Raw genomic sequence first — 72,089 nt, 5'->3', positions numbered from 1 at the left:
CTCACAAGGTACGCCCTCCAAAATTCACTTAATCAAAGAACTTCCCTCCCCCAAATGATGATTTAGCACTTTATACTTAGTGCATGTACAATGGACCACTTGCAAACAAGGGCAAAGTGGGCTTCTAATTTCAAAATTACATCTACCTCAAATAGGCGATACAAGACTCAAACGAATAATGTAAGAGATCTAAACTAAGATCCAAGCAAATTACAAGTACTATATAGGCCAAAAAAGACCAAATACTAAAAATATAATTTTTACTCAAAATGGTGAAAATTTGATAGTATGACATGAAAGTAGACAAAAAATTATGCACTTTAAAAAATAACACCTAAAAAGAAGGTCCTATGAGCTTGAACAGAGCCCAAGAAGTTCCAAAATTGAGGATTGGATATGTACAATAGTGAAAAAATAAACATTTTCCACCAAAATTAGAAAATAATCACGCCATTGCAGAGATCACAAAAAATAGCCCAATAAAACAATTACACTATAAAAGGCCTCAAAATGACCAAGTTATGAGCCTCTGAATTTCGACTACAATAATAGAAACTCGAATGGTGAGGGGTCAAATAAAATTCAAAAAGTGCCAACATTAGCAAGTCACTAGCTTAAATTCAATGGTCATATGGTCGTCATGGGAAAATTCCTCCCTACTTGCGTGATGGTCCATATTGTATGGATGTATGATGTGGCAGCACTAAAAAATGACATGTGGCATTGAACGATGTATGATGTGGCAGCACTAAAAAATGACATGTGGCATTGAACGATGTATGAAATCTTACATGTCACTATATGAAAAGATGATATCAATGTTGATGTGGCTATGCAAACCAATCAAATGATGAAATGTGTCAGCATGGACACCAAAGTGTTAGCTTGTGTGGCAGTATGAACCAACAACATGGCACTTGCATGGTAATATGAACCAACAACATGGCACTTGCATGGCAAATAATGTTAGTGAGTACAGAGATAATGTGGCACTATACGATTGATCTCATGGAAAATTACATGGTGTTGACTGAGTGTTGCATGGTTGAATCAAATATCGCCACATGTCAGTGGTAAAAAATCAACAAATGTCATATGGACGTGTAGTAGGCCATCGTGTGGCACTAGGTGTTGCGGCCCACTAGGTGGTCGTGAGATGGTGTTCTTGCAGTGGCATGAAGGCATGGCAAGTTCGATGGATGAGGAGCTCGAGAGTGGAGTTAGTGCCAACGAGTTGAGGTGGCTAACAAGAGGAGCTAAGGCCAATTGAGTTGAGATGGGAGACAGTCAGGAGAAGCAGTGGCTAGCAAGGGCCAACAGAGGAAGACACTGATGGTAGGGCCAAAAAAATGGTATAATACCTGCAAAAAATTCAATGCGACAGGGTACAAAGGGAGCAAAGTGAAAACAAACCCCTCTCCCTCCTCCCCCCAAATATATATATGTGTGTGTGTGTGTGTGTGTGTGTGTGTGTGTATACATATATATACAATTCAATGTGATCGGGTAAAAAGGGGGCGGGGTGAACACAAACCCCTCCCCCCAAATATATATATATACACATATGTGTGTGTATATATATATATGTATATACATATATACATATACACATATATAAATATATGTATCTATATACATATATACATGTATATATATACATATATACACATATATATAGTCGGTTAATAATAAGCATTTTTTTGGGGGCACTTGGTGGTTTTGTCAGATTGATCAGGATAAAGGGCCTTAAAAGGGAGGAAACCATTTTAGAGCTCTTTAGGGTCTCCTGTGCCTCTAGAGATGGAGCCCTCTTCGAAAAAGGCCTTTCCACTCTCAACAGCTATAGTCGGGAACCACCAAGCATAATTGAAGACATCATTGTAGATTATAGTTATTCCGAGTAGGGCAAAACAAATAGCCAAAAAACCGAGTTTGATGGATTTAGATTATCCATCACATACATCACATGGGGGGGCATATTGAAAATTATTAATTCGAGCTTCCACCCCCATCAAATTGTAGGGCCACCCCCCATCAAATTGTAGGGCAAGACCATAGAATAGTAGGGTGCCTATCTACATTTAATTTAATTTGTAGAAAGGAATTCACCCCATAGAATTGTAGGGCCATGAACACCCGTTGGTTGCAATTTTATTAGCAGCCCCCCCTTTTCTATAGTTTTATATGGGTTAGGATTCATGAGTAGGGGAACTAATTAGGGGGGAGTGCCCCCTAAAATTTGATGGGCATTAGTTGGAGGAATAATCATGGAGGGGCCCACCTTTCCTCCCCCTTATGGGAAAAATTCTATAACGTTACCTTCAGATAGACTTAGGTTCGTTGGTCATAACTTAGGAGGGAGTAGCTCCGCTAAAGAGTGTCTCTTTAGTTTAGTTAGGGTAGGGGTGGGCCCCTAATATTCGGGTACCAGAAATACATGTATATGGATTTAATAACTTGAACTATTGTAACCACACACAAAACTATGGAAATTTTAATTGGGGTTGCTGCCATCTTTACCTCGGGATCGAACCTTGTAACTCTTCCATTTCTCCTCTGAAAGGCTCTTCTGGAAGTTATGCCCTCATACCGCCTTATTCTCTCCTTCTCCGGAGGAAGTCTAATTCCCAAACACCTTCTTATTTTCTCAGCTTTATCCAGCTCATATTATACAGGTTCATTTCAATATCATAAAGATGTGTTATGCGAAGCCCGATTCTGTTCAGTCCTTTGAACAACCTATTTATGTACCCGATAGAGATAACGGAAAGGCTATGCATAGATATAACTAGTGTAAAGAAAATTAATAAAGGTAATGGAGGTCAGTGCTTTATAAGGCGGCTAATGTTTACTTTTACGGACGGAGGAAAGCAGCTATATATTCTCTTACAACCTATTCTTATCCTTAGAGTTCATCTAAATCAAAATCACACCTAATAGTTGTCAATAGTTAGCTTTAGTCATAAACATCCAAACCTACCTCTACATTCTGATAGCCAGACAGACCAAAGCTGGGGTGAAACATGATCAGATTTGACTAGCGACTCTCCATCGGGTAAAACTATTCTACAGCGGGGGTGTCAAGGGAGGCATATATATATATATATATATATATATATATACATACATACATGTATAAATACATACATATATATCTTTTAAATAAAAAACCTTTATAATATATTAAAAATACTGTGATATTGAATAATATGAAAATAAAAAAATTTCGCAATTTTTTTTAATACTTTTTAAAAAAAATTGTACCGTATGACCTAATGGTCATGGGTAAACTAGCTCCAAAACAAAATAAAAAGTCAATAAGACTAAATTTATCAAAAAATATAGATCATTGATCATGATCAACAAAATTAGCTACGACTTTGATTTTTCAAATTATTTTGAAAAGGTCAATAACATGAATTTTATAACCCCATTTTGGAGCTAGTTTAGTTGTGTCCTGACCTAATAGGGGAAATTTTTCCTCCAAAGTCCCGACATTGACTTTCACCTAAAAAAGGTAAATTCATGCACATGGTCTCCGAGACTCAAAGGCAAGGTCAAAATTGACGTAGGATGCCCCCAAAATGCATTGCTCCTTAGATTCAAAAATCAAATGCCCAAGGATGTCCCTGAAAAGACTACTCAATGAAACCCTAATGGCTTTGATACCATGTAAGAATTTGACAAAAATAGCCAATATCAACAGCTCAATGAATAGTACAATCAAGAGAGATGAAATATTGATAAGAACAAAATGTATTCTCATCAAGATGTAAAATACCATCAACTGGATTAACGAATACAATGAAGATGAGCCTACTTATAAAGATAAGGCCATATGGATATGTGAGCACATAAACATGACATATGGCCCAATGAGAAACAAGGGTAGGTAGGAGAAATAATAAAGTATTCCATAAGAGGTGGATCACCCACTGGAGGTGGAATGTAACAACAAGATAAGACCACAAACGGTGGAATTTATCCCACAAAAAACTTTCCTATGTACACACTTCCCTAAGTGTCTCATATGCAAACTACTATAAAATTTGATACTCTAAGTCAACTTAAGTAAACTGTAATTATGAGACATAATTTACACCAACACTTTCTTAAGAAAAATATCTAAAGCATTTGTTAGATTTAAGATATTCAAATCTATGATTGAGAACCGAGTACATGGTAAAATCAAGTGTTTGAGGTTTAATAGAGGATGAGAATTTGCATCAAATGGGTTTGATATATTTTGTAAAGAACATGGTATTAGAATATAATTATTTACACCTAGGACTCCTCAAGGGAGTGGAGTTGTTGAAATAAAGAATAGGACTATTCTACAGATATTTAGAACTATGTTGAAAGATGCTAACTTACCTAATGTGCATTAGAAATAAGTTGTGCATACTCTTGTCTACATTATTAATAGGGCACAAGTAAGAGTGAATCCCCACAAAGACACCTTATGAGATATGGCAAGAAAGAGCACCTAATATCAAGTATTTCAATATATTTGGAAACAACTGATACATAAGAAGAGATGGGGAATATTTGGAAAATTTTGAAGTGAGATCAAATAAAAGGAATATTCTTCGGATACTCTATGAAGAGTAATGCATATTGATGTTATAGCAAGAGGCTGAAGAAGATCGTGGAAAGAATGAATGTAAAAGTGAGTGAAGAATGTAATAGTATTGTACCAGAACCTAAGGTTGATGTAGAGAATGCTCCTACTGCTATAGAAGAGAAGAAATCTTTAGAAAAAAAAAAAGGGATAAATGTCGAAGAAATGGAACCTAAACAAGCACCTTAGACATCTACAAAGTATCTATAGAAGAACCATTCATAATATCACATCACTGGGGCCAGCCTTAAACCACACACACTTAGCAACATATTAAGCCTAGAGAATGTTAGTGAACTCTAAGTGTTTAACACTTTTAACTATATAAGTCAAATCTTAGTGTGTGTGATTTAATTCATCTACATCATTGGAGACAAAGAAAAGGAGTTTAGACAAGAATAATCTTGTTGAAACTAGTTTTCAAGTACATTGACATTTTTAAGTCTTAGGTGGAGGCAATTTATTTTGTAGAACCTAGCAAGGATGAAGGTTGGATAAAATCAATGCAAGAGGAATCAAATCATATAGAAAATAATAATACATGGGAACTAATACCTAGACATGTGAATAAGAATTTGATAGGAACAAAGTGAGTGTTTACAAATAAGTTGAATGAAGATAAAAAAATTCATAAGAAACAAGGCTAGGATGGTTTGTACAGGCTATTCACAAGTTGAAGGTATAGACCCTGGGGAGATTTTTGCTCCAATAGCTAGGATGGAAGCTATAAGAATGTTTCTTGCATTTTCTCCATATAGGAAATTTAAGGTATATGAAATGGATGTCAAGTCAACATTCTTGAATGTAGAACTTGAAGAAGAGGTGTATATTGAACAATCAGATGGATTTTAGTTGTCAAAAGATCTAGATATGGTCTACAAACTCTAGAAGGCACTTTATTGACTCAAGAAAGCTCCCAGATATTGATTTGGGAGGTTGGACAAATATTTATTGTAGCAAAATTTTAAGGTACAAAAAATAGTAATCTTTATTTCAAAACTAAAAGTTATAAAATTTTAATAGCTATTGTGTATGTTGATGATATTATTTTTGGAGGAGATTGTGAAAATTTGTTGAAAATAGCCAAGATCAAGATCTCAATAAATAGCACAATAAAGGGACAAAATATTTGATAAGAATAAATTGTATTCTAATCAAGAGAAAAATATTGATCAACTAGATCATCAAGAATTACATACAATATAGATGAGCCTTCTTATAAAGGCAAGGCTAAGAGACAAGAGAACACACAATGATGACATGTGGCTCAATGAGATGCAATGATAGGTAGGGGAAGGTAGGAGAAATAGTAAAATTTTCCACATGAGGTGGATCACCCACCGAAGGTGGAATTATAATTCTACAATAAGTGGATATGATAAAGTAATAACAACATCATACCATAAAAGGTGGAAATTCTCCTACATACACACTCCCAATGTATCCACATCTGTCTAGGTATCTCATATGCAAAATACTATGTGGTGCATGTACCTAAGTAAAATCAAAAGGTGGTGTACTGAGCCACACTATTGAAAAAGGCACTCCAAGGTCTAGTGGAGATGAATGTAGAACAATATCAAAAGACTCACATGTCTCCTCCAAAGATAAAGAGACCTCTAAATACTGTACATAAGAATCCACAATCATGTCAACCTCGAAAGAATGATTGTGTAGAGAATGAACAAGAGGGTTAGAGTGTTCCCTTGCAACAATCAAAGAAAGATCGCCTTCATCAAAGAGAAGATTAATATCATCAATGATGTCTCCCAAATGTGCAATGTAGGACTCCACAAGAAAACATGTAATGTTTGTCAAGTAGTCCTCCCAATGAATTGAAGCTGGAAGACAAGGAATATCATGTTGCACTAAATCAAAATAAGGCAAAACTGTTGCAATATATGCATCATCAAGTGCAATAGGTGATGTGATATCAATATGAGGAGATGAAATGCTCTAGTCTCAAGAATAGGGTGACATGTGAGAATCCCCAAGTTAAAGTACCCAAAATTCTCGTCAATATCTAAATCATCATGTGAAGAATCAACCTCATCAATAGGACCAAAATGTGAAAAGGAGTACAACAAAGATGCATGATAAACCACTCGTCGCAATAATAGCTCTACTCTCCAAGTCTTTAATGATAACTAAATCAAGAGTGAACTCCACAATTTTTCCCATTGCCTCTGTGTGTGATTTGATAGATGGAAAGAAGATTGTTTGTCAAGTGGAGTACACACAACACATCAATGAAGGAGTTATCCCCAATGGCAATGGATCCTTTCCCAATCACATCCATGTATGTATGACTGTCCATCAAAATCTGTGGCATGGTGCAAGGCTCAAATGAAGAGAACATAGACTGCGAAGATGCCACATGATTAGAAGCCCCTAAATCTAGAAGCCATCTCCCCGAATAATGACTTGTAGTAGAACAATGAGCTTGTCCCTTTCCTTTTGACTCAAAAGTGTGATCCTTCCCTTTATCATTTTCTTTGGAAGAAGAAGCCGAAGTAGACATTCTAGAAGGCAAATTGATTTTGTTCTTCTCAAGAAGATGTTTCAATTCATCAATATCCTTCTTGTAACAATGTTGTTCATCATGTCCCAACTTCCTGCAATATGCACAAAAAAGATTGTCCTTATTTGATTTCCTCTTAAGTGAGGATATAGAATCACCTTGTTGTGTAGAGGATGATTGTGCTCCATCTTGTTGTGGCTTAGACTTAGGTTGCTTTTGGTTCTTTCCTTTTCCTTGATTGTTTTGATCCCCTTTATTAGCCACCAAAGTTTGTGACTTTGAAGATTGACAATCCCCTTCTTGGTCAACTTAGATTGCTCAAGAATCAACATATCCGTAAATGCATCAAATGATGGTGGAGTGTATGAGGCCCCACGAGCCAACTGATGCGTGTGAAAACTAGAAACAAAGGCTACATACTCTAATAGAAGCTTATCAAACATGTTATAAACCAATTGAGCATTTTTTTTGTCAATGCCACAATCATTAAGCTTTGCTCTTAGCTCATTTACTTTTGTGACATAATCTTGGATTCCATCAAAATCCTTCGGATCCAATGTTGTGAGTTCACTATCAAGCTTGTATCCCTTAATCTCATCAACTTGACCATGTAATTTGGTATAAATATCCCAAGCCTCTTTAATTGTAGTACACTTATCAATGTGAAAAATGAGGTCGTCTAATACATAGTTTCTTAATGTTCCAAGTACCATACATTTTTTTTGTGAGCCATTCAACTTGAGCATTAGGATCAGCCTTAGGATCAGATGGTGTTGTTATAGTTCCATTTACATAATGAATGAGTCATTTTTCCATTAGTTTACTCCATGCCTTAATCTTCCATGATGCATAATTATGTGGAGTTAAAAGTGGAAATTTAGGAGAACCCATAGCACCAAAATGAAAAAACACAAGATAGAGAGAGGCATCATCACACAAGATACCCCCCTCCCAATCAAAGAATGCAAATACTAATGTAGTGCTGACATAATGCTGACGTCAACATTCGATAGGATTAAATTTAACGTCCATTTGACTGTCACGAGAACTTCACACCCCTTGTGTGGTTGTTTGTACCGTACCGTACAGACATGATGTTGTGGCACAATCAAAACTTGACACATGTTGTATGGTAGTATGGTCAGATGATTGGGCATAGTGACATGGTTGTACACGTGTTTGATGACATGTCATTTGGTTCCAATGTGGATTGCTAATGTGGCATGCACGACATTGGCGTGGCAGAGACACATTGCCTATACAGATGTTTGCATCGCAAAACACATGGCGGTATGACCTGCCTACTGGTTGATGACGTGGCAGTATTAGTCACCTAATGACATGTCCCGCCGCACTATGACTGTTCTTGTAGTGGGCGAAAGGCAGGGTACCATGTATGCTGAGGTGGCGTTGTTGCAAGTGTGTGTGGCAGGTGATTAGGAGATGACGGGGTCGAGGGATGGGCAGTCGAGCAACTCGGGGAAACTATGCAGGCAACTGGAAAAGGAGAACATCGGGAAAAGTGGTGGACGCAGGGCTAGCTGCGGTGGATGGAGGGCATTGAAGAGAAAGGTCGATGACAGGTTAGGCATCGATAGCACGGAGCCCGGTGGGAGACACAGTGTAGGAGGCAGCCAAAAATAGCAGCAAGAACTCGAGGGTACGTACTGCAGGTTATCAAAAGTATAGTACGACGCCTACAAAAAAAGATTTATTAATAAGTTTTATATTTACTATTAATATTCTTATATTTACATATCTCTCTATAATTTAAATTGATATGTCTATTTCACATATATTTTTTAAAATATAAGTGTGTTAGGTTTTTGTGTTTTTTGTGATGTGTTTATACTATATTTTGATTTTGAAATGTTGTAAGTTAAAATATATGAACAAAATAAATTAACTAAATTAGATACACTTAATTATAAAAATCCAAACTGCTTGGGATCAATAAACTAATAATTTTTATTCATTTTGACCAAATATTTTATTTCAAGCAATACTTATATTGATAGTATTTTAGTTCTTTAATATATTTTGTTAGTTGCATGGTGTTTATTTTTAGAAGAATATAACAAATTATAAATACATTTAGCTATCACTTCTCTCAAGTTATTTGAATCTTTTATATTTATAGTATTTTAGTTCTTTATCTTTTATTTTCAAAAAACCAAAAAGTTAAGATAACTTGAGAGAAATGATAACTGAATCTATTTATAATTTTTTATATTTTGTTAAAAATAAACAACATGCAACTAACAAAATGTACTAAAGAACTAAAATACTATCAATATAAGTATTGCACCAAAAGAACTATAATACTATCAATGTAAGTATTCCATCTAATTTATATTATTTGGTGAAATGAAATATTTGGTCAAAATGACTTAACTAAAATTAAATAACTTATGTACAATAAAATAAATTAATAAATTGAATCTTTTTGATAGGAAGAAAATAAAAAAGAAAACAATTTGAAATAAATGATAATTGAACCTATTTATCACTTTCTGTATTCAAAAAAGTTAAAAACTACATACAACTACCAAAATATATTAAATAAATAAAATAAAATATTCTTAAAAAAGATTTACAACATTATACAAAATAAAATAAAAACAGTGGTATAAAAATATAAAATACAAATTTTTTATTTTTAAAAATAAAAAAATACTAATATTTTTTCATATATTTTTAAAGAATAAAATAATCTAAAACATCTCTAATCTTCATTATGAGATCTTCAAATAATAGAAAATTATAGAAATAAGCCAACCAAAACAGACTTGAAAAAATTAAGTAAAACTATGACATCAACTCTGAGTGAAATCAAAATAAATAAAATACTAATATTCTTTCAAATATTTTTAAGGAATAAAATAATGAAAAACATCTCTATCTTCATTAAGAGATCTTCAAATAATAAAAAATTATAAAATCAGTCAGTTATGAGATCTTCAAATAATAAAAAATTATAAAAAACAGACTTGAAAAACTTAAGTAAAACTATGACATCAACTCTGAGTCAACTCTAAGTTTGAAAAGAAAATCCACAGCTCAAATATTGTTTTTATTTCTAACGCCACTAGAATTTGTCTATTCGCAAAAATATTATTCATGTAATGTGCCCCCTATATATAGAAAGTAAAACATTAACTCTGAGTTTGAAAACAAGAATCACAAAGACAATTTCTATTTTTAGCGGCACCTTCACTAATAAATATGGAATTTGTCTAAACAAACAATACGTATCATAATAAAATTCCTCATAGCTGAAAACTTTCTGTGCTTCTGTGGAAGTTAATTACTGTCCAAAAGAGTATTCATTGCTGTAGTGTGTATACTTGATCTTGCTTCATCCGTGTAATGCTCAAATTTCTTTTAATTGCCTTCCATTTGAGCTTACAATTATAATCTGTAATGAGGGTTTGGAAGGCCAAGGGTTTTGAGTAATGCTGTGGTTTGTGTACCTTGAGTTGGACCTTCTCTGAGTTGGAGGGAATATAAGGATCAACTTTGTTTTTTCTTGTAAGTTTTCTAAATCTCTGTGTTTTACTATAAGTAATTGATATTTGCTTTCTGCAAAAATCTCTGTTTGATTCAATTTCAGGGATTCAATTTTGTTTCTTGACAAGATAGCCACTGCTGAATGTGAGAATACTGTATATATCGATGTGAGATTAAAAGAGAGAAAAATCAGATGTTGCTTGGTCATTTCTGACTTTGCTTTTGTTTTTGCTTCCTTGTATTTGTGGAATGCAGGGATCCGTATGAACAACATGAAATTCAAAGAAGGATGCATGGTTGAGGTTTGCCGTTCAGATGGGGGTATATTTCAGTCTTGGTTCCGGGCTAGGATCATTCATGTGATGCACAATATTACAAAGTGGAGTATGACAACCTATTAAATGAGCATGGGAAACGTGTTGTGGAAGATGTGAGTGCTGATGCAGTTCGACCAGAGCCTCCGCACATGACAGAAACAAGAAACTTGGGTCCAGGGAATATGATTAAAGTATATGATAATCATTCATGGAAGGCGGGTAGAGTTGTCAAAGTTTTACCTCGAAGATTATTTGTTGTAAAATTAATGGAATCATTACTACAGAGGAAATATCATATATCTGTTATCCGTGCTCAGCTGTTTTTGCACAGTGAAAGATGGCTGCATAATGACCAGGTAGAAATTAGTTCCACAGATTCGTTATTAATTTGATTTTTGACTTGTATTTATCTTTGAAATGAAAAATGCATTAGGGGTTTTTGTTTCTTAATTATAATAATTTAAGTGATTAAATTACATGTACTGAGGTTTTCTATTTGAAAATTCATTGGAAATAAATTGAGTCATGTATGTCATAACAAGTATTTATTTCAATTGTTTGATACTTATTGTTGTGTTTTTGTATGTAGGTTGGTAGAGACCATTTCTTGAAAATGGGATTTTGGCTCAAGAAGAAGTCACATATGGAAAATCGATTTGTGGAATCTAATGCAAAAACAAACGCTGGATACAATGAACATGAACATGATGACAACAAACTTGGAACAAAGTATCTAAAAAGAAAGGCAGGCAATGAAGTCCCATGCGGCTATCAAGCAGATATTTTGAAGACAGAAGATGCTTCTCAGGAAAGGAGCGCAGTTAAGAGGTTTAGGTATGAAGAAGCTTTGCCTGTGCAAGAAAACATTGAGTGTTCTGTAGCTAGTAGTAGCAGTAGCAATGAGGTAGATTATGTGTTACATTCTGATAAGAAGAATTCAAAGCACGAATTAGAAATTAGTGCATACCGCTCCACAATGAGAGCTTTTTATGCTTCTGGGTGTTTAAGTTGGGAACGAGAAACCTTGCTGACAAATCTTCGTCATGAATTGTGCATTTCTGATGATGAGCATTCATCTGAGTTGTCACGTTTGTGCTAAGAAAAGATATGTAAGTTAACTTCTCTGTAAAGTGATATGTAATTCAAAATTCTTTCAGCATTGCCTTTTGAGATGTTGGTTCTTGTGAGTAAAAATATATTCATTCCCTTCCTTGTGATTGCATAAAATGATACATTGAATAGAAATAATTTCGAGTTACTTTACTTTCCGTAGTATCTATCTGTTAGTGTTACCCAAGAACATTATCCTTTATGGGGATAAATGCTCCAACGTCACCCCTCCTTACTCCTATGTTAAATTAGGGCTTTAGATTACTTGAAAGAAATGAAAACTAAATTCGTTCGTAAATTTTTATATTTTCGAGAAATAAACAGCATGTAATTAACAAAATGAACTAAATAAATAGAACACTGTCAATATAAGTATTGTACTTAGTTTTTATTAAATTCTTTGAATTTAAATATTTAGTAAAAATAAATTAGTTAAAATTAAATATTTTTAATATAGAAATAGAAAACTATTAGTAGTAGAATTAATTAATAAATTTAATCTATTTGTTAGAAGGAAAATAAAATATTAAAATAATTTAGAAAAAATGATTATTGAATCTATTTAGCACTTTATATAATTCTTTTTAAATAATCTGTGTGTAACTAACAAAATGTAACAATAAATTAAATAAAATATTATTAAAAAAATTAAAATATTATATAAACTTAGCAATAATTAATCATGAATAATGCTAAGACCGTTGCTAGACAGTTTCAAAGAATCTGTTCAATTGCACCGTTAGATTGTAATTGCCAATGTCTCTTGTGATTTCCCCGTAATGAGTCGTTTTAATTGTGATTATTATTTTTAGTTCTTTTAAAAACAAGCTTAGATATTATTGTAAAGAAGAATTACATAGAGCCTAGATTGCTCCAATCATTCAATAAGAGCTTCCTTAGGGATTAAAGCCAAGAAAGAAGAATTTATTCAGCCATGATTATTATTATTAGTTTTTCTTTGAATCTTGAATTTATTCAGCCATGATTATTATTATTAGTTTTTCTTTGAATCTTGAATTTATTCAGCCATGAATTTTATCATTTATTTTAAGATTAATTGATTATTTTATGCCACAACGTTTTCAAATCAAGAAAGCAGAGCTGAAAAAGGAATTTTATCGAGTAGCTGAGGTTGAGCATTCTCAGGTATGCATATCAAATCTTTATACCAAAGCATATTTTCTGTTTGAAAAGGGAAACTATATACATACTTTTCCTTATGTTTTGCTCATTATTGTCATAATAGTTTCTTCAAGGTTTAATGGAAAAATAAATGATAGTTAAGATGAATTAACTTAGTCTCATTGATCTAGAAATAAATTTCACTATCATAATTCCCTCGTGTTCTCTAATAGGAGCTTGCTTTATGTGTTGCCATTTAGATATTCATTCAGAATTTGGATCACTAAAATGGAGGGTTTGTAATCTGATCCAACAAAATGTTTTAAAGAAATGGGTAGGGCACATCCGCTGGTCTGAGCTATAATTTCCAAATAAGAAATGATTTCAAAGAGTGTCTGGGCTAAATGCTTTCTATTTAAACTGAAACGTCTGCTGGTATGCTCTCTTATTCTAAGACAAAATTTCTTTGAAAACATCTCTCTGTCGTGGAAAATGTGAGTAAATTCTAAAATATTAGATAAGATTAGTAGTTGAAACAAAGAGGCAGACTAATATCTGCTATGGAACTCTATATATAATTGTCGTTGGCCTAGATTAGACAATTTTATCGTGAATTCATGAATTTAGTTGTTTTATGTTGCTAATTTAATGGATCTCTCTTATTGATCTGCGTTTTAATAGATCAAATAAAATAAGATTGACGTAGATAAAATTATTGTCAAATGGAATAAGATAGTTAATCATCATTATTAAAAAGGTTTAAGGAAATTGCGGATCAACCAATCAAAGGAAATCATCTGTAACTGTTAAATTAATTGCCCTTATTTATTAGATAAATTTCAATCATTTTAATAAAAAACCGGTAGTATTTATCTGGTGCTAACAAGAATTTTGTCGAAACCCTTGGAATAAAGGAAAACCCTAGCACGAACAGAGAGGAATAGAAGGAGCGAACCGGCGAAGATTTGTTTTCCTATATTTTTAAGATTAATTAGTTTCTTAGTTTAGGTTTTAGTTTTATTGCAGAAAATGGGCAAAGTCTTTGTAGGTTCTATTATTATATGCATTATCAATTTTCTACTTTTTCAATTATTCATTCATTCAAATAGGGCTCAAATTTTAGTATAGAATTTTAGGAGCTAATCAATATTTGGCAATCATCAAGAAATCTATGGACTTACCTGGTTAAACTAGAGTATAAGTTGTTAGCAATCTCTACAACTAGTTAAACTTCATTTGTCATGGGTCCTATTGAGGTGGAGAGGAGTGTTGCTGAAAGGGTGATGACTTCTAGTTGGTTCTATCTTTTTGGCTTCAATTCACTAGTTTTGGGAGCCACTTCAAAACCCAACTTCAAGGTTTGGGGTTCCATTCAAAATCCCCTATTTCTAGATTATTACTCAATGCTTATCTTTAAGGATCTGGCCTTTTTGGTTTTGGGTTCTTTTGGATGTGTGATCCTTATAAAACCCACTATCAAAGGTTGTGGGAGCCTTGTAGTTTTAAAGGGCCTAGTTTGGCTAGTCTTTGGTTTTGGTTAGGTACAGGCTTTGTGGTTTGTGGCCTCATGATGTTGCTCCAGGTTTTGGGTGTCAAAAAAACCCCTTGCTGGCCTATTGGCTATTGTTGTGCCTTTGTTTGGGCCAAAGCTATTGTGTGTAGCCACAATATTTTGTAACGTTTGATCTAACTTGTGTGGTTGTGGTCGGGCTGCTTATTTTCTTTGTTGTATCTTTTAGCAGTAAAAATGTTCAAACGTAGAAATATGACAAATCAGTCAATAATTATTAAAAATTTTAATGAAAATTAATAATAAATAAATCAAACTTATCTAGACCAGTGAGAAAACTCTAAGATACTAATATTCCGTAGACAAACCAAATGAACTTTATAAGATTATAAAAATAAATGTCACTATAAGAAATTAAAAGATATAAAAATATCTAACATCTTCCAATTAAAACCTAAATTAATTCATATATAAGAAAAGATAAGAACAATATAGAAAACCAAAAAAACCATAACAAATATGATCTTTCTATAAAAAAATAAAAATAATCAGAAAAGACTTACCAAAGAAGCTTTGAATTCCATGTGATAAAATCTTTATAAGTATAAACAAAACAAAACAACTCAAGAAACAAGAAAATAAGTTTTTCATTTATATTTTCACATTCTAAGTTTTATGATATTTAAAAGAAATTTGTTGTTTTATTTACTAGAATTGCTACATAAAATAAAAAATAAAAACTTTTTTTTTTTCATAAGTAAAAATATAATAAAACAATTTTTCAAAAAAGCAAAGAAATTAATTCTATTGTAAAATTTTGAATTGAATTGCTAGGTAAATGTCACTAGAGGCTACAACCCTCTATATTTTTTAGCACCTCAATAAATGAGAAATAAATCAAATTGAAATAATTAAATTATTCAAAATAAAGCTAAAACTAAGACAAGTCTATTAAATAACAATATTACAGCCATCCACCCCATAATTTAAATTGACTCGAACAAAGATCTTTGTGAGGATAACAATATGAAACAAAAATACTGATTGCCTAAGAAGAAAAATACAAAGATTCTAAAAACTTAGAAGAAAAAACCAAAATTAAACCTTGTATATAATCCAAGCCAAACACTTGAATTGACTTCACACCACACCAATACTCAAATAATTTGTATTTTATATTTTTATAGTATTTTGTATAATATGGTAAATAGGTTCAATAACTATTTCTATCTCTACACAAAAAATATTTAATTTTAACCAATTCATTTTCATTAAATATTTTTTAAATTCAAGAAAATAATAAAAACTAGGTACAATACTTATATTGATAATATTTAGTTCATTTTATTAATTACATGCTGTTTAGTTCTGGAAAATATAGAAATTGATGAACAGGTTTAGTTTTTATTCCTTTCCAGTTATCCCTATTGCTGAGGGATAAAGCCCTAATCGCAAACATAGGAGTAAGGAGGGGCGACGTTCAAGAATGTTTATCCCCATAAAGCATAATGTTATTGGGTAACACTAATAGACAGATGCTATGGAAAGTAGAGTAACACGAGATTTTTTCTATTCAATGTATCATTTTCTGCAAATCAGAAGCAAGGGAATGTATCATTTTTACTCACAAGAACAAACAGTTTAAAAGGCATTCTTGAAAGAATTTTGAATTACATATCACTGAAGGAATCTTACAGAGAAGTTAGCTTACATAGCTTTTCTTGAGCACAACCATGACAACTCAGATGAATGCTCATCATCAGAAATGTGCAACTCATGACGAAGATTTGTCAGCAAGGTTTCTCGCCCCCAAGTTAAACACCCAGAAGCATAAAAAGCTCTCATTGTGTAACGGTATGCACTAATTTCTAATTCGTGTTTTGAATTCTTCATATCAGAATGTAACACATAATCTAACTCATTGCTACTGCTACTACTAGCTACACTGCACTGAATGTTTTCTTGCACAGGCAAAGCTGTTTGTGCTACCCTAAACTTCTTATCTGCACTCCTTTCCTCAGAGGCATCTTCAATCTTCAAAATATCTGCCTGATAGCCGCATGGGACTTCACTGCCTTTTCTTTTTAGATGCTTTGTTCCAAGTTTGTTGTCATCATGTTCATCTTCATTGTATCCAGCATTTGTTTTTCCATTATATTCCTGAAATTCATTTTCAAAATCCGACTTTTTCTTGAGCCAACATCCCCTTTTCAAGAAATTGTCTCTACCAGCCTGCATACAAAAGCACAACAGTAAGTATCAACAATTGAAATAAATACTTGTCATGGCATACCTGACTCAATTTATTTCGAATGAATTTTCAAATAGCATGAGAAAACCTATGTACATGTAATTTAATTACTTCAATTATTAAAATTAAGAAACTAAAACTCCATATGCATTTCTCATTTCAAAGATAAATACAAGTCAAAAATCAAATTAATAACGAATCTGTGGAAGTAATTTCTACCTCATCATTATGGTGCCAAAACAGCTGAGCACGGATAACAGATAGATGATATTTCCTCTCTAGTAATGATTCCATTAATTTTACAACAAATAATCTTCCAGGTAAAACTCTGAGAATTCTGCCTGCCTTCCATGCATGATTATCATATACTTCAATAATATGCCCCGGAGCCAATTTTCTTATTTCTGTCATGTGCGGAGGTTCTGGCCGAACTGCATCGGCTCGCACATCTTCCATTACACGTTTTCCATTGTCATCTAGAAGATTGTCATACTCCACTTTGTAATAGTGTGCATCACATGAAATGATCCTAGCCCGGAACCAAGACTGAAATATACCCCCACCTGAACGGCAAACCTCAACCATGCATCCTTCCTTGAATTTCATGTTGTTCATACGGATCCCTGCATTCCACAAATACAAGGAAGCAAAAACAAAAACAAAGTCAGAAAAAGACCAAACAACATCTGATTTTCTTTCGTTTAATCTCACAATGATATATACAGCATTCTCGCATTCAGCAGTGGCTATCTTGTCAACAAACAAAATTAAATCCCTGAAATTGAATCAAACAGGGATTTTTGCAGAAAGCAAATACCAATTACTTAATAGTATAACACAAAACTTCAGAAAACTTACAAGAATAACCAAAGTTGTTCCTTGTATTCCCTCCAATACTCAGAAGTTCAGAACCCTTGGCCTTTCAAACCCTTATTAATTTCCGCAGGAGCACAGAAAATTTTATTAAATACGTATTGTTTGTTTAGACAAATTCCATATTTATTATTGAGGTTGCCTCTAAAAATCGAAATTATCTTTGCGATTGTTCTTTTCAAACTCAGAGTTAATGTTGTACTTTCTATATTTAGGGGGCACATTATGTGAATAATATTTTTGCGAATAGACAAATTCTAGTGGCGTTAGAAATAAAAATTATTTTTGAGCTGTGATTTTTCTTTTCAAACTTGAGTTGACTCAGAGTTGATGTCATAGTCTCACTAATTTTTTCAGGTCTGTTTTTGTTGGCTTATTCTTATAATTTTCTATTATTCGAAGATCTCATGATGAACAGTAGAGATGTTCTAGATTATTTTATTCTTCAAAAATATATGAAACAATATTAGTATTTTTTTTTTTTAAATAAAAAATTTGTATTTTACATTTTTTTATCATTGTTTTATATTATTTTGTATAATATTGTAAATCGTTTTTTCAGAATATGTTATTTTAGTTTTTTAGTGCATTTTGTTAGTTATATGTAGTTTTTAACTTTTTTAAATAAAAAAACGATAAATAATTTCAATTATCATTTCTTCAAATTATTTTAATCTTTAATTTTCTTTCTAACAAATAGATTAAATTTATTAATTTATTTAATTGCACAAAGTTTATTTAATTTTAGTTAATTCATTTTGACAAAATATTCAATTTCACAAAATAAATAAATTAGGTGGAATACTTACATTTATAGTAATCTAGTTCTTTAGTACATTTTGTTTGTTAAAAATGAAATAAGAGAAATTAGGTGCAATACTTATATTGATAATATTTTAGATTTTTAGTACATTTTGATAGTTTCATGTTGTTTATTTTTAGCAAAATCTAAAAAAAAATTATAAATAGATTCAGTTATCATTTCTTTCAAGCTGTCTTACTTTTTTTATTTTTTAGGAAATAAAAATTGAAGAACTAAATACTATCAATATAAAAAAATTAAGATAACTTTAGAGAAATGATAATTGAATCTATTTATAATTTTTAATACTTTTCTAAAAATAAATAGAATGCAACTAGCAAAATCTACTAAAAAACTAAAATGCTATTAATGTAAGTATTGCTTCCAATGAAATATTTGCTTAAAATGAATTAAGTTTTTTAATTTATCCTATTGCAAGTAGTTTGTATTTTTATAATCAAGAGCATTTAATTCTAAAAAAAAACTGTATGCAACTAACAAAATCTATTAAAGAACTAAAATACTATCGATGTAAGTAGGCCTTTTTGTAAAGATGTATATATGACATTTCAAATAATTAATAAACCGTAAAAAATTTATAATAGTTAATATATATTATATAGTATTATAATTTATAATATTGATATATATTATTTTAAAATATATTAATATGATTCTTTAAATAGTTTCTATTTTCTTATATGACTTTCAAAACTTGTCATAATTGAATCAATTTAAAAATATTTTAATATGATTCTTTAGAATAGTTTGTATATTCTTATATGAATTTAGAAACTTAGTAAATTTATTTTTTAATATATTTTTAATAAGATTGTCCTCAAGATATATTTAGAAACTTCTTGTAATACATAAAATTTAAGATTTTATTATAAATTATTTTTTTGACAATTAATATTTTTCCAAAAATGTCAAATGAAAGTCATCGAAACATCCAAATTGTTTGTGATAGGTAGGGGTGGCCGTCAAATTTCAAACCTCAATGCAAGTATTGCTTGAAAATAAAATATTTGGTCAAAATAGATTACCTTTATTAATATATTCTATTACGAGTAGTTTGTATTTTTATAATCAAAATAATTTACTTTAGTTAATTTATTTTGTTCTAACATTTTTACACCCAAGGCATTCCCTTATTTGAAATGGATCACCTGACTCTCAGCATCAACTACCTATAATATATATGGAGACTACAAATTGATTGGAAAGGTAAGATCTAAAATTGTCTTGACGCTAGCCACACATTTGCGAAAGGAGGATGATCGCTTGATGAAAAGGTCTACTTATGAAATATCTTTTTGAATAAAGGGGTAAAAACTTTAACAATAATTAGAAACAAGTATTACATAAGAATCCCAGAGTCACCAAGATCCAGGAAAGAATTACAAGCAAATAAATTTATCATCCAACTTCATAACTATCAATATCCTCAACAAGGATTCTATGCAAATCCTGATAGTAATTCTAGGAAAGATGCCCTCAAACTTCTATTCATCACCATGTTTCAAAGCCCACTTAGCCAAACAACCAGCTACTCTATTTCATTTACAGGGAATGTGGATGAAAGACACCTTATCCATCATGGCACTACTCTGTCGAATCTGGTGAACAATCCATTCTAGCTACTAATTAATCCCAACCACCTTTTGCTCAATTAGCAGATTAACAATAATTTGAGTCTGATTTTCATATAGCCTTATGCCACCCCAACACATAAGATCCTCCAGGGCATAGAAAATTGCTAATCCCTCCATATAATTATTATCCTTTTGTCCTTTGTGCATTAAAAAGAAGAAAATTGCATCCCCCAAATGGTCCCTACCAACACCTCCAATCCCAGCAAAAGTCAGATTACCCCAAGAGGATTCATTTGTGTTGATTTTTATGAAATCATTCTGGGATCGCTACCATCTTCCCACCCTTTGAACCTTCTTCATAGCACATATGCCTCTCCTGACACAAGAAGAAACAAGAGACAACTCCTACAAACCCATCCTACTCACAATTTCAGCCTCTCCTCTATCCAAAGGAAAATTCACCTCACATTTAGCTTTCACAATATCCTAGATAACTTATTATTCTATACCACACTTGTTGAACTATTAGCCTAACTTCCCAAAAACTCCTTCGGTTTCTCTCTATCCAGATCTGCCAAAGTATGAAAATGGGACCTATGTGCCACACAATTTGGAGAAAAGAAGACAAACTAGGATGCTTACCCATACTACTCCAAAACTACACCAAATAATCTGCATGAATACAAGGATGATTCCACACCCCCCACCAGTAATGTCAAATCTGCATCAAGAAGGGGCATTTGAAGAACAAGTGTGTAGAATCCTCCTCCCCATTACCACGCTTACAAATATTATCCTAGGTCAGACATCTATTTAATGCCAAAGACCAAGCAAATAAATTGCACTTTAGCCAAGAGAAAATTTATTCTAGACATATTTCCACCAGCGTACTTCCCTCCCCTCTAATCTATGGGTCAATAGCTCCTGGTATCCACTGGTAACAGTAAAAACACCCTTAGGATTCGGGGAGCACACAAGTCTATCCCTATCCTTAAGGAGGCTACAATGTCTACTAGGCAAAATTCCGTGAAGCTCAGCGCAGTCTTCCTCCATACCAACAATCGGCCATTCATTAGGCACTTTACACCACACCATCTCCAATTTCCCACACCTATAAACCAATATAAAGTTGGTCACTATAGACCACCATACTTCAAGGAACCTCTAGCATAGATTCATTAAATTCGGCAACTAATTAATAATGGAAGGATAGCCATCCCAAGAATCTGACCAAAAAAGAACCTCTTCCCCTCTTTGACAGATACAAAATAAACCTTCCTTTGTCAATGCAGCCCCTTTCTTAAGTGTGCTCTAAATCGTGGAACCTTTTCCCACAAGTGGATATCTTCGGATTTCCTCCTTCTAAATCCTCTACATATACTTTTAAGAAAAAATCTGAGCCTAGTTTCAGTCCTATTCCACACACCTCCTCTAGTATAATTTTGCCGCCAAATAATGTATATTTCCTTAAACCAAGCCCACCCAATTATTTCGGGCTACACCCTAAGTCCTACTTGAAAAGACACCATTTAGAGGAGGACAAGTTGCCTGCCCATAAAAATTGGCTTGCCAAGGAATCCAATTCCTTTACAAACCATATTGATGTCACTTGAACCACCAATTTGATCGATTGAACCCGCCCAATGAAGGATAACCATCTGTGCATCCAATGTTGAACCTTCATGTGAAATTTGTCCAAAATACACTGCCAAGATTCCTTGAGAGGATTACCAGAAAAGATAGGAATACCCAAGTAAGTCAAAGGAAGAAAGACAACCTAGAATCTCAAGATGTGAGAAATCCTCAACTGAATAGGCCCTTGTGTGTTTAAGAAGAAGATGGAAGATTTATCTTTATTGATCAACTGGCCAGAAGCAGCAAGATAGACATCCAATACTACGCAAATTTATGGCTTCTCTGATCCTAGCCAATCCCATCAAGACCGTATCATCCACAAACTGCAAGTGAGAGTAAGGAGGTATATCATTACCCCATCTCCAACCATAAATAATACCCATCCCCACATTATACTTAATCAATCTCCCTAGACCCTCAACCAGAAGGATAAATAAGTATGGGGAAAGAGGGTCCCCCTATTGAAGACCCCCGGAAGCACTAAAAAACTCAGTATGATCTCCATTGATTAGCATATAGAATGAGGCAGATGAAACACAACTCATCATCCATTGGATTCATTCAGCAACAAAACCAAAGGCCCTAAGGATCTTATGAAGGAAGGACCATGAGACTCTATCATAAGCCTTTTCCATGTCCAACTTGATAAACATAGATTTTTCTTTAGAAGTTGCCATAGAGTGAATGGTCTCAGTAGCAATGACCACACCATCCAAGATTTGACAACCCTCTAAAAACAACTCTACTCCTCAGAAATGAGACCCACAAGACATCTCTTCAACCTTTCTGCTATCAGCTTAGAGATTATTTTATAAATCACATTACAAAGAGATATAGGGTGGAATTGACTTAACTGATCAGCCCCATCACACTTGGTGATGAGAGAAATGAAATTTGCGTTCAAAGCCCGAAGCATCAGTTTATTCCTCTTGGACTATTGGACCACCTCCAATAAATCCAATTTGATAATATCCCAGAATTCTTGATAGAATTTAATCAGAAATCCATCTGATCCAGGAGCTTTCCCCTTCTTCACATGGAAAACAATTCTCTCAAACTCGTCCAACAAAAAATGTACCATAAGATTCTCATTCATCTCCCAAATAACTAAAGAAGGAATACATGCAAGAACCTGAGCTTCCTCTTCAGACTCTCCTTGAGAATCCTAACTAAATAAAGATTGAAAGTACTACATAGACACCCTAGAAATCTTTTGCAAAGATAAAAATTTCTCACCTCTATCATTAACAAGAATAGGGATGGCATTACCATGTCTTCTTGCTTTCACCAAATTGAAGAAGAATAAAGTATTCTTATCTTTTTCTTGAAGGCAATCAATCTTAGCTATCTATTTCCAGTAGATCTCCTCCCTAAGATATCACTTCTCTAGATCCTTAACTACCATGTCTTCATCCCTAAGAAAGGGTTCTGACAATCCATTTTCCATCTAACTCTAGTTGAGCAACAACCTTAGAATGAAAACTATTACCAAAGTACTGATGATTCCACTATTAAAGCTGAAACTTAACAAATTGTAGTTGTTTAGGAAAAGTGTACATAGTAGTGGCATAGGCTGACCTCCCTTTTCTCCACCACTCCGCAACAAGTTCTTGCACAGAAGAGTCACGCAACCACATATAAGCTAAAATTTTAATGAAGGAGCCCGAGCCACTCGAGAAGAAAAAGAAGACACTAATTTAATGGGCTAGTGGTGTGATCCTCATCAATCTAGGATCTCAGAGCATATGGACCACCCCCACCAACCCAAAAAATAGAAACCAGGGAGCGATCAATTCTCTTCGCAATCCAATCCTCCCATATTCTTTGATTTTTCCAAGTAAATAAATAATTATTGGGCTTAATATCAATAAGATTCAAGTCTGATATACTATCCTAAAAAAGGATGGAAGAAATATCCAACCACATAACACCACCATTCTTCTCACACAGCTCTAAGATAGCATTGATATCACCTACCATAATCCACAAATGGAAAGGAAATAACCTATGCATAAAAGTAATATGAGACCACAACTTCTGGTTACCATGAAGATCAGTGGGGGCATAAATATTAGTAAGAAAGATGTATTCCCTAGTCTCAAGCCTAAGCAATCCTAGATAAGGATGATTTGAAAGAAACCCACCTTATTGACTGAATCCTCAGGGGGTTCCAAAGGCAAGCCACACCTCAAAGGAGCCATTTTCCCCAATATACTGGCATTCGCCTCTCCCCCACATCTTTGGCACTAGACCAAACATATGCTCCATAGATAATTTAGCTGTCTGCTGGAAAATGACATTAGGTGAATGACTCCTTATCAACTCCTAAACAAATTTTGGTCTAGGGCCACTTTTCAAGCCCCTAAAATTCCATGATAGAACAATTATTTTGAGGGATTAGAAAAAATGAGAATCCAAAGTCTTTATTGACCCTAACTCAACTAATTTCTCTCCCATCAATTTGATTTCTCTCCCATCAATTTGATCTTATCTAAGTCCTTCTTTTTGCCAGCCTTCAATATCTTCTTTGCTGGTCCTTTTTTTATGTCCTTTTGTAGAAGGCCAAGAGGTGAAGAAATATTATTACTCTTAACCCCAGTAAAGCCCAAATTTTGTGCTATAGGAGAAACTTCCCCAACATCCATCTTCGCTTCATTACTAGAGATGGGTCCCTCCTGAGCCACTAGCTACTAATCTATATCCATTTGTTGACTCCCAACCTCCTACTAGGCCTGGGTAGTATCCAGGTTTGCACTATCAGGAACAAATCCCACCACAGTTTGATCCAAAAGAAGCATTCCCAAATTCACCTCTTGCTGGCTAAGATCATCCAAAGCTTAAAATTTGTTAAAATTATCCTCCTACTGTCTCTCCTGAAAAGTCCTCTTTTGACTCTAGTTCCTATTCCTTGTCCTAGATAGGACGAAACCATCTGCACCCAAAACCTCACCAAACATGGAGGCCTTTCCTTTATCAAAGCCACCAAGGTTATGAGAGGGATGTTGAAGCTGATGCTTGACCGATTTAGACCTAGGGCACTTGCACTGCACATGACCATACTCATGACATAGGCGATACCAGAAGGGTAAAGTCTCATAATCATTGTTGGACCCAAGAACAAGAGCCCACAAACATATCTATAGAATCTATAAAAGGCTTACTAATATCAATTTCAACACAAATGTGAGAAAAAGTCATTACCTTTCTCCCCAAGGTTTGTGTTGGGGATCCAATAGGCTTCCCAAGAAATGAGGCTAACATTCGTAACACATCCTCTTGACAATATTCCATCAAAAATCAATGTAATTGAACCCACACCGGGACACTATTTTGAAGCTCCTCTAAAGGGTTAAATCCTGCATGCTATGGTTTGATGAACAACCCCACCTAGTTATGAAAATATGGGTCTCCCTCAAAGACCCTATTACGATCTCTTCTATGCAATTGAATGCAACCATGAAGTGATTGTTTAACAACAACATCATATCCATTTCCCTTTCTGACACCCAAGTCCTTTGAGCCCAATTCTCCAGAAACTACAGAGAAACCCTCATCCCTAACAATTTGCAATAAAATGAGTTCTTTGAGAAATATTGAACATCCTTGGCAATCATCTCAGGTAGAATTACCAATTTTGGCATCTCTTTGCATCTCTCAAAACAACCATTAATCTTCAAAATCTGAGAACTATTGGACATACTTGCACTAGCTATACCTGAATCTGGATCAAAAATATTATTAACAAAGGTCTTAGTACCTCTGGATGGGGATTTCAAGCCTAATGCTACATGAAAATCCATACCGATTGAAACCCTCGAGGCATCACCTCCAATAATAGACATCGCACCTGACTGCAAAATCACACCCCAAACAAAAGAGGGCAAGGAAATCTCTCACCACGACAAACACCGATCACCCACCATAACTAACATTGATCACCCACCCCTCCTAAACACCACCATGGGAACGAATGAGTTAAATCCCCCTTGCCCCATAGGCTCCCCACAATGTTGCTGCAAAGCCAAACCCCTATCGTGCTTTACACAAGCACTCCTCGCATGAGCCACCACATAGCCACTAGCACCAGAAATGCTAGCCAAAGGATCTACCCTACATTTTCCTCCCCACCACACAAAGATAAAGAACCAATGCTCGTGATCTAGGGCTCAGATGCCCTAGCTCAAAATCTGCGACCTCCCATGCACATGAAGCCATCTGTCATTCCCATCTTTCAATTAATCTTTCACTCTACTTTTGGAATATCTTCATTTTACTAAAATGATGCAATATTTAACATTTAATCCAATGGAATATATGTCCTTCCTTCAAAATCTAATCAGATGGTCAAAATCCTATGTGGCCATTGTTGTCCTCTTCCCTTTTTGCACCAACACCCAAATAATAATTCCTATGAAAAACTAATTCCTTTTTTCAAATGTTAGAGAAGTCTAGCTCTGCATTCTAGGATATTTTGTAAGTGGGTATAAGAAAGGCGAAATGAAATTCTGAATTATTATTATTATTTTAAATGATCACTTTATGATAAACAAAATGTTGGTTTTATTCAATTATTAAATTATAATTTTTTAATAATAGAAAATTTTTAAAATATATATAATTTTTAATTAAATTTAAGAATCTTATTTATTTTATGAAATTTGAAATTAATTATTATTTCCCGTATACAAGAGTTAATTTTTTTTATGAAGTATCTTTTAAGATATTATTAGTTTATAATGGATCAATCTATAAGTAATTAGTATATCTATCTTTTAAAAATTTATGTAAGACATGGAAGTCATATCATTATGGAGGTAACTACATTAATTTTATTTTTATGGAAATAGTTATTTTTACTATTATAATGAAAAACATATTTCTTATATAATTGAGTTATTTATCCCTCCTCCCCCACTCTTCTTATACCTCTCCCTCTCTACCTATATATCTCCATTTCTAACTTCCTCCCTATCCCTTATTTATCTCTCTATCTCTACCTCGTCCTCCATTTCTCTTTCCTTATATTTTAACTCTCTTTATCTTCTCATATATATCTCTCTCTTTCTTGCTCTCTTTCTCTATAGACCCTCCATTTCTTTTACTCTCTCCATCTCTATTTGTCTAACTCTACTCTCTATTTCTCCCTCCCCCTCTATTTATCTATCATTCTATCTTATCTATATCTCTTTATCACTCCCTCTATATCTTTCCCTATCTATCTATCTATCTATATTGTTCTTGGCTACCTGGTTTTATGTCTTCTTGTTTTGGTTTAGTTATGAAATGGTGAATCTCAAGAATTGGCAAGGGCAACTCAAACATGGGGGGAGATAAAAACAGGGTTGATCAATTCTTATATGAATTGGGAGAAAAGTAAGGATGTGTGAACTAAGATTGTGGATGGTGGTCTTGTCCCATACATTAAAAAACTACATGGTTATGACCCCAGGGCAATGGAAGGGTTTTTTAATGCCTAGAATAATGATGTTCTCGATGTCTATGGTGTTGAGTTCAGAATTTATGAGGAGCTTATTGTGGATATCATTGGGTTGCAAATGGAGGGGAATAATTTCTACAAATAACTCAAGGAAATGAAGGAAGCCCTCTCTATGTTCTTTGATAAACAAAGAAAAAGAGATAGTTAGAAAAATGGTTGATTGGGGCTTCAATGGGATAGACCTGATGAGACTTTGGGCTAATGTTGTGGAGGTGATTATGAGGTACATTACCTCGGATGGTCATTTTTTTAGCATCTTTTTTTATCATTTTACTCTTTTGAACCATTTTAGACATGATAGGAAAATCTCTCTACCATTTTATTGTCTCTCTTCTTTAGAGCATAGCCTTTCCAATCATGCAAAAAATTGTGAAAACCTTGTTTTACATGAGAGCCTTATCATCCTTACTATGGAATATGCTAAAAGGAATAAAGTTAAGCCCTCACCAGCCCACAAAATTGACAATAACCCCAAATCCTCTATTAGTCCTAATGTGCGTGTTGTGTTGGATATAGAAATTGAGGATGAGAAGATGTAGAGTGAGATGGATATTGATTGGCATTACCTTCAAGGGATAGAAGATGACCCAGAGTATTGGCCCTTTGTTGAAGAGATCCCCCCCCCAAGGTCACTATTGGCACTAACAGCAATAGAAAGTGTAAACCCCCATATAAATGCAGCCAAAAAGAGCAAAAACCCTCTTCCCTAGGAGATGGGTAATCATATTTTTTTTTTAAAAAGGATGGCGAAGCATGTTGATCTAAATAATAAAGAGAATAACGAGATTGAGCTCGATATCACCCTCATCCTGTACCAGGTAGACCTTGATAATAGTAAAAGTGATTCAATGGATATTGACCTGCTATTAGCTAACTCCATCTCCAATCAGGAGAACTTCTTTCATTGGGTGATTAGTGAATTATTTGTTATCAAAAAATGAATAAATGATATTATTAATACCTTTGCTTGGACCTTGATACCTAGTAAGACTAAAAAGCTCCTTAAACTGACACAGAAATTGATTGAAGATGTTAAAATCATGGAAATAAAGCATGAGTCCAAAATTGCCAATTTGGAGAAAGAATTGCCACACCTTAAGGCGAGGCTTAGGAATTTGGATGAGATTAAAAAAAAGAAAAGAAATGAAAAACAAAGTCGGGGTCCTTAAAAAAGCTCAATGAGAAAATGATAATCCATAAAGTTTAACCGATCAACAATATTCTAACATCTTCTACTAAATCTAAAATAAAAAACCTAGATACGAATCCATAGGGATCCGAGGTGCAAGTTTCTACAGGCCCATGTACTATGACTAGAAGTAGGAATCAAGAGAAAAGTACCATGAGGAGAATCATGGAGGAGCTGGACGACATCAATAACAACTTTATTAAGAAAAAAATGACCTCTTATGAGCTTTTGTTTAGCTTTATGTTGGCTTGCTCGTGGCTTTAGTGTTGTGGTTTAGTTCGGCTATGTGGAGCTTTTCCCCTATTTCTTTTACTGTTTGGATGTTGGTTCTAGACTTTCTCGCTACTATTTTTTTTTTACCGTACTTGGATTTGGATTTCAGGTCCTTGTAAAACCCATTTTATCTTAATCAAAAACATTATATATTCAAATATACTACATATTAATATTAAATAATAATAAGTTAATAATTATTAATAATAAATGTCGAAGTCCTTAAATTTGATCTATTATAAAAAAAAAAACTCAATTCACCACAATCGTATAAAAAAATTAAATTGACCAAGTTTTTAAATTAGTATTAAAAAATTGAAACGATGTTTCAATATTTTTTAAAATAGCAAAAAATATATCTATTACAACAAAATATTCTAAAAAAAAATTAATTTTTATGAAAAATATTCTAAAATGATACATTTTAATATTATAAATTTTGTATTACTTATAATATTTTTTTATGGTTTATTAGTGAATTAGAGTATCATTTATATAGTTCTATAAAATATAGGATGTCAATCCATACAGTCCAATAATTTTTTAAGTTATCATAAATGGTCCAAAAATGAAAAATTGGTCATTTTGACCATCAAATATCAGGCCTTTATGGACTAACCTAGTTAAACCAAAGGAGTATAAGTTGAAAAGGAAAGGGTGGATACTAGACATAAGTCTAGTGCATAATGGAGTGGATCCTAGGAGAATATGAGGGAGAGAATCTCTAGCAGGATAAATAAGAATGGAGGATGGGAGGCAGAAATGAGGAAGATACAATAGATAGACCTCACAAAGGAAGTGAAGGAAGGCACAAAAATAATGAAAAAACTTGCAGTGATTTGCAAGTTTTATAGGACCAAGAATGGATTGAAGGACCATTAAGAAATGGATTAAAGAGAAATAGGAGACTAAAATCATCCTAAAATTCCTTCTCAAAATCTTTTCTAATGTGATTTTTTATAAGAAAGAAAGAGATAAGATATTACGAGGATTATAAAAACTAAATGGCATACCTTTGTACATGCAATGATGGTCTGCTAATTTCGTTATAGTGAAATTAAATTCATACGAGGAACCAGTGTAGATAAGGCTATACAATCTCCCAAAGGAGTATTGGAATGAGGAATTATATGAAAAGATAGGCCAATCTTTGGCAACACTGATGGATATTGAGTTAGAGTTGTTTAATGAGGATTCATGCTTGTATGCTAGGATGCAAATTCCTGCCATGAGAAAAATACTAGAGAAGACGGTACTAAAGGTAAAGGACTCAAATTGGGTACAAACAATATAGATAGAAGAAGATAAGAGGTTTTGCCTAAAATTAAGGAGTAGGAAACACAAAGAGATAGATTGTAAGATTGCAACATTACAAACTTTGCAGAGGTGCAAAAAGGAAACCCAATGTTTCTAGGAAGAAGAAATGCCTCATTCAAAGATTTTTAGAAGGGCCTCAATAAAGGAATTCCTAGGAAAAATAAAACAAAGGTGAATGTATTTCTCCCACAGAGGAAAAGGAAAATTTCTTAAACAAGAATAGAAAGGAGCAAGATGGTGAAAAGCTTGGATTGAAGGTTGAAGAGATGAATGATGCCACTTTGATAATAAGGATGGAGCAAATAAAGGTTATGGATGAAAGATATAATTTGGAGGAGTTAGGGAATGAATGGAAAGAAAATAGATTAGGTCAAGAGTAATTGGGCATCATTGATCAAAGGTGCATTTCTTATTCTACTACAAAATTACCAAGGAAGGAAAAAACTAGGAAGGAAAGAGGGAGGAAATCACTAAGACAAAAAAAGAAAAGATGAAGCGGATGAAAGAGAGTATGGTAGCATTAGGAAATTTATGATAAGTTACAAGGGAGTGGAAGCCTCCCTAAGGAAACAATGAAGATAATTGCATGGAATATTAGGGGCTTGAATCCTCCTAACAAACAATACTTAATGAAGAATCATTTACAAAAACTAAGGGCAGCTATCATTCTTCTACAAGAAACAAAACTTTCAAAGGATGGGTCCATAAAATTTCTCAATTATTGTAAATCATGGAAGGAAATCTTTTAGGGATCAAATTTTTCAACTAGAGGGATGAGATTTTTGTGGAATGAGATGACAAAATCCATTATACACATGAAATCATACCTAAACTGGCTAATAGCTCAATCCTGCAAGATAAATGCGTTCATAAGTGGTTCATTTTACTAAACATATATGAACCATTGAGAATAAAAAATAAGGAAACATGGGATTACATATTGAATGTTCTAGAAAGGAATAAAGGAATACAAGTAATTATGGGAGGATATTTTAATACCATAAAATATCTCAGGGAAAAGAGTAGGGGATTGAAAAAAAAAAGTAGGAATATAGAAGACTTCAAAGAAATTTGTGGTAGATTTAGGGCTAATTGGTTGTATTACAATAAATGGATGGTACACATGGACTAAAAAAAGAAGTAGATTTACAGATATATCAAAGTGGTTATACAAGTTTCTGATATCTCTAGAATGGGCACTTGGAGCAATAGCTATGGACGGATGTATTCTTTCTATCTCCATCTCATAACATTTCGCAATGGGAATAGAGATCAAATCAAACATGGAAAAGCAAAAGACTAAATTGAAATTTGAGATCATGTGGTTGACAGAGGAGAAATTGTTGGACAAAATAGAATCACAGTGGAAGGAGATCAAAATTAGTGGAACAATAGGGGCTATATATTTTTTTTAAAATGTAGTATATTAAGGCTAAACTCCGGGAATGGAACAAGAATCAATTTGAAAACATTTTTGAAGAAAATTGAGGATAGAATGGGAACTATAGGATATAAATAATATGGCGATAACACATTGAATGTTCAATATTTAATATGAGGAGGAGATATTACTAAATGGTGAATTTAAAGAGATGATAGCTAGAGAAGAGTTGTTTTGGCGGGATAAGTCAAGGATCACATGGTTATAATTAGTGGATCGAAAATTTAATTTATTTTACTTCTCATTTTAAACAAAGAAAACATAAAAATGGAATAATGGCATGTTGAAGAGAGGAGATGGAAAAAGAGGCTACAAAATACTTTCAAAAGTTGTTGGGGTCGAACTTAGATTTAAGGATAGATGATGACACTCTTAAATTTATTCTAGGTATAATCAAGAAGGAAGATAATGATATCTTATGTGAGCCTGTCATAGAGAAGGAAGTAAGGAAGGAAGCATTCTTATTAAATCGGGATAAGTCACCAGGACCTGATGGGTTTCTAGCTAAAATTTACCAAAAGTGTTGGTATTTTTTAGGAATAGAGTTATGGAAATTGGCGTATGATTGTAGGAGGGAAGGAAGATTCGTCAAAGATCTCAACAATGTAGTTATTGAACTAATATTGAAAAAGGAGAAGTGTGGGTTCTTTGGGGACTATAGACCCATATCATTATGTAAAAAAATCTACAGAATTATAACTAAGGTATTAGCAAATAGATTTAAAAAGGGTATTAGAGGCACTCATGTCAAAAGTGCAGAATGGATTCACACTAGGGAGAGAAATTATGAGTAGCATTATAGTTGCAAGTCAGAGTGTTCATACAATAGTGGGAGAAAAAATGAAAGGAATGATGATTAAGATGGATGTTTTGAAAGCGTATGACAGTGTGGTATGGGATTCTCTATTCAAGATAGTGGAAAACTTTGGATTCAGCCCTCAATATATTGGAATGATGTAAAAAATTGAATTACAAAGTTACATAGTCAATTATGATAAATATCTATCCTTATGTGAATTTTTTAATGCAACTAAAGGAATTCACCAAGGTAATCAAATTTCTTCATTCGTATGTGCAATAATGGTAGAAACAATTGGAAGAGCAATTAAGGTACGAAAGGAATGTGGAATGTGGAAAGTGGAAAGGGATAAGAATGGTGGAGGGCATTAAAGCCATAACATGTGCAAATTTCATGGACGATATGGTTCTCTTTGGAGAATCCAATCTAAATGAAATAAGATGTATTAAAGAAATGTTGGATGACTACACAACAAAATCAAGACAAAGTATGAACAGATCAAAAGTAGTAATCCTTTTTAATACTAAAAAAGACAACTCAATAAAGGATAAGTGTGCTAGGTTTTTCTATAGTCTCATTTCTCACTAACTATCCTGGAGTTGTGATATTTGGGGGTATTTTCATATCAAGACATTGGGAGGATGTGGTGGAAAGATACAGGAGGAAAACAAAAGTATGGAAGAACAAGTGCCTGACATTGGTAGGAAGGATAATAATGATTAAATTAGTCCTATTAGTTGTGCCTATATATATGACGTATTGTTATTAAATAAATCACAAAGTGAAAACAGACATTAAAAGACTACTTAAGAAAAAAATTTCGGAAGAACACAATGAGGAAAGGAAGGCTCGTCTAATAAAATGGGATAGTGTATGCCTTCCAAAATCAGATGGAGGAGCAGGTCTATGAAGAATAAGAATAGAGAATGTAGCTCTTGAGGAAAATATTTCATGAAAGATGTGTAGGTATCCATAAAAATTATAGTGTGGGCTCTAGGTTGGAATGTCAACCTTCTTACTATTTATTTTCTTGATAATTTATTCTAATTTTTTTAGACATATTTTCATTATTTTTTAAAAATCATATATCTGATAAATTGAATTAATTTTTTTTTTAAATTATACAGGGAGTTGTAGCTTCAGGAATATGCTTTTGTTTGATAACACGGTGTATAAAGAAAAAGGGAGTTGTGTTTACCACCATCTTTAATCCAGTGATGTTAATAATAGTGGCTTTTATGGGGCTCTATACTTCTTGATGAGAAGTTTCATTTATGAATGTAACTACACCATTTTATTTTTGATATAATATGTTGTTTTATAATGAAGATTTTTGTTTCTTTTTATCTCGACATTCATAATTACATTAAATATTTTGGGCATGCAATGTTCTTGGTGTGATTTTGATTGTTATAGGTTTGTATTATGTGCTTTAGGAAATGAAAAGGATTGTTAAGATGGAAAATACACCACTTTTGATTTCTATCAAGAAGGAGTCAACGAACCTTCAACTAAGTGAAGGTGATCATAAGGTTGAAGAAAGGAAAGGAATGGAACACATTCAATCAATTGATTTTAAGTAGAGCTTTGAATAAATAATAATAGATTTTGAAAATACACCTTTTGAGTGTGCCCCTTCAACCTTCTGAGTATGCCCTTTTTCAATAAATCTTCCTGTTTTCTCAAAACCACCCTATTCTTTAGGTTCATATATTTTATTTCATAGAAGACCCATTTGGAAACCCTAAAGATGTCAATCATGTCACTTCTGGAGATGGCTAAGATATCATCAGGAGATTCCCTATCAATTTTAAAGTAATGATCTTCTAGTTTAAGGTATTTTGGGAATCTCGGCCTATTTTCTCTATCTGGCAGGGTGAGAGGACTGGGCCCCTTCAGAAGGATTGGGAGTTTTATGAGAGTCATTCTTAAAGACCTCATAATATCAATACATTTTTTCTTATGGGCCTTCACCATCTTTTAGGTTTTAGGTCAAGATTTTACAAAGCAAACAAATTTTCTAGAAGGCCTACTCAAGTGGGACGTTTTAGACATCTTTCTTGAAGGACGGGTAATTTCCTCTTCCTAGTCAGAATCTCTGCTCGAATTACCCTCCTCACTAGATTCAGTATCATAGCCATCCAAATCCAGGATAAAAATGGGGTTGGGCAGGCATATTAGCAAAGTGCTCATGAATGAGTTGAATCAAACCAACATGCAAAACTCCTAGCATTTTCACAGTCCTCCATAATACAATGTTTAAGGGAGCTTAATAGATAGTAGGGGAAAGAAATCCTCACGACCCTTAGAACTTCCCTATAAAGCTTCTTAATGGTCTAGCCTTGATATAGTTGTTTGAAACCTTCACCAATTTTTTTCTTTCCTCTTTAGATTTTAGGAATTGGATGACAAATTCATCTAAAATTTTCCTATGTCTGAAAAATTCCATCCCCTCAGTGGAAAGGCCCTGAGATTGTTAAGTCCATTGAGAAGCAATTAATTACAAGTAAACAACATTTTATTCAAATATTATTACAATACTTATCTAAGCATGACCATATATCCTCTAATCCATGACCATATGTCCTTTGATCTTTGGAGGACCAGTTTTTTTAAAACTAAGAAAACATGCCCATATGTATGGAGGTTTTTCATATTCGAATCTTGTATCTAGGGTATTGAATTTTGATATATAAGTGTTTTCTTCTATGCCACTAGTAGTTTTGAATTGAGTTCAATTTTTTTGTGTGATTCAGCAAAAATCCAAAATTCTTTTTGATACACTTTTTGTGTCATATCAAAACATATTTCCCATTATAGAAATCAAAACCCTATGCATTACTCACCTCACATGAAGGTACTATAAAGTTGGGTTTCCTATTCAAGGATCTATTTATTTCTTTAATTTTAAAATTAATACTTTTCCTTAAATTGGTTTCTAATTTTCTAATTTTAAATATTAAATCCTAAGAGTGATTTAGAATTATAAAATTAGCTTTCCGAAATGAATTATTTTTAAATGAATATTAAACACTAGAAACCTATACGAGCTGAGCCTCGGAAGGAACAAGATCTGTATGGAGTTGTGATGTTTTCCATAAATTATGCCACTTATGTTGTGTTTCTATAGCTGTAATATTATGATGTATATTTGTTTATGAAATGGCTGACATGTGAGATGCAAAATCAGAGAGCCTATTTGGTAAAAATGAATTAATTAAAATATTTGGTAAAAATGAATTAATTAAAGAAATGTTCTTATACACAATTTAAAAGGAGCATTTCAAAGCCATTAATGTGAGTTATTCATATCCAAGAAACTCTTTTCATTAATTTCAACTACTAATTGATTTAACACAAAGAACAATTGTATTTTCATTAGACTTCAACTAGCTCAACTCCTACCACAATCCATCATGCAGCGATCTCTAGCAATCTCTATTTAGAGTACAAATTCTCGACTTTTAACTCTTTCAAGCCCTTTCTAAAACTTGGATATCAGCCTATTGAAATAATTTCTCTAGCTTTTACAGAACTTGTGATCTTCTCTCCTCTCACAGAAAGATTCTCTCCTTCTTTTGACAAAAAAAAATAATAATAGACACAAAATGCTACATAACAATACATATGAAATTGCTTCTAAAAGAAGATAAAACTTTATATTGAAATAATTTCTCCAGCTTTTACAAAACTTGTGATCTTCTCTCCTCTCATAGAAAGATTCTCTCCTTTTTTTGACAAAAAATAATAATAATAGATACAAAATGCTACATAACAATACATATAAAATTGCTTCTAAAAGAAGATAAAACTTTATATTCATTCAAAACTAAATACAAATCACTTCTTGATCATATGATCAAATGATCAAAGATAAAAACTTACTTACAATTTTCCTCTTTATTTAGAGGTCTTTGGCACATGAATGCTAACTAAAAGTTTAAAAAACAGACATGTAAATAGCTTTTTATGCAAATTATATTTTTTATAAAACATATCTTGAACTGCAGTGAAAATCTTGATCTAAATTTTAGTTTTAGCTCTTCCAAACTAGAGTTCTTCCTATACAAATGAAAAAAACTACCAATATTTTATTTTTATCTCATGCATTGATATCATCCAATTGGAAAAATTAACATGCCAACAGAAACAAAGATGAGGTGATGAAGCCAAACGTTGTGGGGAAAGCCAATGACAAAAAAAAGCAAAGGCGTGGCAAGTACCAATTGCATGATGGGGGTCACATCCACTGCCTTAATCTTGCTAATAATTTTAAACCCTAAGTCTAAGTGCAATGGAAAATGGTATTAGGGATCCTATAGTCCCAATAAATCATTTGGAAACACGAGGAACACAAGGAAAATACAAAATTTAATTTAATTACTTAAATTATTAAAATTAATAAATCAAAAACCCTTATGCATTTTTCATTTCAGAAGATGAATACAAGTCAAAAATCAAATCAATAACGAAGCCGTGGGAACTGATTTCTACCTCGACATTATGCAGCCATCTTTCACTCTCCCAAAACAGCTGATATGAGGAGGTTCTGGTCGAATTACATCAGCCTGCACATCTTCCACGTAACGTTTTCCATGGTCATTTAAAAGGTTGTCATACTCGACTAGGTAATACTCTGAATCAGATGAAATGATCCTATCTCGGAACCAACACTGAAAAATGCCCCCATCTGAACGACAAACCTCAACCATACAACCTTCCTTGAATTTCATGTTGTTCATATGGATCCCTGCATTCCGCAAATACGAGGAAACGAAAACAAAAGCAAAGTTAGAAATGACCAAATAAAATCTGATTCTCTTTTTTAAACCTCACATTGATATACAGAGTACTCTCACGTCACTTTAAAAAATAGAAAAGTCTGATAAACTAAGAAAACTAAGATCTCTTCACATGAGCTGAAAAGAGACAATAATGTACACCTGTGGCTGCCAAGCATTGCAGATCTAATAAGAAGCTCTTTAAAACTCTTAAAGAAAATAAAAATTAGAATTTATAGGAACAATTAACTATTTTTGGACTTTATTAAGACTTTATTAATAATTAGAGAAGTTTTTCTTTTCATATAAAAAAAGACACAGATATATGGTAAATCAATCAGCAATTATTAGACTTTAATAATAAAAATTAATAATAAATAAATCAAACTTTTCTAGACCTGTGATGTTCCAGAAACAAACCAAAAGAAACCTTCTAAAAATGAAAACAGCTACATAAAATAAAAAATATAAAGATATATGATAACACCTTTTTTTAAAGAAAAAAAAAAAAAAAGTCTAACATTCTTTTCTTGAATTGTGTAAGATTATAAAAATGAATATCACTAGAAGAAATTAAAAGACAAAACAATCTTTAACATCTTGCAATTGAACTTTAAGTTACTGCAGAAAGCAATTGAACTTTAAATTAATGCAGAAAGCAAGCAGAACAATGATAACAAACCAAATAAACCATAGCAAATATGATCTCTCTAATAAAAAATAAAAAATAATGAGAAAGACTTATCAAAGAGACCCTGAATTCTATGTGATAAAATTCTTATATGTATAAATAAAATAAAACAACTAAGGTAGAGAGAAACATGAAAATAAGATTTTGTTTATATTTCTACTTTCTAAGTTTTATCATATTTAAAAGAAATTTTTAATTTTTTTTTCTAGAACTATTACATAAAATAAAAAATATTAACACTTTTTTTTGTCAAAAACAAAAATATAATCAAAGAAATTTTAAAAAACAAAAGAAATTAATTCCAAAATGAATTCATTTCATGTGATAAAATTCTTATAAATATAAATAAAATAAAACAACAAGGTTGAGAGAAACAAGAAAACAAGATTTTCACTTTCTAAATTTTATTATATTTAAAAAAAATTATTATTTCTTTTTTTCAATAAAAGTGGATTATTCCACTAAACTTTTTTTATTAATATTTTTTTATTTTTGACACAGGATTCAAAGAGCATACCAGAGGAAAGAACCATGGGAAGAAAACCTCCGGTCAGAGCTCATAAAATAAACCTATAGTATCTAACGGATCAATTTATACACCCCGTCCAAAACCACATACAAAATGCGGGCACAACACATATAATATTAGTTTTGCATAGAGCCCATATGACAATTTGCCAAAAAAACCCATCAGATAATTTTCAAATGTAGAGTCCATAGCTGCTATCAATGGAAGAAGACAAAATTTCCAAAGCCCTGTGCCAAATCCCATGAGCCAAAAACCTTCCTACCAAAAAAGAAAGTATCAAAAAACCTTTGGAAAAACACTATTATATCAAATACCATGACCTCGAACTCTTCTCACAACGAACATGAATACTTGAAATGAAAGGGGAAAGCATGAATAATTATCATCATAAAATTTTACATTGACGTTACTCAAGAAAATCATATGACTATTGCTGCAAACCTTCCCATACCCTAGAAGGAATTTCCTCAAAACCCACCTCTCGTTGATTAGCATTGCTATCAATGGCTAAATTTGCCAAATAATCTGCAATCTTATTAACTTCTCTATAACAATGGGATACCAAGAAAGATTCAAACAATTCTAATTTTTGTAAAATGGGATCAAGAATATACTGCAAATTCCAACAATTTGATTTCTTTTTCATAACACATTGAATAATCACCATAGAATCACCTTCAATTATTAAGTCCTTAATTCGCAAAGAGATTGCCATATCCAATCCAAAAGCTAAAGAATGAAATTCCGCATAATTGTTAGTGTTAAAACCAATAGCATGACACTTAGCTCGAACAAAATTTGCATTGTGATCATAAATTACCATGCCTACCCCAGCCGGCCCAAGGTTACCATGAGAGGCCCCATCAAAATTCAGTTTAAAGAGCCCCTGCGGAGGAAGTTTCCATCTAGCAGAGCATCTCTTGCCTATTGCATCATTTTTTTTTTAAATTGAACCATGAGAGGGTAAAACTGACAGCAGCTTCCAAACTCTAGTAACTCTACTATCCCAGTGTGAAAAAGAAGTAAGATTTTCCAAATTCTTATACATAAATGACAAAGTAACCTCAAAGATTGAAGACTCAATTTTTAATAGAACCTCAGACATAGGAGACCTTGTTTTTTTAAATATCTTGTTGTTTCTCTCTAGCCAAACATTCCAAATCACAATAGATGGAGATATGATCCAAAGGCATGCATAAAAAGATGAGGCAAACATAAAGGGCCAAGATCTAAAATGAGAAATGAGATCCTTACCAATAACAAAGGATATATTTAACTTCTCAAACAACCACTGCCAACATTCATAAGCATAATCACAATGTAGGAACGGGTGTGAAGAAGATTCCAAATTTTTGTTACAAAGGACACAAGGGAAAACAATAGTAATACCAAGCCTATCTAGTCTCATACTTGTAAGGACTCTATCCTGAACTGCCAACCAAGCAAAGGCTCCAGCTTTGGGAAGACAAGCCAAATGTCAAAATAGCTTATAAGGCCAAGAAGATAAATCTTTAGCAACCATAAGAGAGTTGTAACCATCTTTAATAGTGTACTTACCAAAAATATTCTTTGTCCAAATAAGTTCATCCTTAGAATCAGAAAGAAGTACAATTCTATCCCCCAAAATCTTTTCAAAATCTAATTTCATGCTTTGATCAACATCTAAGAAATCAATCGACTTCCATCTAGCTAGCTTAAGGGGTCCACTAGTCACAATTTCAAAATAATCTACTACAAAAACACCCCAAAGGGAGGAAAGAACAGTGATCAGAGGAGACCAATCCCTAATATTCACCAAAGGTGTGTGTCCATTCCATACTTCATCCCAAAATCTGACCTTTCTACCATTATGAACAATCCATGAGAGATGAGGCAAAATAACTGATCTACATTTACAAAGGAAATTCCAAATAGTAGAACCCGAAGGCAAATTTGAGACTTTCAAAATGTACTCTCTCAGTCCATTATTTAAATATTTGGCAAACATAATCTGTGCCCATAAGGAGCTAGGCTTGTCATATAATCTCCAAACCAACTTAGCACCTAAGGCAAAATTCTGATCCTCTAGACTCTGAATTCTTGTTCCAACAAGTTCCTTAGGCAAACATACCATATCCCATGCAACTAAAGGGAGTTTCTTCTTGCCATCTTTATTATTGTTCCAAAGAAAATCTCTAAGAGTATCCTGTAAACTAACAATGGTTGCTTTTGGAGACTTCAAAACAGACATGAGATATATGGGAACAACATTCAAAACAGACTTGATGAGAATAATTTTACCCGCCAAAGTTAACCATCTATGATTCCATGAGAGAATTCTTTTAGAAATGACTGAAATAATTTTATCCCAAAAACCAATCTTCTCCAGTTTGACAAAGAAAGGAATCCCAAGGTAAGTATATGGAAGATTTCCAGTCTCAAATCCCCAAAAGGATTGCAACCTATGCTGAACCAGTTGTGATGTATTGAGGGAAAAAATCTTTGATTTATCACCATTCACTTTCTGACCAGAAAATGATGCATAATTTTGTATTATTCCTTTAATCACTTTTGCCTCAACTAACGAAGCATGTCCAAATAATAGAGTATCATCTGCAAAGAGACAATGAGAAATACTTTGGGGAATATTCTGAATCCTTATACCTTTCCAAAGCCCCCCCACTTTAGTAGCCCTAATAGCCCAACTAAAGGTTTCAGCTAGGAGAATAAACAAAAAAGGAGAAAGGGGATCTCCCTGTCTCAAACCCCTAGAGGAAGTGAAAAAAGCACAAGGAGAACCATTAATTAAAACCGAGAATCTTGCAAAAGAAATATATGCACGAATCCACTTGACCCAAGCCTTGGAAAAACCTAACTTCTCAAGAACGACACATAAAGCCCCCCCACTCTACTCTATCATAAGCCTTCATCATGTCTAGTTTAAGTATCATGGTCGGGGTTCTTTGGGTGGAAATAGAATGTAGCACCTCATGTGCTACAATTGCACCCTCTGTCATCTCCCTTTCGAGAACAAAACCACCTTGTTCCAATGAAATGATCCTAGGTAGAATTTTTCCCAACCTAAGGGAAATTGCCTTCGTAAATATCTTATACAAAGTGTTACATAAAGCAATGGGCCGGAAGTCAGCAAAAGTCTTAGTATCCTCTTTTTTAGGAATAATTGCAATCATTGTAGTATTAAGTTCTTTTAAAACGGACCTATTTCTCCTAGATTCCTCGAGAGCCAATAAAACATCATTTCCCACAAAATCCCAACATTTTAAAAAAAATAAAGGAGTAAAACCATCTAGTCCCGGGGCTTTATCCGGATTCATGGAAAAGACAACACTCTTAACTTCTTCTAAGGAAAAGGGAGACATCAACATCTTATTGTCTTCCAAAGATACTAAAGGAGGAATATTAGATATAATATCATTGCTGAGATTGTCATTTTCCGAAGATAATAATGACTTAAAAAACCTAACTGCCTCTGAAGCAATGTCCTCTGGCTCTGTCAATAAATTCCCATTCTGACACTGAATACAAGATATCCTATTCTTACATCTTTTAATCTTAGTTGAAGAATGAAAAAAATTTGTGTTACTATCACCATCTGAAAGCCATAACTCTCTAGATTTCTGTCTCCAATAGATTTCCTCTCTAGCTAACACCTCCTCAAGTTGTAATTTTAGTGACTTCAATTCATAAAAAACTTGTGGCACCATACCATGTTGAAGCACATGAGTATTAAAACACTCAATCATATCTTGAATCCTTTATTTCTCCTCAAAAATGTTCTTAAAATGCAAGATATTTCATTCCCTAATATTCAATTTTAAATAACTTAACTTCTTAGCAATATGAAACATATGGGACCGAGAACAAAAAGGAGCAAAATTCCACCATTTCATAAGCGGAGGTAAAAAGGAAGAATCCCTAAACCACATGGGCTCAAATTTAAATGGAGACTTAAAAGAAGCCCTATCCTCAATAACTGAAAGGGAAATTGGAAAATGATCAAAACCTGAGACCGGTCGAATAGAAGAAAATAATTCAAAATATGAATCAATCCAATTCTCAGTTAACAAAGACTGATCTAATCTCTCAGCAATCTGAGAAAAATCCCTTCTCATGTTTGTCCATGTGAAAACCCCATTCTGAGACTTATGATAAAAAAGGCTCATATCAGAAATGAAATCCCCAAAGTCATCCATAATCCTTTTATTAGGGAAAACACCTCCTTTTTTCTCATCTAAATCAGTGATAGCATTAAAATCACCCCCGAAGATAATAAAGGAACCATGTTTTAAGGGAGAAGAAATCCTCTTTAATTCACCCCATAACTTTCTCTTCCCTTGAATTCTTGATGGAACATAAATGTTAAAAAGCCATAATTTAACCTTCGAAATCTTGCTTATAACTAAAGCCAACATCCAATTTGTAGCAGATGCCACTAACTGTACCTCAATATTATAATTATTCCAAAGCAGTGCCAAACCTCTTGAAGCACTACAAGCCGGAGAAGAAAGAAAATTTCACCTTCTCCAAGATGAAAAAACCAAATCAGCAGACTCCTTTGACAACTTTGTTTCTTGCAACATAAAAATATCACACTTTTGGGACTTAATTAAGCGTCTCTTGTTAGGGGCATTTAAGCCCCTAACATTCCAAGAAATAATTCTCATTGTCCTCGAAGGGAGGCTGAAGCTCCCCTCTTCCCAATAATCGGAGAATTTTTGCTTTCCCCAAAGCAACCTTGCAAATTACATTTTAGAGCCCCTGGCTCTCTTTTTTTACGCTTACAGGAGGTAGGCATGTTTTCTTAGGCCTATTATATAAAATCCAAAATTCAATAAATAGAGCTAAAACTAAGGTATGTTATTAAATACCAATATTACAACAACCCACTCCAAAATTTAAATTGATTCCAAAACTTTAATTTTTTTCATTTTCTTAATTAGATGACTAAAACAAAGGTCTTTGTAAAAAATAATAACATGAAATAGATATCAATTACCTAATTAAAAAAAATACAAAGATTCTGAAGACTTGAAAAAACCCAGATTGATCCTTGTAAATCCTCCAACTCAAACACTTGTATATTCTTATATTCTATTTAATTTATGTTTTATGTTTTTTAATTACAGGTCATTTATTTTAAGAAAATATATAAAAAGTGAGAAATAAGTTCAATTATCATTTCTTTCACTGATGAAGCAAGACCAGATATAAACACTCCAGCAACGTACAAATACTGTTTTGGAGCGGCGCGTTGGACAGTAATTAACTTCCGCAGGAGGACAGAAAACTTTATTATGATACGTATTGTTTGTTTAGACAAATTCCATATTTATTACTGAAGGTGCCGTAAAATATAGAAATTATCTTTGTGATTCTTCTTTTCAAACTCTAATGTTGTACTTTCTATATTTAGAAAGCACGTTGCGTAAGTAATATATTAGCTAATAGACAAATTCTAGTACCGTTAGAAATAAAAATTATTTTTGAACTGTGATTTTTCTTTTCAAATTTAGAGTTGACTCAGAGTAGTTTTAGTGAGTTTTTTCAAGTCTTTTTAAATAAAAATTATATCTATTATTTCAAAATATTTTAAATAAATCAGTTTCTAAATTTACATTTAAGATAATCTTATTTCAAATATTTAAATTAAATTGATTATAAAAAAAAATAAAAACTGTCTTAAAATTTCATATTAAAATATTTTAAAAATTATAAACAATGATATCTTATTATTTCAAAATATTCTAAGACCATTTTGACCATCAAATTCCAGACCTTAACCAACATAAGCTTAATTATACAAAAACTAGACAACGTAATAGAATCTGATTTTGCAATTATTAATCCAGTTGTGGATTTTAAGACAAACACAACAAAATACAGAATAGATGGGTGTGTACATAATGCGATCTCCGCAGTTGGCTTGGGTAGAATGAAAGGAAAACACATTGCTTACGTAAAAGAAAAATTCCGTTACAAATCTACGATAATTCTGTCAGTAATCGAATACAATCTTTTGCCCTAAAACTCACTAAAAGTATATCATGATGAAACTGAATAGATAAAAAATGAATATACTAACGATTCCACTAATTTTAATAAGATCTTTAAAACTCTGCTACTAAAGAAGGAAAAAAGAAATTACTACTATTTACAAAAATAAATAATTATTTTGGGACTTTTAAAAAAAAAAATTCATTTTTAGATCAAGGTATAAAAAAGAAATGACAAGTAATTCCGAAAACAATATAAAAATGTTTAGATATAGAAATGTGATAAATCATATTATCAAATTTTTATAGACCATTGACAAAACTCTAAGAAACTAATGTTCTATAGACAAACCAAAAGAAACCTTCTAAAAATGAAAACACCTTTGTTTAGAAAAAAATGAAAAGAAAAGTCTAGCTGCTCCTTTCTTGAACTTTATAAGATTATAAAAATGAATGTTAGTATAAGAAATTAAAAGATAAAAAAAATTGTAACATCTTCCAATTAAAACCAAAATTAATTTAGAAACTATATATAAGGAAAAGAAGAACAATATAACAAACCAAATAAACCAAACAAAGACTTGAAATCTAGGTGGTAAAATATTTATAAGTATAAATAGAATAAAACAACTAGGGTGAGAAGAAACAAGAAAATAAGATTTTCATTTATATTTTCACTTTCTAAGTTTTATGATATTTAAAAGAAATTTGTTATTTTATTACTAGAACTACTACATAAAATAAAAAATATAAACATATTTTTGTCAAAAGTAAAAATATAGCAAAATAAATTTTCAAAACAAAAAAAATTAATTCCATTAAAAAATTCTGAAATGAATTGCTAGGTAAAAGGTACTAGAGGCTACAACCCTTGTATATTTTTAAGCACCTCAATAAATTAGAAAAAATCAAATTGAAATAATTAAACTATTCAAAAATAGAGCTAAAACTAAGGTATGTCTTTTAAATAACAATATTATAGCAATGCACCCCAAAATTTAAATTGACTTCAAGACTTTAATTTTTTTATTTTATTAATAGATGAGTAGGACAAAGATCTTTGTGAAGGTTAACAACATGAAACAAAAGATATCAATTATCTCAAGAAGAAAAATACAAAGATTCTGAAAACTTACAAGAAAAAACCAAAATTGATCCTTGTATATAATCCAACTCAAACACTTTAAATAGGTCACAACTTAAGGAACTCGCACGACACCAAAACACACATCAATACTCAAACTTTTGGCCTTTCAAAACCTTGTTATATTCTGAAAAATTATAATTACAAGTTCAAATGGAAGGCATCTTCTTCTTCTTTTTTTAAGAACTAATAATTTGTATTTTATATTTGTATAGTACTTTGTATGATGTTGTAAATCTTTTGTTATAATATTAGTTTGTATAATATTTTAAATCTTTTTAATAATATTTAATTTAAAGATAATGTTACATTTTGTTAGTTGCATGCAGATTATTTCAAAAGAATTACAAAAAGTGACAAATAGGTTCAATAACTTTTTCTTTTAAATTATTTTAATATTTTATTTTCCTTCTAACATATAAATTAAATTTATTAATTAATTCTACTACAAGAAAATTTCCTATTTCTACATAAAGAATATTTAATTTTAACCAATTCATTTTCACTAAATATTTAAATTTAACAAAATAATAAAAACTAAGTTTATCTATGGAAAAAATAAAAATTTATGAACAGATTCAGTATTCATTTGTTTCAAGTTATCCCTAGTGCCGACGGATAAAGCCCTAATAGCTAACATAGTAAGGAGGGGCGACTTTCGAGTATTTATGCCCATAAACTATAATTTTATTGTGAAACCACTAACAGATAGATGCTATGAAAGTAAAGTGACATGAAATTTTTTCTATTCAATATATCATTTTCTGCAATCAGAGAGCAAGTACAAATTAGTAGAACGTATGCATTGACATGCTATTTTTTTCTAAAATTGTATAGATGACACTTCAAAACTTCAAATTATAAATAAAGTGTAAAAAAATATAGTAGGTAATATATATAGTAGTTTACTTCAAATTATAAATAAAGTGTAAAAAAATATAGTAGGTAATATATATAGTAGTTTAGAATGTTTATTATAAAAATTCAAATTTATTTAGAATATTTTGAAATGGAAGGATTTAGAATATGGAAGGATGTAGTTGTTTCTAATTTTATAATATTTTAATATGATTTTTTAGAATAGTTTTATTTTTTCATATGAATTTAGAAACTTGTCATAATTGAAATGATAGAATATAATTGATAAAATATTTTAATATGAATTTTTACAATATATTCTATTTTTTTATATATGAATTACTTAGTCATTTTAATTTTTTAAATATATTTAATAAGATTGTTATAGAAACTTGTCATACTATATATAATTTTAAAATTTAAATGTTTATTATTACTAAATTAGTAATTATTAATTGATTATCATTTAATGTTTATATATAATATAAATTAGTGTATTAATTTAGAAACTTATTTAGTAAATTTAAGATTTTTGCATATATTATTAATTTATCATTATTCTTTCATTAAGATAATGATTTTCATTTCTTCCCAAGAAAGATGTGCATTGACTTTCATTGCTTCAATTTATTACTTTTATATTTTTTGACAGTTAATATTTTTCTTAAAATGTCAAATGAAAGACATTGAAATGACTAAACCGTCATAAAAAATTCATATGACAGGTAGGGGTGACCGTCAAATTCCAGGCCTGCACACAAGAACCGACATCTCATAAGGCAATCTTGAAAGAATTTTGAATTACATATCACTGAAGGAAACTTACAAAGAAGTTAAGTTACATATCTTTTCTTGAGCACAACCGTGACAACTCCGATGAATGCTCATCATCAGAAATGTGCAATTCATGTCGAAGATTTCTCAGTAAAGTTTCTCGCTCCCAAGTTAAACACCCAGTCGAAGCATAAAAAGCTCTCATTGTGGAACGGTATGCACTCATTTCTAATTCGTGTTTTGAATTCTTCTTATCGGAATGTAACTCATTGCTACTGCTACTACTAGCTACAGAACACTCAATGTTTTCTTGCACAGGCAAAGCTGATTGTGCTACCTCATCATTATGCAGCCATCTTTCACGGTGCCAAAACAGCTGAGCACGGATAACAGATAGATGATATTTCCTCTCTAGTAATGATTCCATTAATTTTACAACAAATAATCTTCCACGTAAAACTTTGACAACTCTACCTGCCTTCCATGCATGATTATCATATACTTCAATAATATGCCCCGGAGCCAATTTCCTCATTTTTGTCATCTGCGGAGGCTCTGGTCGAACTGCATCGGCCCGTACATCTTCCACAACACGTTCTCCATTGTCATCTAAAAGATTGTCATACTCGACTTGGTAATAGTGTGCATTACATGAAATGATCCAAGCCCGGAACCAAGACTGAAATATACCCCCATCTGAACGGCAAACCTCAGCATTGCATCCTTCCTTCAATTTCATGTTGTTCATACGGGTCCCTGTATTCCACAAATACAAGGAAGCAAAACCAAAAGCAAGGTCAGAAATGAACAAACAACATCTAATTTTTGCAGAAAGCAATTATCAATTAATTGATAGTAAAACACAAAGATTCAGAAAACTTACGAGAGAAACCAAAGTTGAGCCTTATATTCCCTCCAATTCAGAGAAGGTCCAACTCAAGTTACAAAAGCCACAGCAATACTCAAAACCCTCACTACAGCAATGAATAATTATATTCCGAAGGAGCACAGAAAATTTTTAGCTATGAGGAATTTTATTATCATACGTATTGTTTCTTTAGACAATCTCCCTATTTATTAGTGAAGGTGCCGCTAAAAATAGAAAATATCTTTGTGATTGCTCTTTTCAAACAGAGGTTATGTTGTACTTTCTATATTTAGCGGGCACCTTATGTGAAGAATATTTTTGCGAATATACAAATTTTGCGGATAGAAATAAAAATTATTTTTCAACTGTGATTTTTCGTTTCAAACTTAAGATTGACTCAGAGTTGATGTCATAGTTTTACTGAATTTTTTTTTTCAACTCTGTTTTGGTTGTTTCTATAATTTTCTATCATTCGAAGATCTCAGTGCTCACAATGAAGATTAGAGATGTTTTAGATTATTAAAAATATTTGATAAAATATTATTAGTTATTTTTATTTTTTAAAATTAAAAATTAATATTTAATATTTTTATATCATTGTTTTATATTATTTTGTATAATATTTAAAAAAATAAAAATATTTTATTTCATTTATTTGATGTATTTTGTGCAGTTTTTTATTTGTTTAAATATAAAAAGTGATAAATAGATTCAATTGTCAATTCTTTCAATTTATTACTTTATTTTTTCTGGTGAATAAATTTACTACTTTATTTTATTACACCTAGTTTATTTATTTTTAGTTAATTACTTACATTGATAGTATTTTAATGCTTTAGTACCTTTTTTAAGTTGCAAATGAAATAATAGAAACTAGGTTCAATATTTGTATTGGTAGCATTTTAGTTATTTAGTAGTACATTTGTGAGTTGCATGTTGTTGGTTTTTTAAACTCACACTTAATGTCTTATTTCCTATATTTATGTCAAGAATTTTTTTAAGCATATTTATTGTCTTTTTAGACTGTGATTTTTGTTTTCAAACTTGGAGTTGATGTCATAGTTTCTACTGAATTTTTCAAGTCTATTTTGGTTGACTTATTTCTATGATTTATATCATTTGAAGATCTAATTATGAAGATTAGAGATGTTATAGATGCTTTTATTCTTTAAAAATATATGAAACAATATTATTATTTTTTTTAATTTTTAAAAATTAAAAATCTACATTTTTTTATATTATAAATCGAGAGACCAAAAAAGGAGGTTTATATAGATGAGTTTAGGGGAGGCAGAGCCTCAACAGTGAAACAAAAGAGATCTAGACGAGTGTCATATACAATGCACTAAAAAAAACTCCAAAATAAAGTTGTGTTCGTTGCCATAAGGTACTAGAGAAGGATTTCATCTTGGTCTTCCAGCCATGTGGTCCACCCCTATGGTCCTTCCATCCAGACCACCTTCTTCCTTTCCATGATTTGTATTCACATGTCTACCCTGTTAAAAGGGGGAGCTCTGGTATCCTGAAGCTCTTTAATCAATTTCTTTACTGCACTCTCAAAGGTGGTTTGATTTTATGCAATCCTTGCCCATTCATATCCATCTTGCATCTCATATATAAACATGGTGGCTCAGCCTTCTTTGAGGAACCGCAGAAGTTTGTTATGTTCAACATTCATCAGGAAGCAAACCTGTACAACAATTTTATAATGTGTGAGCTTTTTAAAAAAACTAGTAAGTTCCCTAGCATTACCTTGGAATTTCTCCTCATTTCTGAGTTTCCAAATAAACCAAAGGATAAAAAAAAGACAAAATTTGTCAAATTAAGTTAGCATCCTTTTTAAGATTATGGACGAAACCAGTAACTATATCATAAGTGAAGACATGCTCAATAATGGATACTTCAAACATTAACCAGATCTCCCTCGCAAAAGGGCAGTCAAGGAAGATGTGCCGAGCGGACTCAGGTTTATTGCAGACTGAACAGAGATCATATGTAGCTACATTATTCCAAATAGGCAATCTATCCAGTAAGAGTTGCCATTTGAAACACTTGATCTTAGGGGGGATGGGGGATTTCCAAAGGTTCTCAAAGGTTTTATACCAAGAGGTGGGGTTGTGGTGAACATTCCATAGGGTGTTGACATGGTCGATCACAGAGGTGTCCTGGTTAAGCAGGTTGTAGATAACATTGGATTTAATTTTGGGGAGGGAGAGCCATCCTTCCATGGGAATGAGAGGTACCTGTGGACCTCAACATGAGTGTTCTTAGGAAGATTGAGGGTCTTATAGGCATTCTGAATCATATTGTAGGTCCGCTTATGCGAAGTAGGGAGATTAAATTTACTACTAAGTTCCTCCCAAGTGATGAGGTTGTCATTTTCTAGGATATCCATAAGATACTTGATCCCCTTATTATGCCAAAATCTAGCAGAACAACCTTGGGTTAAGGCCAGTGGCTTAGAGCTATGGTGGAGGTTCCACCATATTGACCTTTCACCATGTATAGTGTTATCACAGTCAATGCTAGAGTTACAAATAAGTCTACGCACATGCTCCCAGGCTTTCCAGATGGACTTAAAGACCCAGGTGCCTTGGACAGACACCGAGAAACTTTTAGCAAGTAGATCAGTGAGTGGGAGGGCTTTCCATGATTTGGCAGCCTTGGGGAATCCATTTTGAATGTTGTTTCTAATAAGAATCTTCCAAGGTTCTTGCCCATCTAGTGCATGAAATATCCACTTGGCGGCAAGGGATATTCCTTGCAACTTAAGATCCTTAACGCCCAAGCCTCCAAGCTTTTTGTCTAAGTGGCACCAGGCCCATTTCATCGCATGGGCCTTTCTTTTGCCCTTACCATCAGACCAGAGGAAGTGTCTGATAGCCTTTTGGATTTCATAAATTTGATAATTGTTAAACATCCAAACTGAAGAGTAGTAGATATTGTATGAGGAGATGATTTTTTGACATACTTGAACCCTACCTGCTAGGGAGAGGATCCTATTATCCCACTTGTTGAGTTTCCTATCAATTTTCCCCTTAACCCAAGTCCACATGTCTCAAAGAGAGGGAGACATAGAGAAGGGGATACCGATATACTTGACAATCATGTTGGGTCCTCCCCATGAGTACCCGTCTTGTTGTAACTAGTCTGGAGGTTCATCTTTCTAGCCAAGCAGAATAGATTTGGAGCTGGAGATCCTGGCTCCAGAGGCTTTACCAAAGGTGTCAATTTTTAGGTTGAGGGAATCGATGTTTTGCCTAGAGAGCTCCAGGAAAAAAGAGGTATCATCAGCAAACTGGATATTGAGCAATTCAGAGTCATCCGCCAGCACAATGCCATGGACTCTAGGAGATAGAAGAGGGCATCTGAGGCAATAACAAACAGAGCAGGGGCAAGAGTGTAGCCCTGCCTAATGGATCTAGAGAGAGGAATAGGTTGGGATTGGGTTCCATTAACTTCAATCATGGTGGAAGCATCTTTGAGGAGAAGTCAGACATAGTCATAGAACTCGTTAGGGAAGACAAAAGCTTGGAGCATCATGAGGATGAAATCCCACTCGACTCTGTCATAGGTTTTTTCAAAGTCCACAAGGAACATGGTAGCATCCTGGTTAGAAGTTCTGGCCCATTCCATGGATTCCCAACTAGTGACAAGGTTTTCCAATATGTATCTTCCTTTAATGAATCCAGTTTGGGTAGAGAAAATGAATTTTGGAATAATTTTTTCAAGGCGGGTAGCTAAGGCTTTGGCAAGGATTTTATAGGAGATGTTAAGGAGGGTGATTGTCCTCTAGTTCTTTATGAGCATTTTGTCTCCTTCTTGAGAGATGAGTTTAACAATACCTTTATTTATGAATTCCCCCATGGTGCCATTGTCAAGAGCTTCATTGTATATGTCATAGAGGTCATGTGTGACCCATTCAAGATTGGCTTTGTAGAACTCCGCAGTGAGACCATCGGGGCCTGGGGCCTTATTATCCTTGAGGGCCTTAATGGCATCGGCAATTTCTTGTATAGAGATCCTGGCTCTGAGAAGGAGAGCATCATCCTCAGGGTTTAGGGATGATAATACTACATTTGTGTCGAGCCTCTTTCAAGGCTTCATTATCTTCTGAGGTAAAGAGAGTTCTATAGAACATTTCAAAGGCCTCTTTCATATCATTGAGATCTAGGAGTTCCTTGTTGTCTACAGTTATTCTCTCAATTTTTTCTCTGTTTTGCTTCTGCTTAAGGAGGTTAAAGAAGATTTTGGAACCTTTATCTCCAAATTGTAGCCAGTGGTTGTGAGCTCTAATGAAGGCCCCCCTAATTTTGACTTGCTGGTGCTTCCTGAGGATATCTCTGGCTTTAGAGACACGCTAGGCCAAGGTAGGGGAGGAGGGATTAGACTGAATATCCTATTCTAAGGAATGGAGGCAATGGGTGAGAGTTTTTTCCATGGCTCTAGAGTCCTTGGCTTTCTTTTGGCCAATAGTTTGGAGTACTTTCTGCTAGGAGGAAACATTCCTTGTCCACCTAAGGGTGCAGGATTGGGGAAGTTGAGGCTAAAGGTTGAAGAGCCTGACCACCTTAATGGCACCTAGAACATCTTGGTCTTTGAGGAGGGAGGTGTTGAGAATAAATTTCTTACTAGAGGAGCTACTGATAGGGATAGTGTTTCTAGTGTTAATTACCACTAGGATAGGAAAGTGGTCAGAAAGGGTAACTGGCAAGATAACAACCGCACTCCCTAAGTGATTAGGGGAGAAGGAGAAGAAGTCGTTATTAACATAAAATCTATCCAGTCTGGAGTAAATGTGATTGGGACCTTGTTGAAATTTGCACCAGGTGTACCATAGGTTAGAGACAACAGTTTTAGTACCCTCAAGGGGGGTCAAATAACTGAAGTTTTTGTTTAAGTTTGTCCCAATGAGGTTTTTCTGCATTCTTCCATTCAAAAGGAATTCCCCCAGCCTTGTCATCTTGATGCTCAATCATATTGAAGTCTCCAGCCACTATTCAAGGGATACTTGGGAGGGAAGTTAGCCAGATCCAAAGGGACACTCTTTCCTTGTAGTCATTAGGTGCATATATAGAGCATACGCCAAAGATGCAACCCCTAATATCAAGGGTAGCCCAGGTTGCTCTATTACATGGGGAAATCTCTGTATCCCTAATGTTTCTTGCCCACTTAGGGGAGATAAGAAGGCCAACTCCTCCCTTTCCTTTCAGGTGGTTGGTGCAAATTTTGATTGCATCTCGCCAGATAAAGTCAAGTGAGCTGTCAAGATGGAATCCCATGGATTTAAGTTCTTGCAGCATCAAGAAATTTAAATTCTTGTGATGGCTCAGAGAGCTTTTGATGACAAACTTCCTATCAGGTGACTCAAGGCCTCTAATATTCCAAGAGATGTATTTCATTAGAGAGGAGGGTTAAGAGGTTCAACTAGGGAGACTGCAAGGATCTCTAGATTTCTTCTTATTCTTGGAACCCATAGGCCTACCTTTCTTCTTAGCCAAGGAGGATCCTTTTATAAGTTCGTCCTCATCTTCACTAGCTTCAGATGGTTCATTCCTAGTAGCTGCAATTCCTCCTATGCCGGATCCAAGCATCTGGGAGTCTGGAAAGCCAAGGAGCACTGTGCTAGACCTAATTTCCTCAAGACCCTTATTGGTGTAGATTACTTCAATAACATGATTATCTTCTAACTCTTTGAGCATAGAAGTTGTCGAAGGGTTGGTGTTATTAACTTTAGGGGTAAGCCCTGTAGGTGATGAGGAGTCCGAATTCTTGGGGGTTTCAGATCTGATCATCAAACTTGCAGGGTTATCACTGGTGCTAGCAATATCAGCACTTCGACTAGGGTTCTCAAGTTTTTTAACCATTTTTTAACCACAGAGTTCGTCGGGGTTCGAGCGAGAGTGGGTGAGCAATTATTTGTAGGGAGGGGGTAATCACAGATGCCTGTTACTTGGCTGATAATTGGGATAGTAGGATGGCTTTGATTCAGGGCGTTTAGGTTGCTAATTTTCCTCCTTTGTTTCCTAGAAGTGACCAACTAAAAACAGTCAGAGGGCGATTCTGTAGGACCAATTATTGGGTTAGAGGCTGGACTGAGGTGTTCAGAGACAAGGGGTGTGTGATCAATGTGCATGGGTTTTGATTCTAATGAATTGGTGACAGGAATAGCGGCTTCTTCATTAACAGGGAGCGGGGTGGATGAGTCTTGATAAATCTTGGTTCTAGGGTTTAAGGATGCATCAGATGAGTTAATGTTGGGTTTATTTTTTTTGCGAGTAATGATAGGGAAATTTTTCCGAAGATGCCCTTCTCTTTTGCAGAGAAAGCATGCATTTAATCCTCCAAGCATTTCAATAGGGTAGACAAAAGTTTCTTCATTAATGTTTAGGGTTAAAGATGGTGGGATATCAATCCCTGGCTTAATCGATACAAGCATTCAGGAATCCAGGTTAGGGACGAGGCAAGTCATTTCATCAATACTGATTGTTTTTCCAAAAGGTTTCATTAACTGTGGAAGAAAACACCAAAGGAAGGGGGCACATCCTTGAGAATGACCCACCTAGGGGAGGACAGTGTGAGAACCTCTTCACCAACCGCCTCTAGAGAACAAGCTAGGGCATGGAAGGAAGTATTCTCAACTATCCAGTATTGATGTTTTAGTGCCTCCCTTTGAGCCTCATGAGTGTTAAAGAAAATAAGGTAGAGACCCTTTTGAATTTGTCTGCAGAATGATATTTTAAGCCCTAATTTTAATTTCCAGAGGTTATGAAACCAATCATCTAAAAATTTCCTAGGTGGACATTTCTCAACAACAACACATGCAAAGAAAATGGCCGTATTGCTTAACCTAGTCTTTTCCGAGGCAATTTCATTCAACATTTCTATATTGGGCGAAATGCAGAAGGAATCCGAGATAGTTCTAGGGCACTTACCTTCCTCACTGGATCATTCTTTGCCAGGAGCCTTAGAAAATCGCACATTAGGGTTGACTCCATTTGCAGGCGGGGAGATGGTTTCAGCGAAGGATTTTTTTGGTGGAGACTTAGCTTGATCGTTCTTTGCCAGGAGCCTTAGAAAATCGCATGTTAGGGTTGACTCCATTTGCACAAGCGACCAGGTAGGTGGGGGGTGCTACGAATTAATTGAAGCCCAGTATTAATTTGCAAACAGAAGGAAAGAAAAAAAGGGAAAAAAGAGCAGTGGATAGGAATTTCAAACTGGGTGGAGGAGAATTAACCCCTCCACATAGATGTCAAGGTGTCCATGTCACCAAGGTCACCTCGAGCAGCTCGCAAACAACCAGTCTTAGTGTTCGCAGACCCTGAGGTTCGCAGATGCCCAAAATCTACATTTTATATTTTTATATTATTGTTTTATATTATTTTGTATAATATTGTAAATCATTTTCAAGAATATTTTCTTTTCTTTATTTGGTGTTATTTTTTAGGTGCATGTAGTTTTTTTGTTTTTTTTAAATATAAAAAATTGATAAATAGATTCAATTGTCATTTTTTTCAATTTGTCTTAATCTTTAATTTTCCTTCCAACAAGTAGATAAATTTGTTAATTTGCACATATTTTATTTAATTTTAGTTAATTCATTTTGACCAAATATGTCATTTGGACAAAATAACAAAAATTAGATGTAATACTTATATTGATAGTATTTTAGTCAATAGTGGGTTGTTGTGATGGTTAAGTTGCACGGTTGGTTCATAGCTCTAGGTTAAAAGAGTTTACCCCTTAAAAAAAATATTGATAGTATTTTAGTGCTTTAGTACATTTTGTTAGTTGCATTGTTTTTTTTTAGAAAAATATAAAAAATTATAAAGAGTTATAGTTATCAATTTTGTCAAGGTATCTTTAGTTTTTTATGTTTTTTGAAAATAAAAGATAGAGCTAAAATAATATCAATATAAAATATTAAGATAACTTCTATTTATTTATTTTTTGTGCTTTCTGAAAATAAATAGGCAACTAACAAAATGTACTAAAGAACTAAAATACTATTAATATAAGTATTGCACCTATTTATATTACTTTCTTGAAATAAAATATTTTGTCAAATCAAATGAAATTATTAATTTATTCTAGTAGCCTTTTTTCTATATAGAATCAAGAGCATTTGATTCATTTTGTTCAAATATTTTAACTACAACATTTCAACATAAAAAAAAGTATAAAATAACATCACAACAAATAAAAACTAGCATACTTATATTTTTAAAAATATATGTAAAATAGGAATATCAATTCAAATTATACAGAGCCATAAATATAAGATTACTACTTGTAAATATAAGTCCCATTAATAAATTTCCTATCACCAAAAAAATTGAATTAAATTAAATTGGATAAAATTAAAATTCACAAAACAATTGAAAATAAATTGACTATTGCATATTTAGATTTTATTAATATTTAATATTTAAAATAAATTTAATTACAATTTTTTTAATATTATAAACATAATGAAAATCTATCAAAATAATTAAATTTAAACATATATATTAAAATAGAGGTTTAAATAGATTAAAAAATTTAAATTATGGGATTAATTGTTCTAAGCTTAAACTTTTGATTAGAACAAGTTATAATTAAATTGAGTATTAATTGAAGAAGTTCACACTACCCTCAATGTATATTATGTAATAGAAATATAAATTTTCATTGGATTGGGGATTCCAAAAATTTCAACTTATAAAATGAACTAAAATCATTTAAAATCTACCTCTCAAGTTATTAAATTTTGGGATGAAAGAAAAGAATATACCTTATTGATAAAATCTAATGAATTAATTTAAATAACATATGTAAAATAGACGCATCAATTTAAAGTACAAAGAGACATAAATATATAAATATTAATTCTAAATAGAAATCCCACTACTAATTTTTCTATTGTCCAAAAATCAATTTAAATTAAATTGAACAAAATTAAAATTAAAAAAATTCTATTACAAATTTACAATTTTTTAATATTTAATATTTGTAATAAATGTAATTAAAATTTTTGAATACTATAAACATAATAATAAAAATATATCAAAATAATTAAATTCAAACACATTAATAATTGAAAATCCTTTTTCATATTAAAAATATTAGGGAAAAAATGTAGAGGTGGAGAGGAGCCAAATTTTGCGGAAACGTCATAATACGACCAAAGCTGCGGTGTTTCCATGAAAGGCAAAAGAACATGGATAGATAGATAGGAAACATATCATTTGACATTCTACTCTTTGGCACTGGGGCGAATGCTATTCCGCTAGGATCTGGGAAAGCTGGAGAGGTGTATTAGAATATCGAAGCCCTAATTGAAATACGTGATGCTTTGGCCAACTTCATTGAGATAAAGGAAGATTTCCTCAATGGCAACATGGGATCCATGCTGAATTTACTCATCAACATTGACATTAAGAACAATGAGCGAAATCAAGAGCAATTAAATTGAATCACAGCAGATAAGAAAAATAAAATTAATACTATGAGCAATTATTAGAAATTTGAAAAATCTTAATATATTTGTAAAATCTTAATATAATAATGAAATAAATGTATGATATGAGTAAAGAATGAAGGAAAGAGAGAAAGAACTTAGAGTTGGCTAAGGTGAGCAAAATTGTAACCCATTTATGTGGGATGACCTTACAACAAACTTAAAGAGATTCTTTTTAAAGTTCTTTGTTAATTTAAAGATATCTACCTTGTAGAGGGAGGAGGCATTTAATAAGAATACACACCTTCCCTATTTCAAAGAAAAGTGGATTCTTAATGAACGATTTGGTTTCTAATGGAGGAATACACATTTTCAAGCAAGGAAAGAACTTGCATGAAGAACAAACAATTCTATGCAAGAAAAGATATAAGTTATAAAAGGCATAACTCAACAAATAGACATGATATCATATTCCTTTCTTTTACGTTACTATTTCTTACAATTTAATTCTATAATTGTAACTTTAAGTTTCAAATTCAAAACAACAATTAATTTTTAATAATTTTGTAAGATATTATTAAGTAGATTTATATTATATTAAAATTTTATTAAATATATTTAATTTTAATATTTTAAAGTTTATTATACTCTTATTTTTTAAATTCATTTAATATTTTTACATATTAGATTTTAAACTTTTAATTTATTAAAATTTTACTACTTTCATTATCAAATTTAATATAATATAATTTTAAAAATAAATTAAATTTTTTTATTAATATAATTTGATCACAAAATTTTTGTTTCAAGTTTTTCCTTGTCAATCTCAAACAGTGAACTTTTGACCTAATCTTTAGGCAATACATTCATATAATAGGCTTTCTTTTCTTGTTTTCAATGTTTATTAGGTGCTCTTCTAGATAGTGTCATGACTTACTTGAAAGCATCAATAAATGAAATTGCTAACGGATCCATATAAGAAAGTTACAACTTCTAATATTGGAATATATGAAATCTAAAAAACAATTATGATTATTTTGTTTATTATATATTGTACATTTTTTCAATTTATTTTTTAATATATAATCCTACATAAAGAGTAATCAAAAAAAAAAAAAAAAAGTGATAGACAAATCAGTAGAATCTGCTTCTCAAATTTTTAAATCTAATCTTGAATTTCAACAATGACAGAATCTGATTCTCATGTCTGCGGTTGCCTAGGTTAGTACTAGAGGAATAATAGACAGATCGTATGTAAAATTATATTAGCAGTACAATAATTGTGTCAGAACTTGAATTATGAAACAAAAAAATTACTAGTCAAATACAGTTTTTCACATTAAAACTCATTAAACAGTTCATACCACGACGAAAGTGAATTGAAAAGTAAATAAATATGCATGATGAAAATGAAGATTTACAACAATTTTGAAACAAAATTTATTGTTAATGAGCGTTATAATAGAAAGAAAAGGCTGCGACCATCGGTAAACAGAAATTAACATTATCATGGTCAATAGAAAAAATAGCAAGCTTAAAAAAGCAAACTACATACATCCTATTTTGAATCAAGGGAATAAAGAATCTTTTGCTCACAATAGCCAACATCTCAAGATGCAATCTTGAATTACTTATCAGTGAAGGAATCTTACAGAAAAGTTATCTTACAGAGCTTTTCTTGAGCACAACCGTGACAACTCAGATGAATGCTCATCATCAGAAATGTGCAACTCATGACGAAGATCTGTCAGCAATGTTTCTGGCCCCCAAGTTAAACACCCAGAAGCATAAAATGCTCTCATTGTAGAACGATATGCAGTAATTTCCAATTCGTGTATTCTACAGTCTACTTCATTTTCAGGAAAAAAATCATTTTGTCTGCTGTTTGCACATTCACAGGGAGACTGGGGATCATCAAAATGACTTTCATTGGAACTCTGTTTTGAATTCTTCTTATCAGAATACAACACATAATCTAACTCATTGCTACTGCAAGTACTAGGAGACATGCACAAGTATTCCTCGCGCACAATTTTTTTGCGTGAAGAAATTGGATCTACCTTTTTGAGCACAGGCAAGACTGATTGTGCTACAAGCTCTTGATACCTAAACTTTTTAGCTGCACTCCTTTCCTCAGAAGCATCTTCTGTCTTCAAAATATCTGCTTGATAGCCGCATGGGACTTCATTGCCTGCCTTTCTTTTTAGATACTTTGTTCCAAGTTTGTTGGGCTCATCATGTTCATGTTCAGTGAATCCAGCATTTGCTTTTTTATTAAATTCCAGAAATTGATTTTCAAAATGCGACTTCTTCTTGAGCCAAAATCCCATTTTCAAGAAATGGTCTCTACCAGCCTGCATACAAAAGCACAACAATAAGTATCAAACAATTGAAATAAATACTTGTTATGGCATACATTACTCAATTTATTTCCAATAAATTTCCAAATAGCATGAGAAAACCTCAGTACATGTAATTTAATTACTTAAACTATTAAAATTAAGAAATAAAAACCCCTAATGCATTATTCATTTGAGAAGATAAATACAAGTCGAAAACCAAATCAATAACGAAGGTATGGAACTGATTTCTACCTCAACATTATTATGCAGCCATCTTTCACTCTCCCAAAACAGCTGAACGCGAATAACAGATAGATGATATGTCCTCTCCAGTAGCGATTCCATTAATTTTACAACAAATAATCTTCCAGGTAAAACTTTGAGAACTCTACCTGCCTTCCATGAATGATTATCATATACTTCAATCATATAAATAGGTGCAATACTTATATTGAATTGCATGCTGTTCATACTAGACTATTAGATCCCTGCAATCCACAAGTAGATGGAAACAAAAACAAAAGCAAAGTCAGAAATGACGAAACAACGATTCTTTTTTGGTTTAACCTCACATTGATATACACAGTACACTCACTTCCCACTTAAAAATAGAAAAGTGTGATAAACTACAAAATCTGAGATTTCTTCAGAAGAGTTGAAAAGAGAAAATTTCAATCAAGGAATCCTCTACTATGATGTGCACTTGTTGCTGTAACGCGTTTTGCAGATATAATAAGTAGCTCTTTATAACGCTTCTAAGTAAACTAATAATAATAACTAATTTTTGCAGAAACAAATAACTACTTTTGGACTTTCTTTCTTATAATTTTATTAATAATTAAAAAAAAGTGTATTCCTTTTTTAGGTCACCATAGACAAGAAATGGTTGGGAATTTCACAAAATAAAAATGAAAATGTTCATCCATAAAAATTTGTGAAATCAAATCATTAATAATAAAAAAATTTAATTGAAATATAAACATAATGAAAATCTATCAAAATAATTAAATTTAAACATATATATATATATATGTTTTAATAAGTAAATAGCTACAGAGGGGCAACACCCTTGTATTAAACAAAAAGGAGAATACAAGGCCTGATTCAAAAAGAGCAATAGGGGAAAGAATCAGGAAGAAAACCCCCTACCTTAGCTCTAGTCCAAGACAAGAAAGACCAGCCCTGAAGGATGGAAGAGTACAAACATATACCAACCTCTTACAGATACAGAGGTTTTAAGACAAAAACATACAAACTCAAAAAGAAAAGAGACCGGAGGGCCTAGTGACAACCAGAGTCAAAGAGAGTCTTCAGAAACATCATTCACAAGCGCATTAGCCGCATCCAGAACAATGGGGCATTTCGTACCACAATTCGAATGAGCAGCTGATTTTTCCTTCTCCTTTGGGAATCAATAGTCATTTGGAAACCACTCTTCGCCCAACCCAAAACCCTAGTCATCTCCATCCACTAGATCTCCATTCTCCAAAATCCCAAAGTCATCAGTTCTTGCTAGATCTTCATCACAGAGAAATTTTGGCCTCCATTCCGATGTGAAACTGCTTTGTATGCCACCCGCTTTAAGCAGGTTATCAATGTTCTTGGAGATGTCAGGCCAGTTTGCTTGGAGAGACTTGAAATCCAGAGAATTAACAATCACGAGATTCTTTACCTCCACTCCATTTTTTTAGTGACATATAGTAATTTTGGGGTTGTGGAATTCTAAGATTAGCATCAATATTGTCCAATACAACATCTATTTTCCCCAACAGGCAATGCTTAAACATCATTTGCATTAGCAGTTTTGCTTTCTGCTTACTAGTACCCATGTGAATTATCATTGCAAGAAAAAAAGTTGGGATATTGGCGTTGGCTTTGTAACTATGATAAGCCATGAGGAATTCCTTTCCTAGAATCCTCTTAAGGCTATGGAGAATAAGAGAATGCCAAGAGAAGCGGACCTCTTGCAGACGTCTATCCGTGATTTCGCCCAAGAAAGCCATTTGGTGATAAGTAGCTTCAAGGAGGATTGGGGTCTCCATAATGAATCGCCAAGAAAGGAAAGCAGTTGTTTGATGGAAAGAAGGGTATACCATTGTTAAATAGCGCAACATCAAACCAGACAATACGGCACCCTGCAAGCAATTCATACCCAATAAATATCCACACGCATGAGATGCCAGTATCCAAAAAACCATTTGCGCCAAAGCTCCTCAACTTGGTCCAACCATTTGCACCAAAGCTCCTCAACTTGGTGTTGATTGACTTTAAGCATCAAGTGATCATAAACAAATCTTGAGAGGATCTAGTCGTAACTAGATATTAATAAAGTACACTTATATTTAATTACCACAAGGCCAAAAACTGGGACTAATCAATGATGTCGACAATTCATCACATCTCATTGGTAAGAAGAGACCATAACAGGTAAATAGGGCAAACAGTCGATCTCTCCACCAGAAACCATGACCGGGGGTATAGCAGCTACCGGGGAGTAAAGCAACGATTTGCTCCACAACCGGAAGTTGTGGAATGAGCTAGAAAGCGTGAAACCATCAATAGACCCAACCGAATAGTGTCCCCCTAAAGGAAAGTGAGGAAAGCATGTCAACCAATGGAACCAATGCCACATCACCAACCAGCCCAAAAAAACATCATTGGAGGAAATTCAGGTGGGGTCACCTACGGCTATAGCCAATTTAGAAAGTCTATCAGCTTCACCATTACCTTCCCTATAGATGTGGCTAACCCAAAATTCATCAAAGGCAGCTAGCAACGCCAAGATCGGTTGAAGCCATTGGTTAAGGCGCCAACTAGGGATGTTATTACAGTGGATCGCATTAATAACATTTAATGAGTCTCCCTCCAAATGAATTCTCTGTACCCCTAGCTCCTTCCCTAACTGAAGACCTCTAAAAGCCGCTCTTAATTCTGCTTCATTATTAGTGGCCACACCAATCTTTTCAGAGATTTCTTTTATACAGAGACCATCAGAATCCCTCAGAATACAACCAACTCCACTTTGACCCGGATTTCTTGCAGAAGCACTATCAAAGTTTCCTTGCTCCAACCAACCTTTGGTGCATCCCATTTCACCCCCACTCTTGGATTGGTCTGATCCATTGGGATACCCAGTACGAAGATTGGAGAGATGAGAAGGTTTGGAAAAACTAGCTTAATCTTACAATCCCAGTCCATGAACAAAATTTTCTTTAATGTTTTGGATTGGGCAGCCTCATTTAGGAGCTCAGTCAGGTGGTTCTCAATCTTCCCACAAAGAGACAATAGGCTCATTTCTTTACCCTAGAAGATTATGCGGTTCCTTTCTTTCCAAATTTCCCAAATTAGAAGAGATGGGAGGATAAAAAGCAAATAAGCAAAAATAGCCTTACTTGTCAATTTAGGCCATTGCAAAAACTAGTAATCCAGCCCTGTTGGGAAGGGGCCGAAGATTCTCAATTTTCCCATGAAATGCCACCAGCAGTGACTGGAGAATTTGCAATGGAGAAGAAGATCATCCGCAGTCTCTTCCTGTTCCAGACATAAAGAACATCTGTTGGGTCCACTAATACCCATTGACTGGAGTCTTTCTTGAGTTAAGATTTTTCTCTGACAAGCCAACCAGGCAAAGGAGCCTGCTTTGGGAAGGAGATGTTGATGCCAAAAAAGATTAAAAGGCTAGTCTTTTTTATCAATAGCCGCTTCTTTAAGTTTGTAACCAAAACATACTTTGTATTTACCATCGAAGGAACCACACCACCTAATAATATCCTTATCAGGGGATGGGAAATAAACCTTTCATTGAGAATGTCAGTAAACAGATCCTTTTGAAGCTGATCCAAGTCCAATTGATCCAAAGATTTCCATTTCCATTTGGCAATACCATTTTCTTGGATCGGATAACCATAATCATAGATATTGTGCCCCCAAAGGCGACAGGTTTCTGCTATAATAGGTTGCAGAGAGGGGTTGTGACATAGGGCATCTTCACCAAACCAAGAATCAAACCAAAAGGAGGCATCCCTACTATTCCTAACATCCCAGGTAACCTGATCACTTATGATTTCCCTTCTATCCATAATGAAATTCCAAATAGCCAAGCCTCTCGGAGGATTGTTAAAAGTCAGAATCCTTTTAGGCTCTAGGGAATCCAGATATTTATGTTCTAGGAGCCTTACCCATTTTTTCTTCCCACCGCTACAAATCTCCCAAACCAACTTAGCACCCATTGCTAAATTCATAATCGAGATTTGGCGAATGCCAGCACCTCCTACGTTTTTGGTTGGCAGATCTTTTTCCAGGCTATCAAAAGGAATTTCCCTTTGTCATTCGAACCATTCCAAAGGAAATTTCCTATTAGATAAATCAATTCATCTTCAATTGCCATTGGTACTCTCAGGCAAGCCATGGAAAAAACTGGTAGCACTGAAAGAACTAACTTTATCATAGTGAGCTTCCCAGTAGTGGATAACCACTTGCCTTTCCAAGTTACAAGTTTGGATTTGCACTTGTCAATAAGATGCTTCCAGTAGTGAATTTTGTTGCTACCAATGAAGAGGGGGGTACCAAGAAACTTCCCTAGGAAGTTTGCGACTCTGAGATTAATAATCCTTGATAATACAGCTTGCAAGTTAAGCGAGGTGTTGACAAAAAACACTTCAGATTTGTGCCAGTTGATTTTCTACCCTGAAGCCAAATAGTAATCATCAAGGCATGTTTTAATAGTTCTAGCTTCCCTCCTACAGGCTGAACCAAACACAATGGTGTCATTAGCAAACTAAAGATGAGTCATTTTTTCAACCCTTATTGCCACATTAACTCCAACCCAATGATCATCTTGCAGAAGAGCTCTTATAGATCGACCTAAAGATTCAACCATTATGATAAACAAAAATTGTTATAATGGATCACCTTGTCTAATTCCTCTTGTCGAAGAGATAAAACCATGGGATGAGCCATTAACCAGAACAGAGAATTTGGGGGAAGAGAGACAACTCGTGACCCAAGTGAGCCATTCCTTGCAAAAGACAAATTTATTAAGAACATCAAATAAGAAATCCCTATCCACTATGTCATAAGCTTTGTCCAGTTTTAAAATCATACAGGAGTCCTTGGTCTTCCTGGCTATGTGAAGCATTTCATGAGCAACGATAATGCCTTCCACAATGGATCTTCAAGGGGCAAAACCACTTTGTTTATTTGATATGAGATGTTTAAGAAGGGGCTTCAATCTGTTAGCTATGATCTTCGTTACAATCATATATACAGTGTTGCATAGAGAAATGAGCCTAAAGTCACTCATCTGTTGTGGATTTTGCTTCTTTGGAATTAGAGTCAAAAAGGTTTGATTAAAAGCCCCTAACATAGTCATCTTCTTTCTTGATTCTTCTACTACAAGATGAAGATCTCAAGCAATGATATCCCAAATATGATGGAAGAAAGCAACAAGGAAGCCATCCAGGCTAGGAGTCTTATCCGGTTTCAGCTGGAAGGTGGTATTTCTTACTTCATCAATTGAAATAATAGTACAGAGAGTTGTATTTTGATCACTGGATATAATAGATGGGATTGAGTTCAGAATTTTGGCTCTTGCTTCATGGTCGATCTGATGGTCCCCATTCAACAAAGAGTCAAAGAATCTTACAGCGTCCTATGCAATATCCTCATAATTCCTGACAGTGATTCCATCTAGTCTCATAATCTCTGATATCCTATTTCTATTTCGATTGGCAATGGCTGACTGGTGGAAGAATTTGGTGTTTATATCACCTTCCTTAAGCCATAACTCCCTTGATTTTTGATGCCAGTGGATTTCCTCACACCGAAGGATTTCATTTAGGTCATATTTGAGAGAATTTTCTTTGATAAATAGATCCTCAGTCATTCTTGAAGTGATAACAGAGCTGGTTAAGTCTAACAGTTCAGCCTTAATTCTTAATTTCTCCATATGAATATTCTTGAAATGGCTCATATTCCATTCTTTGATCTTGACCTTAATATACTTGAGCTTTTTATTGAGAATAAGTAGTCTCGAATAATTCTTAAAAACCGGTTCATTCCACCAAGCGGCTATAAGGTCATACACTTCAGGCACTCTGAACCACATTTTTTCAAACCAAAATGGGATACCTCCCTCAGCTTGACCCAAGGCAACCTCCAAATAGATCGGGTAGTGATCTGATCTGATAAGTGGGAGAATCGACAATTCTAAGGCTAAATTTTGTCCTAACCACTCACCAAAGACAAGAAACTGGTCAAGCCGTTCAACAATATTAGTAAAACCCACTCTCCGGTTCATCCATGTGAAAATACCATTTTTCGGAACAAGGTCTAAAAGGTGATTCTTCTCAACAAAAACCAAAACTTCCTTCTGGGATGTACCAATTCTCTAAATACCCCCACTTTTCTTAGTGCCAAAGAGGATAGCATTGAAGTCCCCGGTTACCACACAACTACCATTGGTAATATCGTTTAGTTTGCTGGATAAGAGATCCTAGAGAGCCTGTTTATCACTAGCAGTCTGTACACATTGAAAAGATTGAAATTCTCATTCCGTCCAAGAATAGTAACCGAGCAGTGTTGCCAATACTTATCTTCCCCTACAAGAGAGATCTTAACATTCATGGGGTTCCAAATGATTCCCAAGCCACCAGAGGCTCCATCCGATTGCCTAAAAAACCCATTCCACTATTTCCAAACTCTCATTTTAGCAACAGTCTCAGCCTTGCTCCATTTAGTTTCCTATAGTAGCCAAATATCTCCTTTAGTGTCATCAATCTGGTGCTTAATCAAGCGCAATTTTTGAGGGGCATTGATGCCCCTAACATTCCAAGATAGGAGTTTCATTTCTCCTGGGGAAGGGTATTTCCCTTCCCTAAATTAAGTTTGGTTTAACCACTGGCAACACCAGCCACTGCTAGCATAAGTTTTTTGGACTTGTGCCCCCGCACACCTTTTGGCTTAAAATTTGGTTTGTCAATAGTTGAATCCGACTTACCAAAACCTTTTGAAGTACCCTCCAATATAAGATCTCAGTCTGGTTTAAAGTCTTCCTCCCCCTCCGAGGTGGAGGTTTCAATTTCACTATCTTCTAGCTCAATGCCTATCAAGGAGAAGATTTTCCTTCCCATCTCCATCATAATGCCAGTCTCCATATCCTGAGAGTGAAGATTTCCATCTTCAATTACCAGTTGATTCTTGGACACAAAGGGGGAGGGTGGAAGTGAATCCGCTAACTTGGATTCAATGTCTGCCTGTAGGGTTTTGGTCATCTCTAAAAATGTGAGAAGATCTTGTTGACTCTCGCATTGACCAGAGGAGGGAGGAATTATGATCAAAGGGGTTGCTTCTGTTAGTGGAGCATTCTCCTTGTCAAGAGTGTTGTTGCAAAAAGCTTCTCTAGTGTCAAAGGCAATAGGAGGTTTCGGTTGCAGATTTACCTCAATAGGAGATTGCATACAGGAATAACTTCGTTGTATCGTAGCCAAAACAGCATAACTAATACAGGTATGATCTAAGGAAAAGCATTTAGGACAAATATGCAGTTGATCTTCTCTATCAATCTTTTGTATCCAGATCTTCCTTACCCCAATAATTCTGACTTCATTGGGGATCTTGGTGATTTGATCCGAGCTAATACAAATCCTGAGGAAGCTTCCCCATAATTTATCCTCCAAGATGCCATCTGCTGATACAAAGGTGCCAAGGTCTTTGCATATATTCTTAATGACATCAATGTGCCAATAATCTGAGGGATAGTTATACAATCTTATCCATACCTTGTTGTCTGGTAGTACATACGTTCAGGGGTTGAAATTGGGTTGCCAATCAATGGTGTGAGCTTCAATGCCATCTAAGATTTATGGACCTTTGTTTTTTGTTTGTCTCTTATCCTCATTGCTCATAAATTTAATCATATAGAAATCATTCAGGAGAATATTAATGTTAATATCCTTTCCCCACTATGCTCTACACTAGGATTAAAAGTTGTCCTTAACCCGCTTTCCACCAACCCACTTGATGAAAAGGCAAGACTCAAGCAGATTTGACCTAGCAGAATTAATTTTATTCTCATTCACAAAGATGGTGGGTCTTGAGATTTTTCTTACCGGTTTATGAAAACGAGGTCGCTGAGGGAGGGAGGCGGCTCTTCAAAATTCAGGGCATCTTTCTTGGTTTGACCAAGGGTTCCAATTGTTAGGGCAGAAATTGGATCTCCAAAACTTGGCTTGGTCCATCCTTGAGATATCTTGCCTGAAGCGCCCATTTAGCTTTTGGAGATTACCGTGTTCAATTGGGGGAACCAAAAAAGAGTAATTATGAGGATTGCCTCTCTCGGGTACCACACTGGAAATGCTAGGTTCAGGCAGTGGATACCAGTTTTAGGGGGCCTCAGATGCGGGATGCTTAGCCTTATGAAACCAACCTTTGTTATTCCGAATGAAACCATTCTCCTTCCACTTATGCGGGTCAATATGGCACTGGTTACCACTTGAAAAAGGGTTTCCATAGCTTAACCACGGTTTGGAATGCCTGTTGCCCTGGACCATATCTGCTAACCCAGCATTGATCGGTTTCTGAATAGCTTACAATCTACCTGTCTCGATGGGGAAGGCAATGTCCGCTTCATCGCTCCAAGATCCAACCTTCATAGACTGAGTGCTGGAATAACACACATCAGTAACCCTGCTCCTATCACCGGTGTCGATCCTGCTGCCATCCAGTGCCGCCATTTCGCTCCTTCTGTTAATACTATAATATAATTTAAACATATATATTAAAATAGAGGTTTTAATATATTAAATTTTTAAAATTCTGGGATTAATTATTCTAAGCTTAAACTTTTGATTAGAACAAGTTATAATTAAATTGACTATTAATTGAAGAAGTTTCACATTACCTTCAATGCATATTATGTAATAGAAATATAAATTTTAATTGGATTGGGGATTCAAAAAAATTCAAATTATAAAGTGAACTAAAATCATTTAAAATCTACCTCTCATGTTATTAAATTTTGGGATGAAAGAAAAGAATATACCTTATTAATAAAATCTAATGAATTAATTTAAATAACATATATAAAATAGACATATCAATTTAAAGTACAAAGAGACATAAATATATTAATATTAATTTCAAATATATATCCCACTACTAATTTTTCTATTGTCCAAAAATCAATTTAAATTAAATTGAACAAAATTAAAATTAAAAAAAAAAATTTAAAAATTTACTATTGCAAATTTACAATATTTTAATATTTGATATTTTTAATAAATGTAATTTAAATTTTTGAATACTATAAACATAATAAAAATATATCAAAATAATTAAATTCAAACACATTAATAATTGAAAATCCTTTTTCTTATTAAAAATATTAGGGAAAAAATGTAGAGGTGGAGAGGAGCCAAATTTTGCGGAAACGTCATAATACGACCAAAGCTGCGGTGTTTCCATGAAAGGCAAAAGAACATGGATAGATAGATAGGAAACATATCATTTGACATTCTACTCTTTGGCACTGGGGCGAATGCTATTCCGCTAGGATCTGGGAAAGCTGGAGAGGTGTATTAGAATATCGAAGCCCTAATTGAAATACGTGATGCTTTGGCCAATTTTCTTGTTTCTGTCATGTGCGGGGGTTCTGGTCGAACTGCATCAACTGACACATCTTCCACAACAAGTTTTGCATTAAATCTGGTCATTTAAAAGGTTGTTATACTCGACTTTGTAATACTCTGCATTACATGAAATGATCCTTGCTCGGAACCAAGACTGAAAAATACCACCATCAGAACGGCGAACCTCAACCATACAACCTTCCTTGAATGTCATGTTGTTCATACTAGACTATTAGATCCCTGCAATCCACAAATAGAAGGAAAAAAAACAAAAGCAAAGTCAGAAATGACGAAACAACGATTCTGTTTTGGTTTAACCTCACATTGATATACACAGTACTCTCACATCCCACGTAAAAAATAGAGAAGTGTGATAAACTACAAAATCTGAGATTTCTTCAGAAGAGTTGAAAAGAGAAAATTTCAATAGAGGAATCCTCTACTATGATGTGCACTTGTTGCTATAACACGTTTTTGCAGATATAATAAGTAACGCTTCTAAGTAAACAAATAATAATAATAACTAATATTTGCAGAAACAAAATTGTACTGTCTTGCTTTTCTAGGTCACCATAGACGAGAAATCGCTGGGAATTTCACAAAATTAAAATTAAAATGTTCATCCATAAAAGTTTTTAAAATCGAATCACTACTAATAGAATTTTTTAATTAAAAATTAAAAGTAATTAAATCAAACTTCTAGACCTCTGACAAGAGGTTCCATGAAGAAATAATGGTCCAAAAACAAACCAAAAGAAACCTCCTAAAAATAAAAACAGTTATAAAAAATGTTTAGAAGAAAAAGAAAGGTCTAAATGCTCCTCCTTTAATCTGAATAAGATTATGAAAAAAGAATCTTCATTATAAGAAATTAAAATATAAAAAACTGTAACATTCTCTAACTAAAACTTAAATTAATTCAGAAACTGTGTATTTAAGTAATAAGAAAAACAATAATAGCAAATCAAATAATCCATAACAAATATCAGTTATATATTTAAAAATAATAATCAGAAGATTTGCCAAAGAAGCCCTGAATTCCATGGGCATCAAAGAATAAAATAAAACAGTTCAGATCAAGGAAAACAGGAAAACAAGATTTACATTTACATTTACATTTACCAGAACTATTACATAAAATCAAAAATACAAAAGTAAATATATAATAAAATTAAAAAAAAATAATAATTCTATTATAAAATCAAAAAATAAATTAAAAAACTATAATAATTAAATTATTGAAAAATAGAAGTTAGATGTTTGTCAAGAAACAAAAACTACAGCCCATCAGAAAACCTAAATTGACTCCCTGAAATTTAATCAAACGGAGATTTTTGCAGAATTTAACAACTTCAAACAAATATCAATTACTTGATGGTAAAAAACCACAGAAATTCAAGAGAACTTACAAGAAAAACCAAAGTCGATCCTTATATTCGCTCCAACTGAAATACAACTCAAGGTACACAAAGCACAGCAATACTCAAAACCCTCATTACAGATTTATAATTGTAAGCTCAAATGGAAGGCAATTAGCTGAGAAAAAATTAGCTGAGAGGAATTTAATTATCATACGTATTGTTTGCTTAGACAAATTCCATATTTATTACTGAAGGTGCCGCTAAAAATAGAAATTATCTTTGTGATTGTTCTTTTCAAACTCAGAGTTAATCTTGTACTTCCTATATTTATGGGGCACGTTAAAAATAAAAATTATTTTTGAGGTGTGATTTTTGTTTTCAAACTCAGAGTTTACTCAGAGTTGATGTCATAGTTTCTATTGAATTTTTTCAAGTCTGTTTTGGTTGGTTTATTTTTCTGATTTTCTATCATTTGAAGATCTGATTATGAAGATTAGAGATGTTCTAGATTCTTTTATTCTTTAAAAATATATGAAACAATATTATTAGTTTTCTTAATTTTTAAAAATTAAAAATCTGTATTTTATATTTTTTATATTATTTTGTATAATATTGTAAATCATTTTCAAGAATATTTTCTTTTATTTGTTTGGTGTATTTTGTTAATTGCATGTAGTTTTTTTTTATTTTTTTAAATATAAAAACGTGATAAATAGATTCAATTGTCATTTTTTTCAATTTGTCTTAGTCTTTTATTTTCCTCTCAACAAGTAGATTAAATTTATTAATTTGCACATAGTTTATTTAATTTTAGTTAATTCATTTTGACCAAATATTTCATTTGGACAAAATAACAAAAATTAGATGTAATAAAAACAGTTCGAGTTATCAATTTTGTCTATCTTTATTTTTTATTTTTTTGAAAATAAAAGATAGAGCTAAAATAATATCAATATAAAAGATTAAGATAACTACTATTTATATTTTTTTATGTTTTTCTAAAAATAAATACACAACTAACCAAATGTACTAAAAAACTAAAATACTATTTAATATACGTATTGAACCTATTTATATTACTTTCTTGAAATAAAATATTTTGTCAAAATCAATTGAAATTGTTAATTTATTAAATTTGCAAGTATTTTTTATTTTTATATAGAATCAAGAACATTTAATTCAATTAATTCATTTTGTTCAAATATTTTAACTAACAACATTTCAAAATCAAAAAAAGTATTAAATAATATCACAACAAATAAAAAATAGCATACTTATATTTTTAAAAATATATGTA

At 33.1% G+C, this 72,089-nt stretch overlaps 4 protein-coding genes and 1 long non-coding RNA gene across 5 annotated transcripts; 1 reads left to right on the top strand and 4 right to left on the bottom strand.

The window, feature by feature from the left end:
* Positions 1–10,365: 10,365 nt before the first annotated feature.
* LOC131857158 (uncharacterized) lies at positions 10,366–12,139 on the top strand. The gene is made up of 3 exons (XM_059209318.1): positions 10,366–10,673; positions 10,908–11,325; positions 11,559–12,139. Exons 2-3 carry the CDS (start codon positions 11,119–11,121, stop codon positions 12,066–12,068), a joined length of 717 nt encoding a protein of 238 aa, XP_059065301.1. The 5' UTR covers positions 10,366–10,673; positions 10,908–11,118; the 3' UTR covers positions 12,069–12,139.
* A 3,963-nt stretch (positions 12,140–16,102) lies between these two features.
* LOC131857172 (uncharacterized) lies at positions 16,103–18,001 on the bottom strand. The gene is made up of 3 exons (XM_059209354.1): positions 17,821–18,001; positions 17,182–17,585; positions 16,103–16,943 (listed from the first exon to the last, which is right to left on the bottom strand). Exons 2-3 carry the CDS (start codon positions 17,575–17,577, stop codon positions 16,419–16,421), a joined length of 921 nt encoding a protein of 306 aa, XP_059065337.1. The 5' UTR covers positions 17,578–17,585; positions 17,821–18,001; the 3' UTR covers positions 16,103–16,418.
* Positions 18,002–47,116: 29,115 nt separating this feature from the next.
* LOC131857183 (uncharacterized) lies at positions 47,117–48,339 on the bottom strand. Its single transcript, XM_059209382.1, has 2 exons — positions 48,037–48,339; positions 47,117–47,909 (listed from the first exon to the last, which is right to left on the bottom strand). Exon 2 carries the CDS (start codon positions 47,899–47,901, stop codon positions 47,218–47,220), a length of 684 nt encoding a protein of 227 aa, XP_059065365.1. The 5' UTR covers positions 47,902–47,909; positions 48,037–48,339; the 3' UTR covers positions 47,117–47,217.
* A 10,783-nt stretch (positions 48,340–59,122) lies between these two features.
* LOC131856606 (uncharacterized) lies at positions 59,123–60,276 on the bottom strand. Its single transcript, XM_059208450.1, has 2 exons — positions 60,058–60,276; positions 59,123–59,817 (listed from the first exon to the last, which is right to left on the bottom strand). Exons 1-2 carry the CDS (start codon positions 60,274–60,276, stop codon positions 59,128–59,130), a joined length of 909 nt encoding a protein of 302 aa, XP_059064433.1. The 3' UTR covers positions 59,123–59,127.
* Positions 60,277–69,156: 8,880 nt separating this feature from the next.
* Positions 69,157–70,982, bottom strand: LOC131856200 (uncharacterized). The gene is made up of 2 exons (XR_009358326.1): positions 70,841–70,982; positions 69,157–69,671 (listed from the first exon to the last, which is right to left on the bottom strand). It is a non-coding gene; the product is annotated as an uncharacterized LOC131856200 (long non-coding RNA).
* Between the last annotated feature and the right edge of the window lie 1,107 nt (positions 70,983–72,089).

This window comes from Cryptomeria japonica, chromosome 7 (assembly GCF_030272615.1).
Source record: "Cryptomeria japonica chromosome 7, Sugi_1.0, whole genome shotgun sequence".
NCBI classification, from domain to species: domain Eukaryota; kingdom Viridiplantae; phylum Streptophyta; class Pinopsida; order Cupressales; family Cupressaceae; genus Cryptomeria; species Cryptomeria japonica.
This window is presented reverse-complemented; position numbering and strand designations above follow the sequence as displayed.

Bases quoted from the DNA above. Each gene is read 5' to 3' on its own strand.
- LOC131857158 (XM_059209318.1), top strand. From the start codon at position 11,119: ATGACAGAAACAAGAAACTTGGGTCCAGGGAATATGATTAAAGTATAT. The intron at 11,326-11,558 runs GTAGAAATTAGT...TTTTGTATGTAG, and splicing joins GATGGCTGCATAATGACCAG to GTTGGTAGAGACCATTTCTT.
- LOC131857172 (XM_059209354.1), bottom strand. From the start codon at position 17,577: ATGAACAACATGAAATTCAAGGAAGGATGCATGGTTGAGGTTTGCCGT. The intron at 16,944-17,181 runs GTAGAAATTACT...TTTTGTATGCAG, and splicing joins TTTGGCACCATAATGATGAG to GCTGGTAGAGACAATTTCTT.
- LOC131857183 (XM_059209382.1), bottom strand. From the start codon at position 47,901: ATGAACAACATGAAATTGAAGGAAGGATGCAATGCTGAGGTTTGCCGT.
- LOC131856606 (XM_059208450.1), bottom strand. From the start codon at position 60,276: ATGAACAGCATGCAATTCAATATAAGTATTGCACCTATTTATATGATT. The intron at 59,818-60,057 runs GTAGAAATCAGT...TTTTGTATGCAG, and splicing joins GGCTGCATAATAATGTTGAG to GCTGGTAGAGACCATTTCTT.